Raw genomic sequence first — 60948 nt, forward strand, 5'->3', positions numbered from 1 at the left:
AGTTTCTGTGTCTTTGTTTTACAATCATCGCACAACCGTTCTTCATTTTCAATCCACAGTGTAAAATATGCACGCTGCAAAAATACGTAGTTTTACAGGGTGTGGATGCATAACCTGATGGGGTTCTGGAGCAAACAGCTAAGAAACAATTCTTGAGACGTCTCTGGTGCAAAAAGGAGATTTTATTAGAGCACGGAGACAGGACCCATGGGCAGAAAGAGCCGCACTGGGGTTGCGAGGAGTGACTTATTATATACTTTTAAGTCAGTGGGGGTTAGGGAGAGTGTGCTTCTCTAAGGAACTTGAAAGCAAGGCTTTCAGGACCTTGAGGGGCCAGCTGCTGTTAAGATAAGGTTACTTTTAGTCTCTAATAAGACAAAAACACCAAGGAAGGAAGGCAGCCATGAGTTGTTTGAGGAAGGTCGCACTGAATGTTTCGGGTGTTTATCAGTGGGCTTCGAGCTGTAAGGAGATTTAATTTAAACTCTATTTCTCTTGTCTTTGTTTCCCTCACCATTGACTAGAGCTGAGGTGAGCTCCAGATCTGAACTGTGACATATTTACCCTTAATGTTAACGTGTAGCTGAGTCCGTGGTCCCTGGGGCAAACATATAACTAGGCATTCTCTGAATCAATTATGCAGAATCCAATGCATATTACAAAATAAGAAGTTAAACTTCTCTTATTTGAACCTTGCACATGTAGCACCAAGACTCAACAGTAAGCCACAGCAGTGGGTTAGGGCTTAGACCAATACGAGATTTTGTCCCACCCACCGGGGCACGTGGAAAGCAGTCCAAACCTCTTAGCACAAAGTTTCACTGCCCAGAACGTTCGGTGCAGGGAATGGAGCCATCCTGGGAAGAGAACAGAATCCCCACAAAAGGTTTCAGGAGATTCAGCCCTTGGGTGAAAGTGCAGGGCAAATCCTGGGGAGACTCGGGACCTTTGGCTTTGCCGAGTGGGTTCATAGAATGACGCGGATAGAAAATGGAGCGTAGAAGAAAGGAAATAAATAGTGATTCTGAATCTGAGTCCAGATCTTGGAGAACTCGGAAAATAGAAAGAAGAAAACAAGTGTTTAAAGTGGCTCTGTGTGCAAGTAAGACTGATCACAGTCATTCATGCAAACTAATTGCCATTTTCTGACCTCATCATACAGCGTATTAACAATAGTCTGTATCACCACATATGTGTCCATTAACTAAATTTAATTGGACAATGTGTCCTCCGTCATCACAGTTTATAGCTCATGTAGCCTAACCTAGTCTATCTGCCCATAGGTTCAAAGAATTTAATGGAACATTTGTCCCATGAATTTTTTCCCCCGTAAAAGCTGAATTCTAGGAAGCTTTGGGCTTCCCACAGTTGGGAACTTCATCACTGTTCTCTCCTTTTGTTTATGCCTCTCTCCACGGCCATCCACGGAGATACAACTGCTGCTGTGCGTCCATCTGTTGGAACAAACCTCGAAACACAAAACGGATACATCCAGTGTTCCAGCAAGAAGTTGTTTAGTATCGTTTCATGGCAATTATTCAAGAAGGCAAAAGCAAGGAGCTTCTGAATGCTTGAGTTACTAGCCACCAACTAAGGAGACCATCAATTATCACTCACGGAGCCACACATATGATCACCATCGATTCCAGATTTCCCCAGAGCCCAGATTTCAAATAGTCTCTCCTTCAATTTGTGGTTCAGAAAATGTGGTTTCTGAACTCAGGGCCCATGACTATCTAGCCATACATCACCTGAGTAATGGTACCTGAGAGGGCGATGAAGGGGCTTTGTGGGGCGATGGCCCCAAGAGCTCTGTAGTGCTGTTCGGTGTTAAACCCCCCTTGGAGAGGCAAATGGGATGACAGCAACCATGGACACCCTGCCAGGCTGCGTCACGGAAGCTGGTCACACTCCGCAGCCATGGCCCAAGCCTGCACATGCACACCCGGCTGCATCAATTCAGGTGCTGTTCCCCGGTGTTTGGTATTTCCAACAAGGGCACGATTTGGGAAACTGTGGTCCATTAAGACAACAAGCGATGATTTTTTATTGTTGTTTATTTGTTTATTTTGAGAAAGAGTGAGAGAGAGAGAATGAGTGGGAGAGGGGCAGAGAGAAGGAGAGAGAGAATCCTAAGTAGGCTCCACGTTAAGCATGGAGCCCCACATGGGATTCAACCTCATAACCACCAGATCACAACCTGAGCCAATATCAAGAGTTGGAAGCTTAACCAACTGAGCCACCCAGGCGCCCCCAACAAGCAATGATTTTATTATTTTTATTTTTATTTTCTATTTAAGTCCAAGTTAGTTAACATATGGCGTAATAATGATTTCCGGAATAGAATTTAGTGATTCCTCGCTTACATCCCAACAAGTGTCCTCCTTAATGCCAGTCGCTCAATTAGCCCATCCCCCCACCCAACACCCCTTCAGTAACCCTCAGTTTGTTCTCTGTATTTAAGAGTCTCTTATGGTTTGTCTCCCTCTCTGGTTTTATATTATTTTTGCTTTCCCTTCCCTTATGTTCATCTGTGTTGTATCTTAAATTCCACATATGAGTGAAATCATATGATATTTATCTTTCTCTGGCTTGTTTCGTTTAGCATAATATACTCTAGATACATCCACGTTGTTGCAAATGGCAAGATTTCATTCTTTTTGATCGCCGAGTAATATTCCATTGTAAATTCCCCATCTTCCAATAAGCAATGATTTTAACTGATACTTGTATTTATTCCCTATTGCTGCTGTAAAATTACCATAAACTGAATATCTTAAAACAATATGTATTAATTATCTTCAATTCTGAACCTCAGACACCCAAAATGGATTGGGAGGAGGCTCCAGGAGAGAACCTGTTTCCTTATCTTTTCCAGCTTCTAGAGGCTGCCCACGTTCCTGAGCCCTCGATCCCTTGTCTCACTCTGACCTCTGCTTCCATGGTCACATCTCGGATTCTCCCACCTCCTTTCCTTTAGGAGGACCGTCATAATTACAGCAGATGCACTCAGACAATCCAAGATATATAAGGGTAATCTCTCCATAGCAAGATGCCTAAGATAACAACACTCACAAAATCCCTTTTGCCACATAATGGAAAGCAGTGACAGTTTCCAGGATCGGGATGTGGACATCCTGGAGATAGGGGTGACTGTTCCACTTGCCACAATGATCAGAAAACATCAGAACAAGGGAAAGCATTTTATTTTTTTAAGTCTATTTATTTATCTTGAGAGAAAGGGAGAGGGTGCATGTGCAAGTGGGTGAGGGGCAGAGAGAGAGAGAGAGAGAGAATGAGAATCCCAAGCAGGCTCTATGCAGTCAGTGCAGAGCCCCAAGCAGGGCTCTATCCCACAAACCATGAGATCAAGACCTGAGTAGATATCAAGAGTTGGACGTTTAACCAACGGAGTCACTCCAGTGCCCAAAAGCATTCTTGATAAGTTAGTTGAAGCAAAATATGCAATGGGCATTATGTGGCATATAAAAATGCACACATGGAATAGGAAATCAGGTTTGGATGTGAAAGAGGTTCTCTAAAAATAGCAGGATTGGGGCACCTGGGTGGCTCAGTCGGTTAAGTGTCCAACTTTGGCTCAGGTCATGATCTCGCGGTTTGTGAGTTCAAGCCCCACGTCGGGCTCTGTGCTGACAGCTCTGAGCCTGGAGCCTGCTTCGGATTCTGTGTCTCCTTCTCTCTCTGCCCCTCCCCCACTTTTGCTCTGTCTCTATCAAAAAAATAAATAAATGTAAAAAAAAATTTTTTTAAATAGCAGGATGATGTATGCTTTTCATCCTCTGTCCTACCTCTAGTCAATCATTTCTTCAATGGTATATTCCTTTTTTTTTTTGAGGGAGAAAGAGAGAGAGCGAGCACTTGAGAGAACATGTGAGCGGGAAGGGGCAGAGAGAGAGAGAGAGAGAGAGAGAGAACCTTAAGCAGGCTCCGTGCCCAGTGTAGAGAGCACCATGGGGCTCCATCTCATGAGATCATGACCTGACCTGAAATTGAGAGTCAGTCTCTTAACTGACTGAGTCACCCAGGTGCCCCTTTAATGGTATATCCGGGGGGGAGGGGGGGGTTGACACTTATCAGAACACACAAAGAGAGTAATTAAAATTAAAAAACAGTAAATGTTTCCTTTATCTCAACAAATAATTAAATTAGGACTTCCATTTTCATTCCTGAATTGTAATAAAATGGAAATAAATAAATGAAGGAAAGCAAAACCCAGATTCGCTGGGCCAGATGGAAGAGTAATTATCACTTCAATTTCATGATTTGGTCAAATAAACAAAGGTATTCAGAATATTGAAAGAAAGGGTTTTATGAGAATCTAGAAACCTAACCCTGTATTGATTCTTTAGAAATTCTGTAGCCATCAAGGCAGTATGGTATTGGCACAAGAAGAGACACATAAATCAATGGACTAGAATAGAGACTCCAGAATTTGACCCACAAAAGTATGGCCAACTAATCTTTGACAAAGCAGGAAAGAATATCCAATGGAAAAAAAGACAGTCTCTTTAACAAATGGTGCTGGGAGAACTGGACAGCAACATGCAGAAGAATGAAACTAGACCACTTTCTTACACCATTCACAAAAATAAACTCAAAATGGATGAAAGATCTGAATGTGAGACAGGAAACCATCAAAACCCTAGAGGAAAAAGCAGGAAAAAACCTCTCTGACCTCAGCTGCAGCAATTTCTTACTTGACACATCTCCAAAGGCAAGGGAATTAAAAGCCAAAATGAACTATTGAGACCTCATCAAGATAAAAAGCTTCTGCACTGCAAAAAAACAATCAACAAAACTAAAACCGAAGGAATGGGAAAAGATATTTGCAAATGACATATCAGATAAAGGGTTAGTATCCAAAATCTATAAAGAACTCACCAAACTCCACACCCAAAAAAACAAATAAGCCAGTGAAGAAATGGGCAGAAAAGATGAATAGACACTTCTCTAAAGAAGACATCCAGATGGCCAACAGGCACATGAAAAGATGCTCAATGTCGCTCCTCATCAGGGAAATACAAATCAAAACCACACTCAGATATCACCTCACGCCAGTCAGAGTGGCCAAAATGAACCAATCAGGAGACTATAGATGCTGGAGAGGATGTGGAGAAACGGGAACCCTCTTGCACTGTTGGCGGAAATGCAGACTGGTGCAGCCGCTCTGGAAAACAGTGTGGAGGTTCTTCAAAAAATTAAAAATAGATCTACCCTATGACCCAGCAATAGCGCTGCTAGGAATTTACCCAGGGGATACAGGAGTGCTGATGCATAGGGGCACTTGTACTCCAATGTTTATAGCAGCACTTTCAACACAACAATGGGCAAATTATGGAAAGAGCCTAAATGTCCATCAACTGATGAATGGATAAAGAAGATGTGGTTTATATATACAATGGAACACTACTTGGCAATGAGAAAGAATGAAATCTGGCCATTTGGAGCAATGTGGATGGAACTGGAGGGTATTATGCTAAGTGAAATAAGTCAGGCAGAGAAAGACAGATACCATACATTTTCATTCATCTGTGGATCCTGAGAAACTTAACAGAAGACCATGGGGGAGGGGAATGGGAGGAAAAAAGTTACGGAGAGAGAGGGAGGCAAACCATAAGAGACTCTTAAATACTGAGAACAAACTGAGGGTTGATGGGGGGTAGGGGAGAGAGGAAACTGGGTGACGGGTACTGAGGAGGGCACCTGTTGGGATGAACACTGGATGTTGTATGGAAATCAATGACAATAAATTATATTTAATATAAAAAAGAAAAAAAGACATTCTGTTTATCATCTAAACTTCATTAGCAAAGTTTAAAACAGCTTTCTTGAGATATATTTCACATACCATAAAAATCATACTTTTGAAGTATACAAGTTGTGTTTTTGAGTACACAAGAATAAAAGTTGTGCAAGAATAACCACTACCTAATTTTACAACATTTTAACCTTCCCCAAAAGAAACCCGATATGCATTGGCAGTCACTCTCCCTTCCGCCCTTCCCCCAGCCTCTGGCAGCCACTGGTCCACTTTCTGTCTCTATGAATTGATCTATTCTAAACATTTCTCATAAATGGAATATGGGGTCTTCTGTGACTGGCTTCTCCTACTTAGAGATGTTCTCAAGGGTCATCCATGTGGTAACATGGGTCAGTATTTTATTAACATTTATGTCTCAATAATAGTCCATTGCACGGATATACCTCATTTTATTATGCATTCACCAGTCGATGAACATTTGGAGGGTTTCCATTTTTTGGCTATTATGCGTAATGTTGCTACGAACATTCGTGAACAAGTTTTTGTGTAGACATGGTTTTCACTGTCTTCAGTATATACCTAGGAGTGAAACGGCCGGGTCATATGATAACACTATGTTTAACAAGTTTGCAGAAATGCCAAGCTGTTTTCCAAAGTGGCTGAACCATTTTACCACCCCACCAGCAATGGAGGAGGAGTTCAATTTCTAGAAATTGTCGTCAATACTTGTGATGATCTGTTTTTAAAATTCTAGCAATCTTGGAAGGTCTGAACTGGTATCTCATTGTGGCTTTGATTTGCATTTCTCTAATCATAATGATACTGAAACATCTCTTCATGAACTTATTGGCCATTTGTATATCCTCTTGGGAGAAATGTCTTATACAAATCACCTGCCCATTATTGTAATTGGGTTATTTGTCTTTTTCTTGTTGAGTTGAAAGAAGTCCATATATTCCAGACACAAGTCCCTTGTCAGATCAATGATTTGCAAACATTTTTCCATTCTGTGGGCATGTTGAAACAATTCTTTTTAATGTTTATTTATTTTTGAGAGAGAAAGAGAGAGAGCATGAGCAGGAGAGGGCCAGAGAGGGAGACACAGAATCCAAAGCAGACTCCAGGCTCTGAGCTGTCAGCACAGAGCCCAACGCGGGGATCGAACCCATGAACTGTGAGATCATGACCTTAGCTGAAGTCTGACGCTTAACCGACTGAACCACCCAGGCGCTCCTCTGTGGGCATATTAATTTTCCAAAATCAAACACACTCTGGGCACACTTACTGAAGCCTATAACAATGGCAACCAACTTATTCTGGCTGTTACTCTCTTCACATTTATATTTTCCCTCCCTTTCTTTCCTGTCTAAAGTTCAATGTTACCATTCTGAAAATATTTAACATGTGATTGTCAAAGACAAATATTACCTTGACATCAAAAACATCGTGGAGCTCCTCTCTATAAAGCACTTGGTTTTTTTTGTATCTTGTACTGCTGTTTTTCTTTCTTTGTATCTGTAACCAACCAATAAAAGAGAGAGAGAGGAGAGGCCTTTCTAATAAATGGTCTCGTCTTGTCTGCTACTTATAAAATCGAAGATTATGCCCCATCTTGTAGCTGTAGGTTGTCCCCACGGGTTGCTTCTGTCAAAATGCAGAACGTCCTGCTCTGTTGAGGGCTGTTTTTTTTTTTTGTTTTTTTTTTTTTTGTTTTTTTTTCCTCTTCTGCTGTCAGGACCCTGCTGCTGTGCTTTGTAAACATGAAAATCTTTTCAGGAGCCGTAATCCTTCACTGTGCAAGTGATAATCTCTATCTAGGCTGTCTCAACATTTTAATAACCCAGAAGTTTGTACTAAAAGGAACATCAACCAAAATAATTGTCGTGGAATAGAATTAGAGTTATCCCAGATACTACTTTTTCTCCCTTCCTTCCTTCCTTCCTTCCTTCCTTCCTTCCTTCCCTCCCTCTTCCTTCCTTCGCCCCCTTTCTTCCTTCCTTCCTCTTTCTTTCTTTCTTTCTTTCTTTCTTTCTTTCTTTCTTTCTCTTTCTCCCTCTTTCCTTTCTTTACTTCCTTTTTTTCTTTCTTTTCTTCCTTCCTTCCTTCATTTTTTTCTTTCTTTCTTTTTTTCTTTCTTTCTTTCTTTCTTTCTTTCTTCTTTTTTTTTGGCTATGCCCATTATTTTTCTGTCTCTCTTCAGACAGCTATTGACATGCTATCAAACCACATCACTTCTTTCTTTCCCGAGCTTTCCTTTGACAAGATAACTGTAATCTAGCCTGAGGTCTTTATTCTGCTGTCAGTGGTTCTTCACTCCCTGGGCCTTTGTTCAAACCTAAGCTGTTAGCATTTATCCTCTCCCAATACTCCTAAAAGGCATTCTGATAAAATGGTTTCCATAGCAAGATATAGCCTCACTGCCAGGTGGGGGTTATGTTCATCCTTTGGTGATCATGCATGAGGAAATCCTTGACAAGGCCAAGAGTCTTCTCTGTTTTAAAATTATCGGGAAAGGCAGAAGTTAAATTTCTCACTTGTTATTAGGGAGTGTAAGGACATTTATTTACTTTTAGGAAAAAAATATCCTGAAAGCCCATATAGTTGATTCCACTGTCACTTCTTTATTCTTGACTCTCATTCATATAAAATTATCAGGAAGTTCCATTGTGGCTTGTGAATTTGATAAGCTAAATTATTAATGAGACCTTGAAGAGGATGTTATTGGACATCTGCATAGTGACTACTCCATATCTAGTAAGAATTAACCAGAACTATTAATAACATGAAATCATGCTTGTCATCAAGTGAGAAAGCAGGATGTACAATTGTAGGTTCATTTTGGTAGCCATTATATAAATAAAAACGCTTTTAAAACATCGAAAGGATATACCTGAAACTGATATAACACCGTATGTTAACTATGCTGGACTTAAAATATAAAACGAACAAACAAACAAAAAACGTTGAAAGGAAATGCGCTAAAGTATTAACGTACATGACAGCATTCATGATTGTTTTCTTTGTCAGGAATTCCTAAGTGTTCTGCAAAAGCAGTTTTCATTGACTCTAAGATGCCTCCTTTCCCATGTAACAGCTGTGAGACAGGGACACACCTTCGAATCCCTCTCCACGTGCACGGGAGACACGGTTATCGTGGTTTGTGCACAAATATCCAAACTGTAGACCAAGTGCCTGCAGTTTGGAAGACTGTCCCCAGGTCGAGGAGAACATTCATTTAAGCAATGCCGCATTCATTAACACCCTGTTCTCATGGAGGACGGGAGCACATGGAAAACACAAACCTCCATGATCCCGTGTCCAAAAATCATTTAGAGGAATCGCACTATCAGCTGAAGAAGTTTTAGTAGTACCTTGACCAATTTATTTAGCTAATTATAGTTCTTGGTGCATTCTTATGGGTGCACAAGAGGGATATATGATTTTTTTTTTAATCTTTGCAAAAATGAGCCTAAAAGAGTGTTTTTTCTAGGAACAAAGTTTTTAAGTGATGGTAGAATTGGGAGATAGTGTATTTGAAAGCATATTTTCCTTCTCAGGGGTATAAATACTCATGCTGCCTACAGGCATCTTAGGTTGGGCTACTGACACTCCAAATAACCGTGGTTTAAATGAAATAGAAACTTATGCCTCTGTAGGTAGGTGGTCTGGGGCTGATACAGCCCCTGTGTGACAAGGTCACCTAGAGATTTTGGCTTCTTCAGTCTTGCTACTCCTCCATCCCTAGGGTGTTCGTCTCATCTACATGGCTAACTGCCACACTCATGTGCCAGGAAGCAGGAAGAAGGCAGGTGAGCAAAGAAGTATGCCCGCCCCCTCCTGTAAGGATGTAGCCCAGGTACATAGGCCTGAACTAGGCCCATGACCTACCTAGCTGGCTGCAAGGGAGGCTGAGAAATGTTGTCTATATTCTATATTAAGGGTCAACAAACATATTTCTGTGAAGGGTCAGGTAGTAAATATTTTAACCACATAACATCTCCATTGCATTTTCGTCCTCCACCTCTTCCTCCTCCTCTTTCTCCTTCTTCGTCTTCTTCTTCCTCTTCTTCTCCTTCTTCTTCTCCTTCCTCTTCTCCTTCCTCATCTTCTTCCATTTCTTTTTTTTTTTTTTTAATTTTTTTTTTTCCAACGTTTATTTATTTTTGGGACAGAGAGAGACAGAGCATGAACGGGGGAGGGGCAGAGAGAGAGGGAGACACAGAATCAGAAACAGGCTCCAGGCTCTGAGCCATCAGCCCAGAGCCCGACGCGGGGCTCGAACTCACGGACCGCAAGATCGTGACCTGGCTAAAGTCGGACGCTTAACCGACTGCGCCACCCAGGCGCCCCATCTTCTTCCATTTCTTTTCCTTCTCCTTCCTCTTCTTCTTTCTCTTCCTCTTCCTCTTTCCCTTCCTCCTTCTTTCTCTTCCTCCTCCTCCTCCCCCTCCTCCTCCTTCTCCCTCTCCTCCTCCTTTTTCCTCTTCTTCTTCTTCTTTGTCTTCTTCATCTCCTTCTTCTTCTCAACAACTCCTTTAAGATGGCTAATTTTACACGTCAACCTGCCTGACTGGGCTAAGAGATGCCCAGATAGCTGGCGACACATGACTCCTGGGTGTGTCTGTGAGGGTGTTTCTAAAAGAGATTAGCATTTGATTTAGTAGATCCAGTAAAGAAGATGTGGGTGGGCACCATCCAATCTGCTGGTGGCCCAAATGGAACAAAAGGCAACACATGGAACAAGAAGGCAAAGGAGGGGCAAATTCTTTCTCTCCCTTCTTGAGCTGGAACTCCCTGTTTTCCTGTCCTCAAAAACCAGAGCTCCTGGTTCTCAGGCCTCTGAACTCAGACTGAATTATTCTATCAGCTTCGCTGGGGCTCTGGGCTGCAGGTGGCAGATGGTGGGGCTTCTCAGCCTCCATAATCATGTGAGCTAACTCATATAATACATATACATATACATATACATATACATATACATATACATATACATAGTTCTCCGGGGAACTCTAACACATGCTTGCAGCTATAAAAAAAATTCTTAGCTTGTAGGTCATACAAAAACAGACAACAGGCTGAATTTGGCTCATAGTATGCCAATCCCTATTTCCGAGAGTCATGTGCATAGCTGCAAATCTAGAGTGTTCCATTTCTATAGAGTATTCGGGAGTGGGGGGAGGCATGAAAATATATTGAAGAATAGCTAACTATTCCTGTCATAGCGCATATTCATGTTAAGATAGTTGTAAAAATTTAAGACTACCACTTATTTGAAATAATGAGGGAGATGCTCATGACATAAGTTTAAAAGGAAAGTACAAAGTTTATTGAATATTTTAAAGCCCTAAATACAAAAATTACACATGGAAAGAAACCTGGAAGAAAATTAACTAAAAACATTAATATTAACTCTCTTTGGTTGATTTGCTTCTGTGCTATTTCATACAATTTATCTTCCTATTGGTCTGAACTGCAACAATTTTATGGTAATGAGCACACATGACCACTTAAATGCAAATTTTTAAAAAGTAAAAAAGTCAATCATTTAGACCATCCCCTCATTCGTATGAGGATAAATCCATAGTTTTCATCTAATGTGATTTATGTCATAAGTGATATATTTAAAACATAATATCTGTTAAAATTTCAGAGGGGCACCTGGGTGACTCAGTCAGTTAAGTGTCCGACTGTTGATTTCAGCTCAGGTCATGATCTCACGGTTGTGAGATCCAGCCCGGCGTCAGGCTCCACACTGTCACCATGCAGCCTGCTTAAGATTCTCTCCCTCTTTCTCTGCCCCTGCCTCGCTTGCTCTCTGTTTCTCTCTCTCTCAAAACAAAAAATAAACATTAAAAAAAATTTTTTTTCAGATCTGGAAAGTACCTTAAAGTCATCTGGTTTAACTCCTATACAAGATTTTAATTCGTCAACAGTTCAGTACTAGAAAAAGATGGACTTGTTCTCTAGTTATTATGCACAGAAATCAGATGTAATTTCCCATCACCGGTTTGAAGGCAAAGTGCTCAAGAATGAAGAAAAGAATAGTCTCATCGGTGGCTCTCAACCAAAACCCACTCCAACCTTTGTGGGGGAAACAGGGCTGCTTAAACTGGCACAGAATTGGGGGGCACTGGTGACGGCTGGTTGGCGGGGATCTGGGAAGCTGGAGCTCCTCCAATTTAGGGAGATTCTTCCCTCACCAGGAGTGGTCCTATGTTTCGTGTGACTTTCATGTAGATGAAAACCCATTAAAAAATTATCTGAGCTTAGGGCCCCTGGGCGGCTCAGTCGGTTAAGCATCTGACTCTTGATTTTGGCTCAGTTTGTGGGATGGAGCCCCACATCCAGCTCCATGCTGAGCGTGGAACCTTCGTAAGATTCTTTCTCTCCCTCTCCCTCTGCCCCTCTCCCGCTTACGCATGTGTGCTCTCTCTCTCTCAAAATAGATAAACTTAAAAAGAAAAAGACTTCTTTAAAAAAAAAGAAAAGGCATACCTATATTAAAAAAAATTATCTGAGTTTAGAACTTGACTCGGATTTCCATGAAAACCAAGTTATGGTTTTGCACACTTGTATACACTGAATTTTCTAGAACGGCAGTTATCACATTTGAGGGAAACTTCAAATTTGTTTGTTTTGCAACTTTGCCAAGAGTTGGTTACCATTTTAGAAAGTCCTATCACTGATTGCAGCACCGCACGTGTTAGCTGAGTCACAAACGCAATACCCCTGAATGCACTACATTTGTGACTATCACATTCATGGTGAACTTGCACAGAGGCAGGTACCTGATCTCATCTTTTCTGGTATCGTCAGGCCCAAACAATGTACTATGAAGTGCATGTTATTTAAAGGATTATCTTTTTATTAATTTTGATCTTCTGACCTAATATGGGAAACCTATGTATAAGCTGAGAGTGATTTTAGATATGATTACGGGTGTCTAGCTGAAATCCCCCAAAAAGTAGAAGATAACTTGGCAAGGTGAGTCCAAAGCTGATTTTTATTTTGGCAGAATTTTATTCCTACCAGTTTTTCTTGGGCTCAGTTATGTAGCTGCTTTCAACTGGAGGATCGTCTGAGCTAGAAGATCCAAGATGGCTTCCCGCACCTGACCGGCCGGTGGTGGCGCCCGTGGGATGGAGTGCTTCGATTCTCTACCACTTACCTTCTCGTCCTCCTCCACATTAAAGGGACTTCATTTCATATCTCAGGGTACTGTTTCAAAAGAATGAAGGCAGAAACTGCAGGGTCTCTTGAGATCTACGACCCAGGACTCATACAACGTCAATTCTGCCGCATTTTGGGGGGGGGGGGGGCGGGGGGGGCAAGGCTAACAGGCTAGATGCAAAGGTGGGGTGGTGAACAAAAAAACTCCACTTCTGCAAAGGAAGAATGGCAACATCGCGATGCACAGGCAGACGCAGACGGGGATGGGTCAGCTATTAAACGATCTAGTCAAAGAAATGTTCTTGCGTCTAACTCTTCCTGTCAGTCATTGGCTTTCAATCAAAACCATATGAAATAAGGCAAATCTCTTTTTCAAATAACAGTTTTTCAACTGTTTGAAGAGAGCTGGAATATGACTTATAGGTCTTCTCTTCCTTTGTTCTTTTTGCCACTTCTCAACTTGACTTGCTAGCTTTATTCTAGAATTATAGAGAATAAACCAGAGCAAATACTGGTACTTTTCATTGAGGTATGACTACATTCGGTAAAGAATGTTAAGTGTACAGCTCGGTGAAGGGTTACATCTATTTATGTTTATGCAACCATCACCCATATCAAGATATAAAACATTTCCAGCACACCAACAGCTTCCAAGTCAGTTCTCCCTCCTCTAACAGCGCCAACCACAATGCTGCTGATACCTTTCATCATGGGTGGTTTTGTCTGTTCCTGAACTTCATATAAATAGAATCATACTGTATTTATTCTTTTATGTCTGACTCATTTAACTCAACATAATGTCCATAAGCATGATCCAGGTGATGGGTACCAGTAGTTCATTCTATGATATTGCTAGGTCAAATTTTATACTCTATGAAAACATCACAATGTATTCATCCCTTCCTGTTCATGGATATTGGGCTGTTTCCAGTTTTAGACTCCCATAAATAAAGTTGCTGAAAACATTGGTGGATGTGTTTTTTTCATAGACCTACACACTCATTTCTCTTGAGTACATAGTCAAGAGCCTTTGGAACATACTGTCAGCTTTACAGAGAGGTTACTAATCTAAACTCCCACCAGCAGTGGACAGAACAGAGAGCCCGGAAATAAACCCACACATAAATGGTCAATTGATTTTTGACAAAGGAGTCAAGAAAATATGGGGAAAGAATAATCTCTTCAATAAATGGGGCTGAGAAAACTGGACAGTCACATGCAAAAGAATGAAACCAGGCCACTATCTTATGCCGTACACAAATGGATAAAAGACTTGAACATAAGACTTAAAACTGTAAAACTCCTAGAAGAAAACACAGTTGGTAAACTCTATGACATCAGTTCTGATACTGAATTTTTGGATCTCTGCCTCCAAAAGCAAGGACAACTAAAGCAAAAGTAAACTACTGAGATTATAACAAACTAAAAAAGTGTCTGCACAGCAAAGAAAACCACCAAGAAAAGGAAGAGGCAACCTAGAGAATGAGAGAAAATATTTGCAAATCGTATATCCAATAGAGGGATAATATCCAAAATATATAAAGAAACACACAACTAAGTAGGAAAAAAACCCAATTAAAAAATGGGCAAAAGATCTAAATACACATTTTTCCAAGGAGGACATACAGATGGCCCACAAGCACATGAAAAGATGATCAATATCACCGATCATCAGGGAAATGCAAATCAAAATCACGAGATATCACCTCACAGCTGTCAAAATGGCAAAAATCAAAAAGACAAGTAATAACAAGTGTTGGCAAGGATGTGGAGAAAAGAGAACACTCAACCTGTTGTTGGTGGGAAAGTAAACGGGGGCAGCCACTACGAAAAACAGTATAAAATTTCTTCAAAATATTAATAGGACCACCATATGATTCAGTAATTCTACTTCAGTGTATTTATCCAAATAAAATGAAAACACTAATTTGAAAAGCTCCCCCCCCATAGTCATTGCAGCATTATTTGCAAATAGCCAATAGGGAAAAAACCCAAGTGTAAGGATAAATACCATGTGATTTCACTTACATGTGGAATCTAAAAAACAAACCAAGAACAAATAAAAACACGAAATTCACAGAGAACAGATCGGTGATTATCAGAAGGGAAGGGGGTTGGAGGTTGGTGAAATGGGTGACTAAGGTCAACTGTACGGTGATTGATGGTAACTAGACTTATTGTGGTAATCACTTTGTAGCATATACAAATATTAAATTATTATGTATGCACCTGAAACTAATAAAGTGTTATGGTCTGCTTTTACCCCAATAAAAGAGTGTTCTCAAATGGCCTAAATAAATGTTTGTGGAGCACACAGAAGTAGTAGAAACTATATCACATGTTAAATTAACAACTAGGGAGTTTAATTCCAATTTTTTTTTTCTGTTGGTCCATGTGACTTAACCTTTACTTGCATTTGTATCCTTAGATGTTCAGCAGGAATGTTTAGTGACCTATTACATTTGGCCATGATGAAGAAAAAACCAAGACCATGTACTCTAAATCACAAGACAAATATAAATTATTATCTGGTTAAAAATGAATGATTTCGGGGGCACGTGGGTGGCTCAGTCGGTTGAGCGTCTGACTCTTGATTTCAGCTCAGGTCATGATCTCACGGTTCATAGGATCAAACCCCACATCGGGCTCTGTGCTGACAGCATGGAGCCAGTTTGTGATTCTCTTCCTCTTTCTCTTTCTTTCTCTCTTGCCCTCTCCACCCCCTCTAAAATAATTTTTAAAAATGAATGACTTTCAGACAGGTTGCTTTCCCTATTCTGACATCTGAGGCTGCTAAAACTACCTTGGAGAAGTCTTTTGGTAGCTTAAAAAACCCCAGCAATTTAACTGAAAAGTGTGAAATTGCAAAACCCATTATTTTCAGAGCATGATCCTAATATAGTAGCACAAAGCCTTACCTTTCCTTTTCTGTGACACAGCTGTCATCTTAACTTGACCATGGCTGTTAATTTAGTCTATGACTACTTCAATTCCAGCTGAGCAAAAGAAACTGTAGTTCATTAAAATCCATTTCTCAATTCAAACAACTGCCAACCATACAAGCTGTCCCAGCAATTAAGGAAATGTAAAGTGATCCCCCACAGAGAGGAATGAAGTCAAGTCAGAAGCTAAGCCAACAAATCATTTTCTCCTTACAGCTTCCCAGAAAAGCTTTGGCAGGGGATTCGACGAGACCATGAACTAGAATAAATAGATGAAGGTTTGTTTGTATCATGCCTCTATATAGTCACCACACGAAAGGACTTTTTTCCCGCCCCCAGACTCTACCAGATTCTGGATTATGTCCAGATTCCATACATTTCCAATAAATCTGCTGCAATCAAGTTTTATAGTATGAAGAAATCTGGAGAGTTTTAAGTATGATCACAACACTGGGTAGATCAAGTCCACACTGCTTTGCTTCTGAATTCCCTTCATTATAAATTCAAATAATTCTCAAGCAGTTATAATTCTACTTTTATGATGCCTTCTCATAACTGAGCGATAAATTTTTTGCACTTGAATTCTTTTTTGTCTTTCGGCATAAGAAAATATGAATTCTGCACACAACTTCCACAGTGTTTATTTTTAAAGTCATTTAATCTATGTTTCCCTTTAAAAAATTATTTTATTAAACACCACACTGCTGCCATCCTGATAGCATGTTTCCATGTCCTTAATTTTAATACCTTGTGGGGTCGTTTGCTTGATTGGTCTTAGAAAAAACATGAGAACTTGAATTTATTTCATTGCCATGAATGACTCACCTTGAAACCTTGTTTAAACCAGACATTAATAGTCAAATACAGATTTGTGCTCTATCAAGTCTGACCATTCAGAAGCAGCTTGGAATCCATGAAGTCAATAAAGAAACATAGAATTGCGGTGGCATGAACCCGAGACAATTTAACAGCTACTATGTCTGCCCCAAACCCCACAATTTCTCACCGCTCGCCTCTGTCCTTCGTCACCTCCTCTTTTTTTCTGCTGCAGACACACAGACACTCTTACACACTCATCTGTTATTTGAGAGATTTAAATCAACCCAAAAGAAAAATGTATGCTGAAAATTAAGTCCTCAGTTTCTTCTTTCATATCCTACGCATCATCCCTCCATCTCTGAATACCTTTCAACTATCTACTGTGCAGAATTGACACAAAATAAACATGCAGGGGCACCTGGGGGGCTCCGTCGGTTAAATATCCAACTCTTGGTTTTGGTTCAGGTCATAATCTCATGGTTCATGAGACCGAGCCCTACAGAGGGCTCTGAGCTGAAATTGGGATTCTCTCTCTCCCTCTCTCTCTGCCCCTCTGTCCACCCTCTCTCTCTTTTTCTCTCTCTCTCAAAATAAATAAATAAAACTTTAAAATAAAATAAGATAAACATGCAGACCAGGGGAATAAGACACAAAGCCCCAAATAGATTCTACTCTATATGGATTTCTATGGTTTCAAATAACAGAAACATCACAAAGGAAAATGTAAAGTTTGTGTGCACCAAAGTACTTGTGTTCCCTGGAGGGGGGTGGGGGGGAAGTTGTGGGAAACCTACAACTACAAGACACAATGGAGAGGAAAATAAATTGCAGTAAAACTAATAGACAAAAGATAAATATCTCTACCAAAGAAACAGCTCTTTCAGATACATCAAGAAAACATCAAGAATTCCATAGACACAAAAAATGTGCATCTTAGGAATCAATATTAAGACAGCTCTAAAGTACCATTTTATACCTATTGAATTAGGTATAATTTTTTTCAAAAAGCATTTTGTAAATGCTGGTGATGTCCCCCAAAAAGGGTAACGTTAATAGCACTGAATATTTGTATAAACTTCTGGAAAAGTATCATGACAAAACAATGCATCCAGAATTATTAAAACATTTATACTATTGAACCCAGTAATGCAATTGATCGATATTGATTCTAAGGAAATAACTCAATAGAAGCAAAACTATCTGCTGAAATGTGTTCCCTTCAGAATTATTTTTATAATAATGCAACAGTGTAATTATAAGAAAACAGCTTAACGCATGAAAATATTATCTGCTAGAACTTGCTCATTGCAGCCTAATTATAGTGGTGGAAAAGGAAAAGTCTAAAGTCGGATTAATATACCAAAAGGGTAAATGATATAAATAATCAGTCCCATGAAATATAATATCGCTATTTTAAATGGTAATTATAATTGCTATGCATAGATCTAAAAATGATATCAGTAAAAACTTATGTGATTAGGAACATATGAAATTATAGAGGGGAATTATGGGCTTTTTCCTCCAAATCTTCTTTGATTTAAAAAAAGTCTTGGGGGGCACCTGGGTGGCTTGGTCGGTTAAGCGTCCGACTTCGGCTCAGGTCATGATCTCACGGTCCGTGAGTTCGAGCCCCGAGTCGGGCTCTGTGCTGACAGCTCAGAGCCTGGAGCCTGTTTCGGATTCTGTGTCTCCCTCTCTCTCTGCCCCTCCCCTGTTCATGCTCTGTCTCTCTCTGTCTCAAAGATAAATAAACGTTAAAAAAAAATTAAAAAAATAAAAATAAAAAAAATAAAAAATAAAATAAAAGGAGTCTTGGGGGCACTTGGGTGGCTCAGTCAGTTAAGTGTCTGACTTCGGCTCAGGTCATGATCTCACGGTCTGTGAGTTCAAGTCCTGCAACGGGCTTTGTGCCTACAGGTTGGAGTCTGGAGCCGGTTTCGAATTCTGTGTCTCCCTCTCTCGCTGCCCCTCCCCCGCTTGCACTCTCTCTCTCTCTCTCAAAAATGAATAAACACTTTTTAAAAATTTAAAAATGATGTCATTTTTTAGAAATGATTTTTAACTTTATTCTGAGAGAGGGAGTGTGTGCACGTGCCCATGAGTGCATGAGCGGGGGAGGGGTGGGCGGAGATGGGGAGAGAGAGAATCCAAAGCAGGCTCTGCACCGTCAGCTCAAAGCCCAACACGGGGCTCGGACCCACAAACTGTGAGATCATGAGTCGGACGCTTAGCCAATCGAATCACCCAGACACCCCCTAAGAATATTTTTTAAAAATAAAAATGGGGGCCCTCTGTAAATAGGTCTATAGGAAACTTACAGTGAAAGTAAATTTTCCTTTGAGAAATACAAAGGTTTTTCACCAACTCGTCTCCACTTCTTTTGGGACACCAACATCCTTCACAGTTTGCTTGGACTATGTGACTAATGGAACACCAGTGAACGTCCCGGCCACATCTGGCCCATCACTTCCCGCATGGGAATCTGTGTTTCTCCTTGCCTCCGCTAGCCCGATCTCGTCCAGCACACTGACCCGGGAAGCCACATGTGATATGAGGCACAGCCGTGAGCTACAACGAGCCTGGGTCCCCAACTTGCTGTTGGCAGCGGGTTGCACACCGATCCATTTTTGGCTGACAGTAAACTGCTGGGACTTTGAATATATTGGGTAGACTAGCCAGCCTTGCAACCTCCTGACTTTCAGTTTGAGAACTTCTAATTCATTTTAGCAAGGGACTCGTAGGAGAGTTGGAGCTCTGTCAGGCAAAAATTCCAAGTTACAACTTTGCGGCTCCCACGCAAATAATCCAGATTCTGTTCTCTCCCCTTCAATGAAAGCTTTTCTGTCTTCTTATCTAATACCCCTCTTCTTCTGGTTTAGATTTTTTTTTTTTAACCTGATCAAAACCTCAGAATTTTGGCGTCAAATGTTCATGCCAACGAGCATTTGCAAATATCCTTCCCGGCATCATAAGGAAGAGGGGGGAGCGTTAGTGGCTGACTATTCTGTAGCCAAGTACAGCAGGTGGGTGCTTGGCAGATGCAGGTGAATCATCTAGCACCGAGGCTCAGGCAGAGGCAGAGGATGTCCGAGCATTTATGGCCATGGGATGCATTCGTATGCCAGGATTTAGTCCCTGTGCCTCTTACAGTTCAAAGAGTTTAAATGTCAGTGTGATTACAATCAGTCAGTTGGTAGGTCACATGAGAGACTGACCGCCTTGCTCCAAAGGCTGGGAATTTCTCTAGAGATCTTGTAATTGTAGTTTAAGGCTCTTGCCCTCAGTCGGTGGGAGGGCCTCACGGAGCTGGCAAGATGATTTCAGTCCCTCTAAACAGAAGCAAGGAATAAAATAAAGGAACTCGTAAGCCGGAAAAAAAATGTTTTTTAATTTTAAAAATCACAAACCGTACCATGAACGTTACCTGGTTCAAATAAAAGAGAAGCGTGTAACTTTCAGTCTGTGATCAACTTTTCAATTCAATTAATCTAATCACAGTTGATGGGTGATCAGAGCCAAATCTTGTTAATTCTTCAACTTAACCTACAATACTTGAGATATTGGGGTGGGGGGGAGTGCTATTAACTAGCACCTGAATTCAAAGTAAATCTTATTTATTTAAAAAACATTTTTTTAGGGGCGCCTGGGCGGCTCAGTCAGTCAAGCATCCAACTATGGCTCAGGTCATGGTGTCACAATTCATGGGTTCGAGCCCTGCATCAGGCTCTGTGCTGACAGCTCAGAGCCCGGAGCCTGCTTCGGATTCTGTGTGTGTATGTGTATGTCTCTCTCTGCCCCTCCCCCCTCACAGTCTGTCTCTCTCTGCCTCTCAAAAATGAATAAGCTTTAAAAAATTTTTAAAAAGAAACATTTTTTATGTTTATTTATTTTTGAGAGACAGAGCATGAGCGTGGGAGGGGCGGAGAGAGAGGGAGACACAGAATCCAAAGCAGGCTCCAGGCTCTGAGCGGTCAGCCCAGAGCCCGAAGTGGGGCTTGAACCCATGAACTGCAAGATCATAATCTGAGTTGAAGTGAGATGCATACCCAACTGAGCCACCCAGGTGCCCCTCAAAGTAAACTTTAATATGGCAACATACAAGCATTGTCCGACCCTCTCCTCCCTACAGGCCCCCATTCCATCACGACATGCCCCTCCCCAGTGACCAGCAAACATTTGTGTTATGTCTCCCTCATAACCCGACCTCATCTCTATCTCCAGCCTCACTTTCCACCACTTCTCAGAAGTTAACTTGTACGGAAACCACACAGAACCACGTCATATTTTCCACCCCAAACTCCTCCCGAACTGCGTGCCTCGGTCGGGCATTTGCCCCTTGAATGAAATCTACATAATCCTTCAAGATTCAGCTCCAGCCCTAATATGCACTCGTGGAGTCCGGCCTTCTGTCAGTTGAAGTCATTCACGCACTCACTCAATAAGTGTTTCAGTGCCAAGCTGTTCTAGGGGTTGGAAATGCAGCGATGAAAGAAAACGAAAAGACTAATCAGTCTGCCCTCGTTGAGTTTACAGTGTATCGAGGAGACACAAACTATATAGACATGTCGTTTGCCGGGTGTTATGGAAAATTAAGTTGGGGTACAGTGGAGAGAGAATACAGTGGAGAGAAGAGGGTTGCTATTTCCCAGGGGAGTCTGGGAAGTCTTCCCTGATAAAGTGACGATTTGAGCAAAAACTTAAAGGGAACGCGAGGGGTAGCAGGAAGTGCAACGGCCCTGAGGCAGAAGAACGGATGGCATTCTCCAGGAAAGGCAAGGCGTCAAGTGTGGCTGGAGCAAAGCAGCAAAGGCGAATGAGGAAGAAGGCGATGGTGGTGGCTGTCGGGGAGAGGGAAGAGATTATGCAGGGCTTCTAGACCCTCGTTAGAATTTTGGACGTACTCTGGGGAACTACTAGGTGTTGAGTGGAGGAATGACATGATTTTACTCGTGTCTTAAAGCTAACTCTGCTGTGTTAAGAGCCGACTAAAGGGAGCCCGGCTCGCCTTGGGGGAAATAGGAGATTCGGCACAACGAGGCAGGCAAAAGACCACGGAGGCCAGACCCGGCATGGTGCTAGCAGCAGAGATGTGAGATGTTTGTGTTCTGGGTATATTTGGAAGGTCAAGCCAACAAACCGTGAGTTATGCGAGGAGGCGATCTATCAGTGGTGACTTTAGGTGACAGGGACAGTGCAATAGATGGGCTGTTCGCTGATATGTAGGACTCCATTAACGTGTATCTTTGGGGGAAACCTAGTCTGTGTCATCTGTATTTTCTTTCTGCGTTAGAATGGTAAGTTCATATTTATAACTTAAATGCTTCCAAATTCTGAGGATTATTTTTGAGTGTAGAGAGAGAGAGACAGAGGATGCGAAGCGGCGTCCTCACTGACCGCAGAGAGTCCCACGCAGGGCTGGAACTCACAAACCCTGAGATCATGACCTGAGCGGAAACCAAGAGTCGGACTCTTAACTGACCGAGCCACCCAGGCGACCCTGAAGCTTCTTTCTCAACAACATCTCAGATGTGTCACCCGCCTTCACTTTTCCTGTCGCCTTTCTTCAGTTTAGGCTCTGGGGACTCATGGCTTGCCATAAGGCAGCAACTATTGCTAATTGATTTCCAGCCTTCGATGCTTGGCTCTTCCAGTCTGTCCCGTGATGATGAAAAAGCACAGACGGAATTGTCCCCACCGTGTTAAACAATCTCTGATGGCCTTTGTCCTGCCTGCTGGACAAAGACCATGTCTGTCCTCTGGGCAAGGATCCACACAGCATGCTTTCTGGGCCGCACGTGGCGCTGCATGGCCCAGCACATGCCCCTTGCTTCCGTTGTACGTGCTCCTGGTCTTAGATTTATGGGTGTGCACGACCCCCTCTTCCGAACCTGCCCCAGCCCCAAACTTACTGCTAACTGTGCATGTTGGATTATTTCCAATCCTTTTAATATCCACCATTCCAATAGCTTCAAGCTTCAGCCAGTAAGAACTAATCTTTTCCTCTCCTACATATTCACACCCCTTTGGGCGCCTGCTTAGCTCGGTACTGGTGATTTATGTATGTTTCTGTATCTCCTTTTGGATAGTGGCCAACTGTATGAGAATGCAGAATTCATTTTATTAACCACATCTCTACGGTTTTCAGCAAAGTACTGCTCAGAATAGATCCGCGATAAATATTCGGAGTAGGTTTAAATAGCAAATTTCGACTGCAAGGGGGAACAGTCTTAATATTAAGAAAAGATTTGCAGAGTTTTCAGTTGGTCCCCACCCACACATACCCAGTACACACAATCACTCTGTAAATGCATTTTCTTTTATAAGATACTATTTATTATCATAGTCTGTTTAGAACAAAACCACCAAAACAATATAAGTATTTTAAAGGTCATATTCAGATTGTCTCAATAAATATAAGCCTCTCTGGAGTAATATTTAGAAAACACTGTAAACATAAATTAGATGTTTCGTTCCTCTGAGGCCAAGCGTGTTTTCATTTTTGTGCGCCAATAAAAACATATATTGATTTTTTTTTCCTTACTGGAAAAAGAAAAGAGTCTTTAAAACACAGTAGGCAAACAGCCTCCGTGCTGCAGAAAGCCAGATGTCTAAGGGCACTGAGAGAGAATTAGTATCGCATCTGATAACTTAAGGATATCTTAAGGGAAAGCTGGTGAAATGTTGTGATTTGGCAACTTGAGGCTAGCCGGTTGCACTCTGCTTCGTAGCAAGAGAGTCCCCAGTGCCCACTTCACTGCTGCGCAGTAACATTATTGGTACAAATGTCTTTTCTACTAGTTCGCTGTCCCAGAGTCACACTGCCCTCCTGTGTGTTCACGTTATTCGTATATATTTGTCTATATAATGTTTTTACGCTTCTTCATTTTTGGAAGAGTGAGACGGAGCGCAAGTGGAGGAGGGGCAGAGAGAGAGAAGGAGACACAGAGCCCGATGCGGGGCTCGAACCCACGGACCGCGAGATCACGGGCTGAGCCGAAGTCGGACACTTAACCGACAGAGCCACCCAGATGGCCCTAAATATATTTTTCTTCACTAGATTATAAATTCCTTGAAAGTGATATTACCTAAAGTGATTGCTGTTTATGAGTGTGTTTTCTGCCTAGACTTTAAGTTCCTGGAGGGCAGGAACTGTCCTTTATTTATATTCCACCAGCGGTCTCCAGAGACCTTGGCACGTAGCATTCACTCAACAGATGTCCAATTCACCTTGTCCCCTGGCTACTATCGTTTGACTAGCTTTCTTTGCTAAAGGACACTACAACCCATCCCTAATTTCAAAGCTTGGATTACTTGTAGTATAGGTTCCAAGGCGGTACCAGAAAGCCAGAATAATAAGAGTTGAAATAGTCCAGATGGAAGAAGCTTCTCCCGTCTAGCCTCCCTGTGCAGGTGGCTCTGGGCTACTGGCTCCTGTGTGTGGTTGTACAGGATGTATACTGCAGCACTTTGCGGGGCCCTATTCACACTGCCGTCCCTGGGAATGGTGCCCGCAGGGCTGGTGCGAGGTAAGACTGCACGGCTATATTCAGCAGCCCTGAGGTTGGTCAATGGTAGTACAGATCAATGGTCCTTTTTCCTACTGCTCTACTCTTCCTAGGGAGTTCCAAGATGGATTCCAAGATGGATTGCCACCACATCCACATTCCACGAGCAGCATGCTTACTGGAAGTTGCAGGTGTCACTTTTTCTACTCTCATTCCATGCTAGAACTCAGTCATGCCTAGCCGTGAGGGGGACAGGAACCTGTCTTTATGCTCAGTGCCAAACTGAAACTCAAGGGTTCAATTACTATACAAGTGGAGAGCAGATCTGGGGGACAATTAGAAGTCTTTATTACAGGGACGCCTAGGTGGCTCTGTCAGTTAAGCATCCGACTTCGGCTCAGGTCGTGATCTCATGGTTTGTGGGTTTGAGCTCCGCATCAGGTTCTGTGCTGACAGCTCAGAGCCTGGAGCCTGCTTCAGGTTCCGTGTCTCCCCCTCTCTCTCTCTGCCCCTCCCCTGCTTGTGCTCTGTCTCTCTCTGTCTCTCAAAAATAAATAAATGAAAAAAAAAATTTTTTAAGAAGTCTTTATTACAAACCAGAATGCTACCTTTCATTTTGTCAGTTGCATTTCCATTTCTGCAACCTTTGTAACACCTATCACTTCTCCTTGATTCCTCATAACCACGAACAATTTTTTGGTGCCTAAATTTCTGCAATATTATCTGTGACGGATGACAGTTTTGTTTCTTTCTTTCTCATCCGTATACTTTCCCTGCTTCCCCCTTATTCCGCTAATCAGGACTTCCAGAACAAGGCTGAACTGAAAATGTAATAGTAAACACACTTGTAAGAAGAGAAAAAAATTCACTCGATCATGCCTTACTCTGAGGTCTGGTGTAGGTTCTTTGGAGATACTAGTTATGGGATTAAGGAAATCCCTTTTATTCTCAGCTGGAAGGACAGAGCATCTGTCAGCAAAAGTTTTTAAGAGATTATCTGTGGGACCCCCAGCAAGCCTCTTCCTAACCCCCTGAGACTTCTTTGCATGCTTAGGGACTCAGTATTCCCCTGCTTTGGCCCCTCTGTTCAGCAAATTCTTGCTTTCAGCTATTACAGTGTAAAGATGTTTTATCGTCATCAGTGATAACAATGTTTTTCTTGCTTCATTCATTCATGTAGTCTGTTGTATTTTTCAAAAAAATTTTTAGAAGATATATAAGCCCCACACATTCAACTGGTAAAGTAGAAATAGACAGCGATGAACTTCATGAAAAATATAGCTAGCGTAAAAGAATCATCGCTAAGGCACAGTTAACACGTAAATTCTTGCAACTCACATCCTGTGGTATTTCTACATATGACTGCAAACTTTTCTGATATTCTTTATTATAAGTTTTTCATTGATTATAAAAAACAATCCTCACCGGAACTAAAGATTTCCTAACACTAGGACTTGAAAAAAAAGGTTTTTTTAAATGCTCTTTACATACATAGAGGATGCTATACACAAACTCTGAAAGAAATGCAGAAGCCCATTGTGACTGTTGTAGTTTCCCTCAACGTGAGCAAAGGGCATTATTCCCAAGCAAACCTCTCTAAACACGACTTTTCAAGCTGCCCAAACATTCAGAGCTAAGGAGCCTGTGACGATTGCTTCTTCTTTTTTTTTTTTTTTAATTTTCTTCAAGGTTTATTTATTTTTGAGAGAGAATGAGAGAGAGAGACAGAGTGTGAACGGAGGAGGGGCAGAGGGAGAGGGAGACACAGATTCTGAAACAGGCTCCAGGCTCTGAGCTATCAGCACAGAGCCCGATGCGGGGCTCGAACTCACAAACTGTGAGATCGTGACCTGAGCCAAAGTCGGATGCTCAACCGACTGAGCCACCCAGGCGCCCCGAGGATTTTTTATTTTATTTTATTTTATTTTATTTTATTTTATTTTATTTTATTTTATTTTATTTATTTTTATAAATTTTACTTTCTTTTTTTTTTTTAACGTTTATTTATTTTTGAGACAGAGAGAGACAGAACATGAACGGGGGAGGGGCAGAGAGAGAGGGAGACACAGAACCGGAAGCAGGCTCCAGGCTCCGAGCCATCAGCCCAGAGCCCGACGAGGGGCTGGAACTCACCGTCCGTGAGATCGTGACCTGTGCTGAAGTTGGACGCTCAACCGACTGAGCCACCCAGGCGCCCTGAGGATATTTTATTTTATTTTATTTTATTTTATTTTATTTATTTTTATAAATTTTAGTTTCTTTTTTTTTTTTTTTAACGTTTATTTAGTTTTGAGACAGAGAGAGACAGGGCATGAACAAGGGAGGCGCAGAGAGAGAGGGAGACACAGAATTGGAAGCAGGCTCCAGGCTCTGAGCCATCAGCCCAGAGCCCGACGCGGGGCTCGAACTCACAAACCATGAGATCGTGACCTGAGCGAAGTCGGATACTCAACCGACTGAACCACCCAGGCGCCCCGAGGATTTTTTATTTTAAATACGAGCTGTGCAGTGGACATTTCAGTTATAATTAATCTCAGTCAAAGGCTTATTTCTGTGACTGATTAAAGATGAACGTAAATGATTTGTCACTCTCCCTATGGAGAGGTGACTTTATTTCCCCACCCTTCGAGTCTAGTCTGGCCCTGAGTACCTGAACCACAAAATGTGTTGTAAATGATGCCGGGCCAGTTCCGGGACTCACCTTTATGAGGACAGCCTCTCCTTCCTTCCTCTGGGGACACAGACTCTCAGAACCCAGCTACCCTGGGGAAGCCAAGCCATAAAGAAAGTCTGTGCGTAGGAAAGTCAGTAGAGGGGAACCTGGGTGGGTGACTCAGTCAGTTGAGCGCTGACGTGGGCTCAGGTCCTGATCTTGCGATTCATGAGTTCAAGCCCCACATAAGGCTCGCTGCTGCCCGTGCAGAGCCCGCTTCCAATCCTGTCCCCCTCTCCTGACTCTCCTCTGCTTGCACTCTCTCAAAAATAAATAAACATTAAGAAAAAACAAACAAACAAGGAGCCAGTAGAAAGCCCCAGCTCAGCTCCCAGGTGGCAGTCAGCGTCCAACACCAGCCACGTGTGTGAGTCACCGGATGTTCTAGCCCATTTGAGTCCCCGGCGGATGGTAGCCTTAACCAGCATCACATGGGTCAAAAAAAGCCACCCAGCTGAGCCCAGTCAACGCAGAGGATGTGAGAGAGTAGCAGGACGGTCGCATAAGCCAGTACGTTGTGGTTTTCTCACGCAGTAAAATATATAATCAAAGGACTTCCCACTCACATTTCACTTCACTGCACACAGTCCTGCCTCTGCCACACCCCCCCCCCCCCCCCACCGACCCCCACAGACTCTGTTCTGGTCAAGTTCCTAATGTAACAAATCATTGGGAAACCACCCAGGCTGCCCCCCATTCTTGCCTTTCTGAAATTCCTGCTGCACTAGCTTAAGGAGGTATCCTTGAAAGAATATGCAGGTAATACTTTCACATGGTTTAAAAACGAGACGGTTTGAAGTTTTCACCGGTGGGAAGTTTCTTCCCCACACCTGGCCACTTGCGTTGCCACCTCTGTCCCCAACAGATGAAGACCATCCTTATTTTCTTAGCGTTTCTGTATATACAGGCAAATATATATGTCTCCTCTTCCCACTTTTTTATTTTTTTATTTTTTAAACATTTTTTTTATTAAAAAAATTTTTTATCAATGTTTTTATGTACTTTTGAAGGAGAGAGAGACAGAGCATGAGTCCTCGGGGGAGGAGCAGACAGAGAGGGAGACACAGAATCCGAAGCAGGCTCCAGGCTCTAAGCTGTCAGCACAGAGCCCGATGTGGGGCTTGAACCCACGAATTGTGAGATCATGACCCGAGCAGAAGCCGGACGCTCAACCGACCGAGCCACCCAAGCGCCCCTCTTCCCACTTTTTTAAACAAAACATGCATTTTATATGCACTATTTCATCTCCTTGTTTCCCCCCCATTCACAATGTATCTTGAGGATTTTTATATGTAAAGAATTTTTAAAATCATATTCCTAAAATAAATAAAGTACAATAAAATCATATTCCTGGGGCACCTGGGTGGCTCAGTCAGTTAAGGGTCCAACTCTTGGTTTCTGCTCAGGTCATGATCCCACGGTTTAGGATATTGAGCCCCACGTCAGGTTCCTCGATGCTTGTGATTCTCTCTCCCTCTCTCTCTCCCTGCTCCTCCCCACCCACTGGTTGCATTTTCTCTTTCTGTCAAAATAAATAAACTTTGAAAAAATAAAATAAAATCATATTGCTTGGGAGTGCCTGGGTTGCTCAGTCACTTAAACATCCAACTCTTGATCTCAGCTCAGGTCATGATCCCAAGGTTCAAGCCCTGCATTGGGCTCAATGCTGGGCATGAAGCCTACTTAAAATAATAAACAAACAAACAAATAAATAAATATTGGGGCACCTGGGTGGCTCAGTCGGTTAAATGTCCAACTCTCGGTTTCAGCTCAGGTCATGATCTCACAGCTCATGAGTTTGAGCCCCACATCGGGCCCTGTGCTGACAGTGTGGAGCCTGCTTGGGATTCTCTCTCTCTTCCTCTGTCTCTGCCCCTCCCTCACACTCTCACTCTCTCACTCTCAAAATAAATAAACTTATAAAAAAATAAGTAAAATAGTATTTCTTAAAAAAAAAAAAAAAACAACAACCTTCCACCATATTTCTAGCTCCAGATTAAAATGGTGTTTGTTCCACTCAAGGATTTCTACAAAACCCACAGAAAGCTAAGAAATTTTACACTAGCGGTTCACCTTTCTTCTAGATTGACAAATGGCCAAATCCGCCATTTCTAATTGAGGGCTGCCCCTATAAGAGGAAAAAATAATCAACAGGCGGCTCATAAATGGATTTTTCCTATTTTGCCTTGTAACGTAAGTGCCTAGCAATTTGTTTTTTTTATTGTAATGTAAATAAGTGCCTGGTATTAAGCCTTTGATGGCCGAGGACTCCCATTTCAAAGATCCATCTTGAATAAACACATGGCCAGCCATACAACTAGATAAGGAGGCTGCCCCAGTGGGGCAGTTCTCTTTTAGAAAGCCCTTGGGTGACCCAGATAGCCGACCACTTGAGGACACCCCGCTTCTCCCACCCTGCCCTTTAAGCCTTACACTTATGTTTTCAATTCACCCATAAAGAGTGAGTCTGCAAAACCCTAGGCACCCCACCCATGAGCCCAATGAAGGCAGAACCCCAGGTTCATGGTCTCTCTCCATAATCTCACGAGGGTGTGGCCCTTGGACGTCCTGTACCCCCTCCAGAACCAGCGAATCATGAACCTTGTTTTTTCGGCGTCCCCTTATGGTTGTTGCTGACATGTGTCCTGCAAAGAGCCACAGGTCTGGGTCAGCCACAACATGGGCTGTGATCGGGGAAACGTGTGTGGGGGCTCATCACAAGCATGGGCCCAGATGACTGCCCCAGGCATTTCCGGCCAATGGCATCACTACCGATAGGCTGAGACACAAAACAAATATTTGCAATTTCAGAATGAAAGTAGATTCGTGCTCATATTTGAAGAGACACGCAGACAAAAGCAGAGTGGAGAACGGGAGCCTAAATGTGCAAATCACCTACCTGTGTGACAAGTGCAAGGCCCTTCCCTTGTCCCCTGACAGCACTGTCTATTCAGGTAACCTTGAAATGAAGTTTCCCTGACACATACCATCCCACTCGGGGCAGAGAACTGGAGGTCGTACTCCATGAGCACTGTTAGAATAATGTGAAATTCATGCAGGTAAGAATAAAATTAGACTCCTATCCTACACCACAACACTCAACATGTCAAATGAAAAGAAAGTTACACCAGCCATAAAATGATAATAAGAGAAAATGTACTTAAGGTTTTGAGGTGTCTAGGTCTTTTCGAACAAAACATAGAGAAAAGACTGGCAAGCTTTGCACTTTATAAACAAAACTAATCATAAGCGCTCAATGGAAAGAAACGTGTATGTTAAAGAATGTAAGTAGATGAAGGGGCACCTGGGTGGCTCAGTCTCCCTCTCTCTTTGCCCTTCCCCTGCTCACACTCTCTCTCTCTCAAAAACAAACATTAAAAAAAGTTTAAAAAAGAAATGACAGAAGATAATTTAAAATCTAGATTTTGGGGGCGCCTGGGTGGCGCAGTCGGTTAAGCGTCTGACTTCAGCCAGGTCACGATCTCGCGGTCCGTGAGTTCGAGCCCCGCGTCAGGCTCTGGGCTGATGGCTCAGAGCCTGGGGCCTGTTTCCGATTCTGTGTCTCCCTCTCTCTCTGCCCCTCCCCCGTTCATGCTCTGTCTCTCTCTGTCCCCAAAATAAATAAACGTTGAAAAAAAAAATTTTTTTAAATAAAAAAAAAAAATAAAATCTAGATTTTGCACACCATTTAGGACGATAGAGGTTTACATCTCATTTTTCTAAATGGGGACTTAAGATGAGCTTACGTTTTTTTGGAAAACCATCTTACTGCTAACAATGGCAGATCAATGAGGCATTTCTGAATAAAATTATGTCATATTCTGATTAAGGAACTCTTCATTTGAGAAACCTATAAAACTTTTATATACTTAATGCCATATGTACAAATTATTAATAATACACTGACATAATGGAATTCTCTAAAAGGATCTCTTGTTGTAAAGATGGTCACATACCCTCAGTCCTGGGACTGCTGTCAGTGGACTGCCGAGGGGGGACCAGGCTGGCTGGAAAATACCTCACCACAGATCCTGCCTTAGCGTAAATAGTCACTATCAAAAGATATGCCCATCAGGATACCACATGTATCCTAAAAGAGATCAATTTATAGGTAACTTCTTTCCACCGTTCTACCAAATGAAATGATGTCCTTCTATGTCTAATCAAGATAAGAACAATAAATCATTAAATATCAGCCATCCTTCAAATCAACAGAAAGAAAAAATATGGGAAAAGAAAATGTTACCAAGACAATTCTTTATAAATTATATTAAATTCTACCCGAGAAACAAGCGGGTTTGGTACAATGGCAGAATTTCACCTGACACAGTATCATTGTTATAAAACCATTAAAAGCAGGGGCACCTGGGTGGCTCAGTTGGTTAAGCATCCAATTCTCGATTTCGGGCTCAGGTCATGATCTCACGGTTTGTAGAATTGAGACCCATGCCGTGCTCTGCATGCTGAGCCCCCTTGGGATTCTCTCTCCCTCTCTCTCTGCCCCCCCACCCTCAAAATAAATAAACATTTTTTTTAATTTTTTTTTTAACGTTTATTTATTTTTGAGACAGAGAGAGAGAGCATGAACAGGGGAGGGGCAGAGAGAGGGAGACACAGAATCTTAAACAGGCTCCAGGCTCTGAGCTGTCAGCACAGAGCCCGACGCGGGGCTCGAACTCACGGACCGTGAGATCATGACCTGAGCCGAAGTCGGACGCTTAACCGACCGAGCCACCCAGGCGCCCCTACATTTTTAAAAAGTATAAAAAAATAATCTGTTTAAAATAAATAAAACTATTAAAAGCAAACTGTCACTAGCATCAACATTTACTGAGTATTTATATTTGCAAAAGTCTGTGCTACAGTTAATAAATGTTCTCTCGTTTGCAACTCAGACAACCTCTTACCCTCTTTACAAAGGACTCTGAAGCCAAAGAAAATTGGGTATTTTTCCTCTAAATCTAGCACAGGTCTTATGCCCATGCCCCATTCTCGACCATTCCACAAGCCACCAATCCACCACCAAATGTGGCTGATGAGAGAGAATTTCAAAATACCTGTCATCAGAATCGAATAATGATATCCTAAGGTATCATCATAATTTTTTTATTTTGTATTTGTCAAGAAGTAAGTCCATGTGCTCTTTTTAGCCCCTACAGAAATATTTACAGCTTGAAAAGTTAATTCACTTCCTTTACGACACTAGAATTGCTGCTCAAACCACTCAGCCTTCGTTCCACCGAAACTTTAGAATAAATGTGGTAATTTCTTCTTTCAAAGTTTACTCAACAACAACAACAAATCTCAACAGAAATTCAAGGAGTATTTACAACACACACACGCAGTGTAATTCACAGAAAATATTTTTGAAATATTTTCAAAAATTATGTGAGGGGTGCCTGGCTGGCTCAGTCAGTTAAGTGTCCAACTCTTGAGTTCGGCTCGGGTCATGATCTCATGATTTGTGGGTCTGAGCCCCGCATTAGGCTCTGGGATGTCAGCGTGGAACCTGCTTGGGACTCTCTCTCTCGCTCTCTCTGCCTTTCCCCTGCGCTCTCTCTCCCAAAAATAAATAAACTTAAAAAGACTGTGTGAATGAATTTACATAAAACAGATAACTCCTCATCATAATAAATTAGGAATTGTCCAGGACCCAAACTTCTTCAGAACTATGAACATGGCCAACGTATAAAATAACCAACATTCTCACAAAATAATTTTTAAAAGTCTTTTTGCTATCTATAGTCACACTTAACTTTTGGTACCTATCATGTTGTTAGTTTATACTACTTACCACAGACAATAGCACCTCTTCTACCAAAAAAAAAAAAAAAAGTATTCCTGAAATCCTGAACCTTCTGATATTTTAATTTTCGTGAAAAGATGTAATACACTTTTAATGCTACAAAATAAGCCTCTATATAAATTATGTTGATTTTGGAATTGAAATAAAAGAGTAACTCCAGATTTGGGTGAAAATGCTTATGCATACAAGTTACAAATAAAGTTGGAGCTTTGAAAAGGAATATTTGACGCTCAAAAATCTACATTCTCCCAGTTGAAAACTGATTAAAAGTCTTTTTTTTTTTCCTTTTTGAGTACACTTACTGTAAGTTAATCTGTCCATTTCTTCAGTTCTTAAGATTCATTTCTGTTGGAAGGGTTCTAATGAAATTCAGTTAAAATTTAACTCAATAAAAACCAGCTTCAGAGCATATTAATTTAGCTACAAAACCTATTTTAGTCAACTGACGACTGAATTACAAATCATCCAGGCAAATTATAATTACTTGCTGTCATGCGCATATTTCTCAAAAAACAGGCGCATATACATTTTTTCACAATCTTGAATACATTCCTCTCTGGTGTGTACGTGTGTGTCTGATTTACAACAGAGACCAGAAGTTCTGTTCGATTAACGATACCATCAAACTAAAGTCTTTTAACATAGTTTCTAACTGTAATGATGTCCACTTAATTCGGATCATCAAATTCAGCACAACAAAAAAAAACCCCTATTACTCTGGATGTTACTTGTCTTATGTTCTATACTATACCTCGGCGAGTGGACGGGTGAACTGTATGGCTGTAAAATAATAGTGTTTAAAAAAACACATGGAGAACGTCTTACTTCTTCATACTATGTTGCGATAGGGTCCCCTCCCTAAGGAGAAAACAAAAAACACCTCAAGACAAGCTGGCTATAGAGCACAAGACAACATTCCTCACGACCTTGTAGCATGAGACCACTTAATCAGACTGCATGTTTGTATACTACCATATGTGGGAGACAAAGGAGTTAAAAATATATAAAAAACTACGCCACGCGGCGTTCAGGGCTCAGTTCTTCGGGTACGAGCCCAACTGAGCGGTGCCGGTACGAATAAAGTTGCTTCCTGGAAAGAAAAGCCTCGGTGTCGTGACTTTGTGCCAGAATCCTGCTACAATGTTAAGTTCAAGTTTTCCATGTGTATAAACTCAAACTAGGGTGTTCATTTTGATTAGAGACAATACGGAATGATGTAGGAATGTTGGCTTTTTCAGTGATATTAAGTACACTGAAAAGGGCATTTGTAAGAAATCTTCTTCCTCCACCCCCCTGATATGTCCCTACCGTAGTGTTTGTCAAAGGGGGTACAGCAATGAAACTGCCTGCCCCAAAGCTGCTCAGCATCTTGCTGAAAACACAGACTTTCTCAGCCCCGCAGCCACTGATGTAACATCTCTATGGGAGGGACTCTGGGATCTCAGTCGGCTCTTCTAAAAGCTGTGGTCTGATGACCATTTCTCTTCAGCCATTATCCTCAGAGTAAAACCACAAAGCATTAAGTGGATTTAAGAATAATTTTCAATTTCCAAACTGTACAAATTGCTTTTTAAAATATAGGGGTAAGACACTACCATAAATAAAGAAGTAAAATTAATTTTTACAGCCATCTCAGTCTTGTGTTATTTATCATTTTAGTATAGCAGAATAACATGGTAAGAGTATGTCATAGTATACAACAGAATGCTGTGGTTAAGAACTTTTAAGCAAAACCAAAGTATATTAATTAGTCACCGAGATTTATCGTCTAGAGACATAGAAGTCAATAGAAAGGTGAGTTAATAATATGCCTGGAAATTGCATGTGTAAAAAGAATTTAGTACTTTTTAAGTACTTAAAAAGACATCAATCTTCATGTATCAGAGCACAAGCATCTTAATTGAGTAAAAAAGAAAAAATCCCAGTGCCTGATTTCAAAGACAAAACTCCAAAGAACTAGACCAAAAAGGGCTTCTATTACTAAAATGCCTACTTGTTATTGTAATATTATAAAACAAAAACCCTAACACATCCAAGTTACTATCACCAGTAAATGAAACAAATCAATATTCCTGCTGAAGCATACATAAATTGAACGTAATCATGAGGAAACATCAAACCCAAATTGAGAGACTTTCTACAAAGTAACCCCCCTGTACTGCTGAAAAAGTCAAAGTCATGAAGCATGAAGAAAAATCAGGGAGCCACTCTAGACCGGAAGAGGGGACAGGTAACACCCGAACCAGGACGGCATCTTGACCCAGAGCACGTATGTGTTCCAAAGACCCTGCTGGGGAGATTTGCGTGACGTCTGTAGTCTAGAGAAAGGTACTGTATCAACGTGGAATTTCTTGATTTGGGTCACTGCACTGCAGCAATGTAAGGGGATGCCCTTGTTCTTAAGTAATCACAAGTTCATGTTTCCAACTTACTCTCAAATGGCTCACAAAATAGTATGGAGAGAAACAGAGAGAAAGTGAGAGAGAGAGAGAATGCTAACAGCAAATGGGGCAAAGTGTTAGAAGTGGGGAATTCAGGGGCGCCTGGGTGGCGCAGTCGGTTAAGCGTCCGACTTCAGCCAGTTCACGATCTCGCGGTCCGTGAGTTCGAGCCTTGCGTCAGGCTCTGGGCTGATGGCTCAGAGCCTGGAGCCTGTTTCCCATTCTGTGTCTCCCTCTCTCTCTGCCCCTCCCCCGTTCATGCTCTGTTTCTCTCTGTCCCAAAAATAAATAAACGTTGAAAAAAAAAATTAAAAAAAAAACAAGTGGGGAATTCAAAGACATTCTAGCATTCCTGCGACTTTCCTGTTAAGTTTTAAATTATTTCAAAATAAAAAGTGATAAAAGTATTTTTTAAAGCTATCATAAGAACACTAAAAAAACTAAAACTTTTGGGACATATTTTTAAGCTTCATATCTAGAGGTACTACTTATGTTTATTTAAGTTGTTTTGTAAATCTAAAAATATAAACAAACCAAATCTTCACTTCCATTCAATGCCTTCCTTCATCCTAGAAATTACAGAACTATGTTGTTCTTTTTTCTTCTATCAGTTATATGTACGTCCCAGATCACTATATAGGTTAGTGGAAAAAAGTTCTGTGTTTTGCACGTTGATTTGAAAAATAATTCAAATGTTGATTTTTATAGTTATTTTTTTTCCCTAATAGTTCTTTCCTTCCTTTCCTTGTGCCTTAATGATTTCTTTTATCAGTTTCATATCTGTAATTGATTTTGGGTCTATTTGAAACTGGCTTTAAACCAGAATGTTACCTGTTTAGTGGCGTAGATACACTTACACACACGTAAGCAACAAAACCCCCTGCCACATCAGCTCTCCAATACACGGTATTTTGTGATTATTTTGCAATGTGATTTCCTAACCGACCTAACAATTGTGTCAGAGGTCCTACTGCGTAGGGTGGTGAGGGGGATGATAGGAAAAAGATGCCAATTCCCTACAGCAGCACTTGACGCACATCTGCCACAAAATATGTATGTGTGGGGGACAGGTTAGTGCATGATTCCACATCACCTGCCATGTATCGTCAGAAACCAGGAGACCGTGGCATACGAAACAGATGCTCACAAATCCAAAGGTGTGGAAATAATGCTTCTGAGAATCTAGAGATGTCAAATAATATAAGCTTTTGGTGAAAATGACTTTCTTGTGTTTATTTTGTCATGCTTCTAAATATTAAGTTATAACACGGATGTCGTCGTATTAATATCAAATTAAGGCCATGAAAAGTAAAAGAAAAAAAAGACTTGTACACACTGTATATATTGTGTATTAATCCTTCAAGCTATGAAAAATTTAAAACAATCAGATTTTTATGGAGTGTCACCAAATATAACTGAAAACTTGTTAGTATCAAAAAGTCTTGATGTATGCTTTCCAAATGCCAAATCTTCAGGACCAAATGGAAGCTCTGTTTGATTCACGTCCTGGTTCGTCTACTGCAAAAGGAAAGTTAGGATGACTTCGGGAGAACTCTAAAATATGCAGGCACAGGAAATACGTGCAAAGGAATTTCAAATACCCCCTCTTTAAGATCCAAATATCATTTAACCCCTTCATTTTCTACACAAGGGACAGTTTAGAATTAGTTGAATATAGAAGATACCGAAGATAAACTGAATCAAAAGTGTAGGGATAATATGCTAACATAGGTCAGTAAATAATTGTTTGAGGCATTTTCATTTTTATTAAAGTTAATCACAATTTCTACTTCAGGATATTCCACAACTAAAGGAAAAAGAGCTATTACAGCTGCTTGAAGGGGGTACAAGTTGAATTGACACAAGTTTTAGGAACAGGATTTAAAATATTTTGAGCAGGACAAGCATCTAACAGGATCAATATTTACTTGACCTTCCTATACTATGGTACCAAAGGGAAAAACTCCCTGAAAATTTCTTCCATATAAAAATTCAAGACAAAAACAGATCAAGCAGTGTAAAAAGCAGAATGAACATTTGCATTTTGAGAATTAGTAGTCTAATACATAGAATACACTGTGCTCGTTGAAACATTCAGCTGCAGAGAAATATTAAAGTGTAATGTAATAAAGGAAATAGCACCTTTCAAAAATCATGTTATCTAAAATGAAAGTTTGCAGAACTATTCTCTCTACAAATCTCCACAGGAAGAAAACAGAGAAGGAGGTGGTAACGCAAAACAGTTTTGAAAAGTGTAATGCTACATGTTGATTGCAAGTGCGAACGTTACAAAACACTTAAAGCCGAAGTTACACTTCCATAGTTGCAGGATGCAAAAAAACCCTCTTCTTTTAAAGTCACATATTTCATATACTCTCTAAACTGGGCCAGTAAAGCAGCATACCTTAACGTAAGGGGAAAAATATTTGAAGGGCCTACTTAAGAATTAAAGCAGTAAGTATTAGAGTATCTTCCATATGTCTTTCTACTAAACGCACGGCGAGGAGCTTTACTATAAGACTCTTTTGCTTAAACTCAATGGAATTCAGAATAAAATGAGTCTGTCATGTCATACCCCAAAACTTTTCATTACCTAAGTACCACAAAGAGATTATCATGATTTTTATTAGATGAGTCTAGGTACAGAGAAACCTTCTGCAGCCAGAGTTCTGACTATAATGTAATGATCAGACCCAATGTTATTCTTTTGTTTTTTACAAGTGAGGCACAAGATATACTCATTCTTTCTAATCCCTTAAAATCCTTACAGTTGAAAAGGTGGTCCTTGAAGGTTAATTCAAATAGAAATAAATTTGCTTAGTGGTATATGTAATTTTAACAGCCTAGACATATATTCAAAGAATATTTTCCAATTGTGACATCTGTTTGGATATTTTGTTATATGGCTACTTTATCAAAAGTCCTACCATAGCCAATTATGTCCATGTTTCCAAAAATTGTTATTAATCAAAAATGCTGCCATCTAACTTGTAAGAAACAGATCTTGGGTTCAGGAAATACCAATACATTACTAACAAGTTATTATAATTCTGCATTTACTTTCATTTATAAATATCATATAAATATCACCGCCAAGTATCATAATGTTAAATCATTAAACTCATTTGTAAATATTGATTTAAAAACCTTGGAGCATACGCTGCAAAAACAAAAACAAAAAAACTTGAGTAAAGCTAAAAACAAAAACAAAAACAAAAAAAAGTATTTTTTTTCCAGGTAACACAGCCAATTATTTTCTTCATGATCATCACCTACCCGGGAGTTGATAATAAACACACGCACAGTTTTTATAGGAAACTGACCTTGCACAATGTGAAGACAAATATTGGCAAATACCACATCTCAAGTTATATTCTAAGAAATCATACAAGCTGTAATATTTCATAAAGTTGTTTATTCTTGTTATTAAAACTTGGACTCAAGTAATCCGGGTTATTCTGGAAAAAGCACCTTGTTTGCAGGGATCACTTAATCATCCTTTTCTACAATCACCTCTCCATGAAGCACCTTTCTTCTTTGGCGTAACATGTGAAAATAGAGTTGTGGAAACACTGATTGAAAAAAAAGAAAACAAAAGAAGGTACTGTTGAAAACTATTTATACTAGAAAGTTCTTCCCAGTAGCAAGCTTTGAGGGCAAGCACATCATCCACCACCTCGGCCTTCCCAAATATTCACAGAGCTCGGGGAAAGAGTAGAAATGTGGGCCTCCACATACCATATGCCTACACATTTTACAGGCTCACCTCCTTTGATTGCATTTTTTTACACATTGAAGGTCTGTGGTAACCTCACCTCGAGCGAGTCTGTTGGCACCATTTTTCCAACAGCCTCTGCTCATTTTGTGTCCCTGTGCCACATTTTGGTAATTCTCACAAGACTTCAACCTTCCTCATTATTATTATTATCGTACTTGTCATGGCCATCTGTGATCAGTGGTTAGGACTCGCTGAAAGCTCAGCTGATGGGGAGCATGTTCTAGCAACAAGGTATTTTTAAATTAAGATGTGAACACTGATGCCATTGCACACTTAACAGACTACAGCATAATGCAAACCTAACTTTGGTATGCACTGGGAAACCAAAAAATTCATCTGACTCACTTCATGGCAGTAACAGCTTTACGGCAGTGGCCTGGAACTGGACCCACAGTATCTCCAGGGTATGGCTGTAATGCCATTAACTGCTGGGGATTCTGGAGCAAAGTTAAATATCTTGATAAATGTACCTTTGTAATGACCTGGAAGGCCACGTTTGAATTTAGAACTCTGTAACTCTTTGGAATCCTGTGCTAGAACATTCCAGCACAAGGAAAACTGCCCCCACCTGGCCCCCTTTTCTCTGGTCCACTGGCTATCCCGTACCACTCGGGGTCTCATGAACATGTATGGACATCTACGCCCACACGACCCAACTGTATCCATACCCTTCATACACAGCTGCCCTTCGGCTACCCCTTGATCTCAGGACTGTTTTCACTGGTGACATGGTTTATCCCTCAGGAGAACAGACTGGGGAAGAGGCCTATCTGTGCAGTCCCTAGGTGCATGCACGCTCAGCACCACTTGGGTCACAAATTCCATGATCCCAGGTTTCTAGAAAGCGGTCTAGAAGGGGAGGGGAGGCCTGTGTGGAGAATGATCAGTGGAGGGCCAGAACGCCGAGAGCAGAAGCCTCTCTTGATTGGGTATACGGCTATTCTGCTATATACACACTTATGTATATGCATTAAGTCAGTTAGACAAAGGGTCATCTGCCCTTCCAAATTTGAAGAATTACTTTGAGCCCATTTGAACCAGGGCTTTTAAACTATAGTGTAAATGTTAGTGGGTATACAAATTAACATCAGCTATAAACAACATAAATATTTGTAAAAATATCTCTGAAAATGATGAACTGAATTATTAAAATCAATTAACTAACAACAACAAAAAAAGCTTTGAATATCTTGCTCAGGCAACTTTAGTTAACTATTTTTAGAACTTAGCCCACATGGAAGAAAAATACACAACAGATTTTATTCTTTTTAATTTAGGTATCACCCATCTTGATAAATGTAATCATCGTATCATACCCAGGGGCCTGAACATATTCAGGTAAAATATACTTAAACCTAACTGACCAGTTATTGAAAATACTTCTATCACATTCTGAGTAGTGTAGTGGAAGGGCAGGCTTGAGTTCAAACCCTAGCCTTATTTACTACCTGGGTGGTTTGTAAGCCATGTCTGTAACGTCCTCATTGCGATGTCCTCTAATCTGTAGTCATTATTGAAAAATGAGAGTAGCACTTCTTTTGAGTACTATTCGCAGGACTGTTAATACAGTCAATGAACAAAGTAAAACTAGCTGTATTACAGCTAATATTAACGATCCAGTGGAAAACATCCCCCTGGCTGACGGATGCTCCAGCAAGTGGGACCCTCACGGAACCATCAGCATCGCGAACGGAGCTCCTAGTGACACGGACCAGAGTCTACGTCTCTCAGGACACCACTAAACACACAACCAACAGTTACTAGTTTGATGGTTTCCAGCCATGACCTGTTGGGCCTCGGGTTTCTGTGGAGATGCCTCCGCAGTTACAAGGAAGAGGGGGACCCGATTCCCAAACCTGTAACTAGGATATAAACGGAAGCAGGCCGTGGCCCTGCGCCAGGCATGGTGCCATTCACCAGACGCTGCGGAAGCAGAGGGCGCACACGGGTGCCACAGACATTCCACCCCTCAGCCCTCCCAAACGGCCGCTGGTGGATAATCTGATGACAGTTAGGCCCAACTGACAGAAGATGAGGGGAATAAATGCACTGTGTGACCGTCAAGTCAATGCCAATTTTGAAAAAGCTTCAAAGTTAGAGGCCTCAAGGGGCTGGCCAAGTTTTATGTGCACCCCCATTACATAAAATATTTTATATCGTGTCGATGCAGATTTTAGATGCTATAAACTCTGCTTATTTCCTTGGCTCCCTCACGGACTTTAGAGTCTCTAATTTTATTGAGAAAAGTAAATAACGGTCTTGTTTTACTTGTGTATTTCCTGCTGGTGACTATCAAAATTTGACCGAAAAACATTAACCCTGTGGGTATTTACATGAAGTGAGTAAAGCCTCACCAATTCACTGCAACCTACTGAAAGGGGACAAGAAATTAGTGAAGAGGCTGAATTATTCAAAATATTTTAATGGGGCACCTAGATGGCTCAGTCTGTTAAGCATCCAAGTCTTGATTTCAACTTAGGTCATGATCTTGAAGTTCATGGGTTCAAGCCCCACTTCGGGCTCTCTGCTGTCAGTGCAGAGCCCGCTTGGGATTCTCCCTCCCACCCTCTCTCCCTCAGCCCCTCTCCCGCTCCGGCATGCTTGCACTCTCTCTCTCTCAAAAATAAATAAACATTAAAAAAATATTTTTAAAAAAGCACCTTCGTTATTTTCTAGTACATAGAGCGACACACACAAGACTAAAAAGTAATCTTGAATAACTTTTCCAAGTATATGCTCAAGGAATAGATAGAAATGACCCGACATTTTCTTGGATAAAATGTTTATCTTCAGAGAAATAATTCTAAATGCTGGCAAATAGTTCACTGATGTGGCCTCTATCTTTTCTTTAAAAAGAAAAAAAGTCGTATTAAGCTTCTCTTTAAATGATTTTGAGAAGGCAGTCATTTGTGTATCAATTTACCTACCTTTTTCCTTATAACTAGGAAACAGTCTTTTTTGACTCACTCTTCAATTATTTAAAATTATGAATTTTAAATGTGGGGTTAAACAGAAGTTTTGATGTATTTGTAAGCCATTATGCTGCCTTGCTTATTAAGCCAGCATATCATGATACTTTACAAAAACTTTCACAGCATCTGCTAAACCAAAGTACTAATAACCACATACTTACGTGGTATATATGAGGCCATGGTTATAAGAAGAAAATAATAGTAGTCAAAAGAGACATTGTATTTATTAGGAAGTCTTATTGAAAACATTCCTGTCTTCTTCACGTAGGGTAAGGCAGCATATATTGTAAGAAGTTCACCAGCAACTCCAACAGGGTATAAGATGATAAAAAAATTGTATCTGGAGAAAAGAAAGACCTCAAGGAATTATTTTTCTAGGGCAATGACTGGATTTGACATCATCATTCTTTTGCTACTACTGTCTTTAAACCTAAAAATTCATCCTGCACATAGTTACAATGCCCCTCACGGGTTAGTTTTCTCTACCTTAATTATTTGCTTATAAATTTAATGATCTTCCTTTTTTCTCATAGCAGTTTCCATTTTAAGATGGCAAGATCTTAATAAAATAAGAAGTCAACTTACTTTACAGTACTGAAATAATGGTATACATGTTAAAAATATTTATGTAGTTTTGTATTGCAAAGCACGTAAGCGTTGTAAATACTGTAAAGTACCTGTACGGATTATAAGGTATTGTAAAGGTAACTTCTTTGACACCTGAAATCAGAACTGAACGAGTCACTTACTGGTCAGGAGCAGTGCTTTAAAAGACCAGTTATGATCCTAACTTTATATCTACATCTTGAAATTACCAAAGGGGTTCTCTGGAGGCATTTGAAAACCCTGTTGTGGTTACTAATTAAAAGAGAATTAATTACCATTTCAGAAAACTGAAATAATACTACCTAAAGTTTCCATAACTACTAATGGATATATTGTCTAAAACTGCTTTCATAACAAAACAAGAAAGACAAGTTGTTTCCAAAATTCCCACATTAAAGGAACAACTTGCTTAAAGCAGAACTGAGAAGGTTCTTTCCAAAACCCCAAATCACAAGCTTGTTCATTTGGGCTATGGCGGGGTCTCCAACACAGAGTAGCCAGCCGTCACTTCCACCTGCAGTGAGAGAAACATTCTGCAAGTCTCTGCGGGCCTCCAGCAGAAAGAGCAGCAAGGACCCAAGGCGACAATGTTTCTCCATTAAAGAAAATCATTTTTCTCCAAGGCAGTTACCACAGAAAATAAAGGTCAAAATCTCGGTGGAAAAAGAAAGAAATCAAATCAATCCATATTTTATTTAATCATGTTGTTGGCATTAAGATAATATTTGTAGAGAAAAGTTAAAATCATCAGCATGGCAGGAAACTGGTGATACCAAGTATGCCAAGGGCATACAAGGATAAGAGATGGGAGAGGAACAGAATTATTTGCCAAAATAAACCAAGTGGTGAAAGAAAAGACCAATGATCCTTTTACTGTCCCTGTTTATCCCCTCCTTGCCTTGGGTATATCATCTGCTTTCTTACTAGTCTTTGTAATTTGTATATTATTTAAATCACTCTTTTCCAGTCTTAATGTCCTAACTCAATTTAAAATCATATAACTGAACATTTTATAAGCCCTTCTCCAGTAAAACGTTCAAACTTATTTACGTGGTTTTTAAACTTTATGTGACTCTCCAATGAGTTTTTTGGAAGCATTGTTCTTCAACAACAACAAAAAACCCTATCACTCCTAGAGTGAACTAGTTTAAGGCCTTCGGCCACTGATTATTTTTAATGTAATAAGAAAGAATTATGTCATTTACTTTCTTTGCACTTTAAAAAGACTGCACATCACCAACTCTCTAAGTTCGGATGGCAGCATGAGAAATTTAACTCCTTATTGAGAAAAAGATATAATGCCTCCTTTAAAATTCCCAATTGGCACCTAAAATTTTTTTTGAAGGGAATGCATTTTCAAAATTAAAGTGGAAATTAACATAAAAACAACAATATACAAGTACCCATTCAGTGGACTTTTCTAGGAACACTTCTAACACATAAACAGCATCAAAGTATATTCAAACTGTCAGAGTAGGCCGGCTACTTATAAATAAGAAGCCATTCTTAAAGTGGAACTTTTATTTGAGAACAGAAGCTTCAACATTTGAACATAAATACAAATATTATTTTAGGTTTTTTAATGAGGTTGGCAAATACGCCTGGGAACTTAAGATTTTTGACATGAAATAAAATGATTCGTGATTACGATTAACTGACATGTATCATGCTAACATGGACATTTCAAAGCTGAAACATTTTATAGTACCTGGTTTAACATTAATGCAATTGAGGAAGGATTTCTGAACAGCAAATTTAAACATGCAATGGCAGAGCTTTGAACTTTTCTAGAAATTCAACACATGCAAAATGCATTCTAAAAGGCAGACAGACAAAACATTTAAGACATGTGCCTTTCACAAACAAACTGTATAAATATGGCAAGTGAAGAAACTATCTCATGAATTAGTATTTTCGAAGGTGCCAGAAGTCTGGAAGACTGGGATCGTGCAAGATGGCACTGAGGTATATTCTAGGATTAGTCTGGTGACACTCCAAACCGCCAACTGTGTGAAAGGCCCAAATGGTCAAAGCGGAAGAATGTTCAGTTACAGTAAGAATAAAACCAACAAACATACATCCATGGGAGTACAACCTTCTTACGATAGACAATATGTTTAAGTTCAAATGACAATTTTGAAGCATTTTCAAGAAACAAAATGGGTCAGCCACAAATGTCTAAAAGGAGCTGGGGCACATAAAAAAAAGTGTGAAAGAATATAAATCCAGTTAATGGTGAGTATCATGACAGAGGGGTATTATAAACAATTTAAAAGGTTTTTTTCCTTTATTTTTGATTTTTTATATATTCAACAGTTCATTATATTTGAACATGTGTAATACAGGAGTTAGGAAAAAGGAGTAACTACTTAAAAAAAAGTGTTAGGCTTTTAATATACGGGGATCAAAATCAAATCTGACGCTAGCTGTATGCTTACTTTCAAACTAGTTAGGAATGTGTTACTATAAATATCAGCGTTTTAAAAAATAGAAATAAGGGCACCTGGGTGGCTCAGTCGGTTAAGCATCTGACTTTGGTTCAGGTCATGATCTCATGGTTCATGGGTTCGAGCCCCACGTCGGGCTCTGTGCTGACAGCTAGGGGCCTGGAGCCTGCCTCGGATTCTGTGTCTCCCTCACTCTCTGCCCCTCACCCACTCATACTCTGTCTCTCTCTCTCTCAAAAATAAATAAACAAAAAAAAACTTTTTTATATAAAAAACAAAAATATGGGGGCACCTGTGTGGCTCAGTCACTTAAGTGTCTGACTCTTGATTTTGGCTCAGGCCATGATCTCACAGTTTGTGGGATCGAGCCTGAAGCTGGGCTCTGCACTGACAGCACAGAACTGGGAGCCTGCTTCGGATGCTGTGTCTCCCTCTCTCTCTACCCCTCCCCTGCTTATCTCTGTCTCTCAAAAATTATAAATACATAAATAAATAAACATCAAAAAAATTTTTTTAAATAGATATATGGATATAGCATTGTTTATGATATCTCAAAGCAGGCCTTCTACTATTAACAAACTGGAAATTATCTAAATTCTAGCAACAGAGAACTGGCCAGTCATACTACGGAATACTGCCCAGCATTAAGAGTTACAGCTAGATCTAAATATTCCTATTTTGACTTAAAAAAAAAAAAAAGCCCCAAGATATAAAAAGCAAATACAATGTCATTCTACTTCTGTTTTTAGAAACTCACATTTGCATGTTCACATTTTCATTAACATGAAAAAGTCTGGATGGGTACACTGCAAACATCTTCCCTCCAGGGGAAGCGAGCTCGTGAGGTAGGTATAAGCAGGAACTTTCCGTGTTGATTCTATATACTTTGTACTTTTGAGTTTTTTACAACGAAAACATACTACTTCTGTTGTTTAACAGAAAATGTAAAGGATGCAAATATCGCCGAACTCTTGTACCCTACCTATGGAGAACAGACATAGAGGGGACAGACGTATCTGGGATAGATCTCTTTCACTCCAGTTGTCCTTCCCACCATCTGGCATTTCACATATCTGTGAGTGGTTTCATTTTTTGTCTCCTAGGTCATGAGAGGACAGAGTTTTTCTTGTGTTCAAACCTGCATCTCAGGTATGGAGGACGCACACAACACGTGTTACTCTTGTAGCAACTGTATGACACAGGGAAGGAAAAAAACAAATCTATGCTGGCTGGTATGATTTGTTCTCCAAAGAGCAGTCTTGTTTTTATAATAACTTTGTAAAATATCAGGTGCTCAAAGAATTCAAACTTAAAAAAAAAAAAACATAAAAGTTGTTGCTTTAGAATAGACATATTTAGAACCCTTGAAATATAAATTTTGTTACATTCCAAATAATACAGTTTAGGTAAGTATGACCTTTAAAAATTTCTGTCTCTGCTACTTAAAACATACCAAAGAAGCTGACATTATAGGGGCACCTGGGTGGCTCAGTCCATTAAGCATCCAACTCTTGATTTCGGATGAGGTCATAATCTCACAGTTTGGGAGTGTGAGCCCTGCATCGGGCTCTGCACTGGCAGCATGGAGCCTGCCTGCGATTCTCTCTCTCCCTCTCCCTGCCCCTCCCCTGCTTGAGCTCTCTCTCTCTAAATAAATAAATAAATAAACATTAAAAAAAAAAAGAAGTTAACATTGTATATATAAGATCCTAAAAATTACGGATGCCAGATTACTAAAATAATTTAAATCATTCAGACAAAAGGCCATATTTTTGGCACTGTGTTTATTTAATAAAATTCAAAAAAACTGTACATTTTGCTTTTAAAGAAAAATAAATGGCCAATTCAGGTTATTTAAGGATACTGATATAATTTGCCCTGCATTGATTTTACTCCAAATATATATCAATATGATTTTTCTCTGATCATTAAGCCTTTAGAATGCAAGTTATTATACGGCTAACAGCCAAACAACAGCATCCTGGCATCACGAGGCTAAGGCACAAATTTCGGTTCGCTGATGTTAGCACACAAAACGCACATGCACAGGGCTGTGAGCAGTTACACCGCAAGACATCGCCACCTGGCCCATTTAATGAAGTATGGCAAGTGGTCGAGAAGACTGAATGTGTAGAAGGAATAGCGAGTGATCTCTGTCACAGTCCACGCGACCAGAAAAAGCACCACGCTCTCCTCATTCTGGATCTGCAGAATCACAGAGAAATCCACAGTGTCGTTTCACCTTGAACATTTTCCTCCGTGAAGACATTTCATTTTAGTTATTTACTATGTGTCTTTTATCGCATTGGAACGTTAGGGGTAGACCGAGGCAAGACAGCAAACTTCACAGTCCCCATTACGTAATCCCGTTATGACACACAACGCGACCGCGTCCGGGGCGGGGGAAGAGTCAAATCTCTACTGCTTTCTCTTCCTCAGCCCTCACTCCAGCTGCTGACCGAACCACCCGAGGACGACATCACCCCCTCAAAACTAGCATGGGAAAGATCTGACGCTCCAACTTTCCGGCGGTCACCTGATGACCCATCCTCCTGCAGCCCTGGCCCCTGCATCCGCCCACCCGTTTCCTGCTTCCACCACTGTAATTCGGGGCTCTTCTCCCATCCAGACTCCCGTAACAGCCTCCCGGATACCCGTTCCACTCTACTCTCTTCGTGGATGGAAGTTTTCTCTCAAAAGCAAAACAAACAAAAACACATTTGGAAGTAGCTCGTCTGTGACTTACAGGCTTCTCGGGCTCCCCATTGCTTACCAGGAGAAAGGGATAAAATCCTACCCCCTGTGCATGGTGATCAAGGTGTTTTTTACAATCTGAGCTCAGAAGTCTCTCCAACGTAACCTGCAATCTCTCAACACTCCACTACTACCTCTACCTCTCTCTCTCTCTCTCCCGATACCAATTTTGTATTATTTCCAGAACATGTTCTGAACGTTTACATCTTAACACATCCCTCCATGAGAATGCTACTTACTCACTTATTGGCTCCCATAGAAAACCGTCTCTCATCCTTTAAGATCCAGCTACATCACGCCCTCTGGAAAACTTTTCCCAAACCCTTCCTTTCACCCCAAGCAGGTATTTGTCTACCTTCCTTGTTCAGATCTGTATCATAACACTTGCCAATTGGTTTTAAAGTCTGTCTGCCTAACCCTTGCGTATCCCTCACTGTGCTATTTATACACTCCTTCCTCAGGGAAGCCTTCCTTCCCCTCCACAGGTCAGACTAAGTCCCCAAGTATATTGTAATATAATGCACTCATCTTGTTTCAAAGCACTAACACTAATATAATGAAACCATTACAGCTGACCCCTGCACAACGTGGGGGTTAGGGGCACCAACGTCCCCTGTGTAGTCAAGAAGCCTGTGTGTGTATAACTTTTGACTCCCCCAAAGCTTAGCTACTAAAAGCTTACTGGTGACCAGAAGCCTTACTGATAACATACAAACAGTTGATGAACACATTTGTATATCATATGTATTATATACTGTATTCTGACAAGAAAGTGAGCTAGAGAAAAGAAGACCCTATTAAGAAAAACTTAAGAGAAAATACACTGACAGTACTTTACTATATTTGTCCAAAAAAAAAAAAATCTGCGTATGAGGAACACATGCAGTTAAATCGCATGTTGTTCAAGGTCAGCTGTATTTGCACATCTACTTGTCTACCATCTCTCCCAGCTACAGGCTCCACAAGGCAGGAACTGTACTTGTATTATGAACAGCCAGGTCCCCAGCACAGTCCCAGGCACAGAACAGATGTGCAGTCGGTATTTCTCAAATGATTCCACATCTGTATGACCGCACCCCCACTTCCCAACAGCCAGGATGCATGACAGCTGGGACCGCCCCATCCGTTTTTGTAAATCCGGACATTAGCACAGTGTCAAGTGCATACAAGGCACTCAATAAATGTTGGCTAAGTTAATTAAAGAGTGGTGGAAAGGTGCCAGTGGGAAACTATTGTTGGAGACAATTAAATAGTAATATTCAGGCAGAGATCCTTTGGAGGATAAAAGAGAGCAGATGGGTCTTTTTTCTCTTGGGGGCGAGCAACCTGTTCGATTCTTTAACTTCTCTGCAGTAACGTTGACCACCCCATCTTGTCCTTCTTTCTCCTTGGTCTTCAGATTCTTTGTAGTCCGGGCCCAGCTCTTACATTCGCTGTCTGGAATAGTCTCTCTTTTATTTTGTTAATGTTGGACTCCTGCTTTTAAACTGCATGGCAATCTGGATAAAAGGTCTGGCTCTCCATACGGCAGGCAGTCATTGCTAAGTGCATGGCGGGCACTGGCGAGGGCCCAGGTGGACTGAGTAAGGTGTGTGAAAGACACCGGTCGGAAGGGCTAACGTGCAGAGTGGTGAGAGGGCAGAAGGGCAGTGATCTGTCCCCACACGGACGGGGGCCAGTAAGTCTAGCAGGCAAGGGAAGGGAGTTACGGTATCATTTCAAGCAGACTAGGGACAAGAAAGGCATCTCAGGAATGGAAAGGAGGCCAGAGATCTGTCCTCAAGTAGATAGGAGACGCTGGCGGCTGTCAGAAGGTCAGAAGGGTCCATCTGGGAAATGTTTCTGTCATGGGTTTATAAGGCCCAGTGTCCTGACATAGTGAGCATGGTGTTTGTTTGTCTAAAAGGGTTTAAGCCATTAATTAGATTTAGGTCTGTCTCCTGTCATGCCTCAGTAAATAATATGCTAATTTCCCCTAAGTTCCTCAGCCCTTCCAACTTTCATTTTGCCTTCCCCATTTGCTCAGATCTACAGAACTGCATTTGCTTTTTTATGCCTGTTGCTACACCACCCCATGGTGAATGAGAAACAATAAACTGTTGACACTGATGACTTCAATACAGGATCAAAGACAATACGCATCAATAGGAAATAGAATTTTCAGTTCGTTATTTGACGGAATATGAATATTAATTTTAAAAGCTGAGAAACATCAGAGAGTAGACTGTGGACATAAATATTTAGTTTTGCTTGTGTTACAAGGTCATTCTACTAATGCACTAAGTTAATGGACAATCACACTTAAATCCAAACCCAGCCCTTTTCTGTCTAGTGGTTCTGTTTCCTGAAATACAGCAATGTTAATATTTTAGACTCCTATTAATAAAAAGCTTTTCTACAGGCTCCTGAAGAGAACACGTTAGCATCACTTACCGGTTTTATACTGTGAGTAATGAGCCACACCATAAAGATTCTTGAACTCACTTGGACCCCAGCCACAATCACAGAAGTAGGTACAATTCCTTAAAGAGAAAAACAAGTCAGGGGTGCCTGGGTGGCTCAGTTGGTTAAGCATCTGAATTCGGCCCAGGTCACGATCTTGCAGTTTGTGACTTTGAGCCCCACAAGGGGCCCTGCGCTGATAACAGAGAGCCGGCTTGGGATCCTCTGTCCCCCTCTTTCTCTGCCCCTCCCCGGCTCTCACACTCTCCCTCTCCCAAAAATAAACATTAAAAAACAAAAACAAAAACAAGTCAACCGCTGCCCTGGAGGCAATTTATATCAACAATAGAAATTAAATCAGAAACTCACCAATTAAACAGTGGACTATCTGTAAGCAAATAAAAAAAAAAACCACAAGTCAATAGCATGCAACATAAAATAAATCCCTGTGAACACTGGTTTTCTACAAATCCGTAGGTGGTATGTCATCAGCAAAATAAGACTGTCTTTGCTCAACAAACAATTTTTCAAATAAATATTACAACAATAGAAAAACAGCATCATAGGAAACTTACCTCAAGCAAGGCAAATGTCTGGAAAAATTTAAGCGTCTTCTGAATACTTTTATATAAACCTTTGTGTGTTCCTTTTTCCATATAAAAACGTACCATGGCAATAGCTAGAACCAACCACCTAGAAGAAATAAAAGTATTTTATAAAGTTCTACCAAAATGAATACCACTGAGCTTCCTACAAGGAAATGGTGTAATTTAGAGTAACGATATATATGTTTTATTATGTCCTCAGTTCATTATTCTTTTTAACAAAACCCACAGGAAGAAATGACATTGTTTTCATATGGGCTCTTCAAGGGGATGTACACAACATACTGGAGACCAACGAGACTCAAATGTCAAACAATATCCAGTTCGTGTTTGGTTTCAGCAGATAAACTGACGCACTGAAGAAATTGGCTTTATGTACCAAGTGAGGTTATTGCCAAGCATTTCATAATTATAGAAATACGTCTCAAGGTAAAAAGCTGTGAGTACAAGCACGTACTTACACAATATACAGTATATACTTATATGTAAGTATAAGTAAAAATCTTTCATAATAATTATGTTTTTAACATTCTTATTTACTTTTGAGAGAGACAGATTGTGAGCGGGTGGGGGTGAGGGACAGAGCAGAGACACAGACAGAGAGGCACAGAATCCGAAGCAGGCTCCAGGCTCCGAGCTGTCAGCACAGAGCCTGATGCGGGGCTCAAACTCACGAACTGTGAAATCATGACCTGAGCTGAAGTCGGACACTTAACTGATTGAGCCACCCATTAAAAACAACTGTTGGGCCACACAAGACATACATACAGAAGGCCATATTATGGGCCTGCCTTAAAAGAATTTGCTTTACAAAAAGGACAAAATACATATGCCTTCCCTTTTCAACTTGCATTTGTACATGAAACAGACGTTCTGTGCTGTGAATCAAGGGTACTTCAAACACAAGCTACACCTGAGGAGACCAGCTTTCTCACCCTATGCCCAATCTGCTAGAGATACTCATGAGAGTTAATTTTTTTTCCAGTTCCCCTCACAATTACAAGAGCACGTTTAGGTCTGAAAAAGTTTCACCATCTATAACTTTTTAAAATCTTTACTAACACACCCATGGAAATGAGTATTTAAAAACCCCAGGCTTTTAATTCAGTGGTCTCCAAAGTGTCTAGTTAAATGGGTTTGTGAATGACAACATTTTGATACGGTTTTAACTTTTTAATTTAAGAACACTCATAAAATGGACAAACTGCTTGAAGGTTCCCGCAAAGAAACTACTGGTTGAATATGATGAACATGGGCAACAAGGTCAACAGAAGAAGATGGAGGCGGGCACTTCCGCTCCGGGCACTCATATTCCTCCTCAGCACACACCAGGCGAAAGCAGAGGTGTTCCTATGACAAGAAGTCAGGTAAAGTCTGGAACTATCAGCGAGACCTTCAAAATGGGGAACTGTTAATGATAACAGTGATGATAATAATCGGTAAACTTTCAGAATGCTTTCACGTTCTAGACAATATTCTAAATGCGTGTTTAACATACTAATATTTCATCCTCACAAAAGCCTTGTGAGGTAGGGACTGCTATTAACCTATTTTAATGCTGAGGAAATAGGCAGAAAAGGTCACAGAGCCAGGCAGCTGGGATGTAAACCCATCACTGAACTCAGAGTCTATGCTCTTGAACCACGATGCTATACTGGTCTGGCTCTAGGTAGATACTGTGTCTTGGGATACTAGTCAATCACAATATTTCATATATTTAAGTTACAAGTAAATTTTAAAATGTATACGAAGAGGGGTGGCCTGGGTGGCTCAGTTGGTTGAGTGTCCTACTCTTGGTTTCGGCTCAGGTCGTAACCTCATGGTTTGTGAGTTTGAGCCCCACATTGGGCTCTGTGCTGGCAGCATGGAGCCTGCTTGGGATTCTCTCTTTCCTTCTCTCTCTGCCCCTCCCCTGCTCACGCTGTCTCTGCCTCTCTCAAATAAATAAATAAACTTAAAATAAATAACTTATTTATTTAAACAACAAATAAACTTAACAAAAGTTATAAGGAGAATTATGCTCAAATATTTTCACTGATAGTAGTGTACTATCAAAAAGGTTGGAAGGCCACTGTTGTAGATGAGACAGTCACCAGGCAGAGATGTCAAGTGACTTACCCTAAGTATTAAGGTCAGGGGTCTAGTTAGACATAGAACCCCTGAGGTCTCCTAATCCCCCATGCTATTCTGTCTCCACAATACCCTAGCTTTCCTAGATTCAACTGATGGCTTCATCCCATAGTGAACCAACATTGAATTCTGTGCTGGGCTAATCTGGGTGATGTTTTAGGTGCCTTCCAGGTTTAAAATGTTATGATTTCATTATCTCCAATTCTAAGTCCCTATATACTAACAATAAGAAAACAAACAGCTTAGTAAGATATTTAAATTCACATTTTCCATCCACTGTCCTCTTTTTTTTTTTTTAGGAAAATCCAAATTAGATTTTTATAAAAGATCATTCTGAGAGGTAATTACTAACGTACCAAAGCATTCATCCAAGGATTCGTTTAGATGGCAAGTTCTCTACGATGTTAAATAGCATGATATAAAAAGCCCTGCATAAGAACTTGGTAACAAATTCTACTGTTGTTCCATAGGTGGCAGTATTGTACCACCTAGTGTGGTATTAGAACACCAATCACTAACTTGTTTGAAATAAAAAAAAAAAAAATTAATACTCTGGGTGGGGTTAGAAAGGACCACCTCTCATCTATTTTTCAGTCAATATGGCCAAGAGCTAATCCGACCTAATCAGTGCTCACTTTCTAAACCCACCATCACAAGGGAGTGACAAAGTCTCCCATAAGGGCCCTACATTTAACTAACTTTGGACTTCCTATATTCACTGGTTTAGTAATTGCGATTCAAAGAAAAAAAAATTCAAAAGCGATTAGAGCCTCTGCAACTGGGAATTCTTTTCCGGAAAGTTCTGTTTTTAAAAAATATGCTAGACCTACTGATTACCCAAATATGAACCCAGATAGATATGCTGAGTCCTTGAGAAAAATACTCATTTTGTGAAATATACAAACATGTGCTCTATATGTAGGAGATTGCTTCATTCATTTCTTTATCCATTCATCTTCACATTCAGCACTTGTTGCTAAGCCAGGGAGAGCGCTATATGCTGGGAAATTAGAAATAAATAAGACATAGGCCTTGCCTCAAGAAACCATTAAATTAGTAAGTGGAGAAAACAAAACAACGCTGTAACAGGAGGTATGTGCCATAACTCACTCAACACACGGCTTCTCACCATGCCAGTATGCTACCATGACCCTGAAAAATCTTATCAAAGGAGTTCTTCTGTTTCTGGTGCTTCGTTTTCTACTGAGATTTCTTGGAGACAACCTGCTCCGTAAGGAACTTGGTTACCTAAACCTGCATCTTCTTTTCTTATTTCAATACTTCTTCCAAAATTTTAATTATGAACTTCAAATATATACAACAATACAGAAAATGGTATAATGAACCCCCGTGTGCCCACTGTCCAGCTTCCATCGTTATCATCTTACGGACAATCCTGTATTATCCAAACCTCTATTCACTTCTCTCCTCACCATCCCCCTCCCTCATTATTTTGAAGGAACTCTAATAGATTCTATAGTTTGATTCATAATAAAAGGATTGCTTTCAATAAACATTACCATAATACCATCATCCCATGTGAAAAATTTTAACGATAACATCTTAGATCACAAAATGTAGAGTCAGGATACAAATTTCCTCAATTGTCTCTCAACTTTAAAAAATCATGATTGAAATAAGGTTCGTAATTAGTTGCTTTGTCTTTCATGATTTATTTAATCTATAGGCTTCCCCTCCCTTCCTCTATCCACTCATTTCTCCCTCTCTTTCTTGTGAAACTTGTCTGTTGAGGACACCAAGTGGTTTATTCTGCAGAGTCATCCTACATCTGGGTTTTGCTAATCACACACCCACGTGCCATTTATTACGTTCTTCTGTCCCCTGTATTCCCTGTTGACAGTTCCAGAGGCTTGATCAGACAGATTCACACTGGAGGCTAATTTCTAAGTTATGCTGTGCCCTTCCCTAAAGAGCACATAATTCGTGGCTGTCCCTCTTGTCTGTAATGTTAGCAGTCATTGCTGATCATTGCCCAGATCCATTAGTTCAGCAGTTATGGAGAAGTGATGATATTCTAATTTTATCATTTCTTCTTGACACCTCCTATAAAGTAGCCATTTGGAGACTTGCACCCCTGGGCTTTGATACATCGTTCATGGACACCACTAAGCTTCCTTTCCTAAACTAAAATGAAACTTTTATTTCCCAGCCAACACGTGTGTCAATTTACTGCACGTAGATACTCATGCCAATGGAATTAAGCTGAAAGGTTCACAAAAGAAAAAAAAAAAAAAAACACAAACTAGACATTGTCAAGATTAAGACCTTCCACTCTTTGAGAGACACTGTGAGGAGAATGAAAAACCAAGCCACGACTAGGAGAAAATATTTGAAACATATATTGGAGAAAAGACTTCTGTCCATACTATATTAAAAAAAAAACCTTGGAATTCAGTAATGGAAAGTCAAACAACATCATTAAAAAAATAGGTATAAGGGGCGCTTGGGTGGCTCAGTCAGTTAAGCGTCCAACTCTGGCTCAGGTCATGATCTCGCGGTTTGTGAGTTTTTGTGAGTTCAAGCTCCGCGTCAGGCTGTGTGCTGACAGCTCAGAGCCTGGAGCCTGCTTTGGATTCTGTGTCTCCCTCTCTCACTCTGCCCCTCCTCTGCTCTCTCTCAAAAATAAATAAACATTTTTAAAAAAATTTTAAAAACAGGCGTAAGATTTGAACAGACACTATTACCAAAAAAGATATACAATTGGTAAGTAAATGCATGAAAAGATGTTCCGTGTCATTAGTCACTAGGGAAATGCAAAATAAAATCACATTGCGATAACACAATACACCCATTAGAATGTCTAAAATTACAATGACTGACCCTATCAAGTGTTGGTGAGGATGTACAGAAGCTGGAACTCTCATTCATTGCCCATCAGGATGTAAAATGGTACAATCACTCCCGAAAAGTTTGGCAGTCCCATATGACCCGGTCATTCCACCCACAGGTATCCACCCATGAAAAATGAAAGCGTATGTTCAAAGACTTGTGCATGAATGCTCACGGTAGTGTCACAGCCCAAAACTGGGAAGAACCGAAATGTCCATCAACAGATGAATGGATCAACAAGTTGTGGTAGATCCATTGTATGGGATAAAATATATGTCTGTTACTTAACATTTGCGGAAATGGATATGCCTGAACTGTGGGTTTGGTATTCTAATAACTCACACTATTTACACTCTGAAACTATCTTAAATAGTTTCTCTTTCTGCGTCGAACACCCCGCTGATCATATCCATGATCTTTTTATTCCTTGTAATACTCTCACGAAGTAGTTGTGTTGTTCCAATTTACAGATAAGAAAACTCAGGGGCAGAGAGGTTAAGTAACTTATCTGAGGCTACCTGGCTAAAAAGGAGAGAAGCACAGCCTTTAACCAACACCTTATTGTGCTATTTACAGGTTAAAACCTAAATATGTTAGCAAGGTGTTTAAGGCCCTGTGCAATGATCCAGGCTCCCTATCCAGCTTCATTCCTCCTCTCCCCGCCACCACACACACACACACACACACACACACACACACTTCAGGCCCACTTGTTATTGCCTCAATAACACGTCTAGGAATGTCACATCTGTGTACTCTAATTCACGCTGTTTCCTCATCCATGCCTATGAAATCCCACTGATCTTTCAAAGCTCAGTTGAAATGCTATGATCTCCACCACAAAGCTTTCTCTGATTCCCACTACCTGTCTGACCTGTCACCTCTGCTGAGCACCTATTTCACTGTCTTTTATTGCAATATATAAATGCCCCAGGTTACACTTCTTCAAGGACAGAGCTTAAAATATTTATCTCATGTCTCTCATTTGACCAAGGAAAAGGCACTTAACATGCCTGGGCTCAAAAGTCCTGAAAAGGAAAACAAAACAAAACAAAACAAAACCAGAGAGAGAGAGAGAAAGAGAGAATACATCCACTTCTCTGGTCAAGTATCTATTATGAACAAGTACCATAAAAATCCTCACATCCTTTAAAGGTGTAATTCTACTCCTGGGAACTCATCTGAAGCTACTGACTTAACAGAAACAAAAGCAAATTGTCATTAGGAGAACGATTTAAGCCATTATACACTCTGATGGAACCATGAAAGAATATATTTATGAAAACCACGCAGAAATATCTAGTAGAATATTACGTGAAAATAAACTATATAATAGAGCAGATACTATAACCACAATGCTCTATAAGATGCATTTTGGAGCTTACACTGTAATGGGGAGGGGGGAGAGATAATGGACAATAACAACAAGCCGAATTAGTAAAATACGCTATACAGTTATACGGCAATAAGTGCAATGAGAAAAATCAAGCATGCAAGAGGAATAATAGCATAATGGAGACATGTGCTATTTGAATGAAGATAGCTAGGGAAGGCATCCCTGAAAATGGAGATTTGAATGAAATTCTGAAGGAAATTAGATACTCACATGAAAGCTAAGAAAAAAACAGAAGGTCGTGCTAAGCTCAGAGAATTAGGCAAGTTTTTTTTTATTATTATTTTTTTTAACGTTTATTTATTTGTGAGAGAGAGAGAGGGACAGAGTGTGAGCAGGGTAGGGGCGGAGAGAGAGGGAGACACAGAATCTGAAGCAGGCTTCAGGCTCTGAGCTGTGAGCTCAGAGGCTGACACGAGGCTGGAACTCACACACTGTGAGATCATGACCTGAGCCGAAGTCGTTGGACACTAAACCGACTGAGCCATCCAGGTGTCCCTAGGCAAGTTCTTTTTTACCGTTATGTAAATACTTCTTATCTCTTTGTTGTTTTCAAAAGTATTACAAAAAATTTATGAATTTCAAAGTTCTGCTGAAACAGAAAAACAAAATAAGTTAAATGGATAAAAAGAACCTCAGCTAACCCCTCTGCTACCCATACTATTCGACGTCTACCTTTGTGTCTCATTTTCCACACCACAACCTTATTTGCCTCTATTCCCCCGATGCCACCCTTCAATTAGATCAAGACAATATGCCAGGCTTTCCTGCACCTCATGCCTATTTCTAGACTTTATCTCACTCAAAATATCTACCCTCCATATATGCCAATCCTATTCCTTCTTCAAATCTCAATGTCTCTAGAAAGCCTGCAAAGAGTTACATGGATTATTCCATTTTGGTGTCCTTGGCTTTTAAACAGAGATGAAAATGACAAAACAACCTTCTCAATATAGGCAGGAGACAGATACAAGTTTCAGATACACAGTAATAGGCTGGGCAGGTAGGAAAGAGAGGAACGAAGTGTGAGAACACAAAGGACACGGCATTTAATTCTGCTCCAGATGGGGTGGGAGACCTAGAAAACGTCAAAGAGGATGGCTTGACTTAGAAATCATATGAGGAATAAGGAAGATATGCAAACAGTGAACAGCCTGAGCAAAAAAGGAGAGCTGTGAATATAAAAATGCATGGTGCTTTGCCAGCACTAGGAGTTAGAGTTGATTTCAAATGCCACCAAACTGGAAATGAGAATCAGAGAGCATATTGCAAAGGCCCTTGAATGACAAACAGCCTAAATCCCTTAGGTTACAGTGAGGGGTAACGGGGAGTCACCGGAGGCTTTAAACTAGTTATGTTAGTTTTAAGGTTAACGCTGTTTTCAAAAGGGAGAGTGGATTGGAAAGGGAAGGGACAGCAGACCAGTTAACCAACAGCAGGTATTCCAAAAATGTTTATTAACTGGGTGAGGCTATCACAGGAGAGAAAATTCTTTCAGCTTCCACTCTATCTAAAGACAGCAGGTATAGTGGGTACTCAATTGTTCTCCAGTTGCTCTGAATATATTATTTTTCTCTTTCAAGATTACAAAGCTTACTAAAGCGTAAAGGCAAAGAAGCAGCACATCTCTGAAGTCAGACTGTCTAGGCTGAAATCCAAGTCTGACCCCTGCTGGTTGTATGATCTTGAGCAAATGACTTAACCACTCTGTGCCTCGGTTTCCTAATCTGTCAAATGTAGTATCTCATACCCCTCACAGAATGGTAGGGGACTAAAAACGACATAGTACATCTAAAGTAACCAACACAGTATTTGGCACATAGTAAATCCTCAATAAATATATGTTTCATCAACTGTATTTGGTATTCAGGATCACTCTAAACACATAATAAGCACTCAGTACTGGGTCACACCATTTATTCTTTGTCAATACCATTTTTCTATGAGCCCTGGAGAGTTTAAGATATTGAGCTTTCCCCCACACTTACATAGGTTAATACTTCACGTGCTAGTGGGAAAATCACTTCTTAAAAAGGCAATGCAATTTAGATACGGAAGAGCATTTTCTCAACAGGTCTTGAGAAGCAGTCGACACAGCAGTCACTTTGACAGCTCTCTGACGAGCGACAGTCATTGTGTAACCTTAACTTGTAAGTCACCCTCCAAGCCAGAAATAAAAGTAAGTACGGGGTATCAGTCGTCATGTATGGGGCCATAAAGATGCTGGACACGAGCGCCGCACTCTGATAAGGCAGGCTTTCTAAGCTATCGTCCCAAGCAAGTAGCTCTGGGGCTCAAAAATATGAAAATCGCGGTGACATTAACAGTGAAGAAGACTCTGCCCAGCGACCTGCAGCACGAGGAAACGCACGGTGGGGGCCACCGGCCGGACAGCTCCGGGCTCGGGGGGCGGCCGGACCCGGGCGTTTCTTCAACAGCAGCAGCAGCAGCAGCCGGTAGCGGCGCCCGGGGCGGCCGGGCCGAAGCCGCCTCCCCCGCGGGTCGGCCCCGCATTCCTGCCCCGGTCTATACTTAACCTCCGGCCCGCGCCCCGGGCCGCCGCGCCACGCCGTGCACCGTATTAGGCAATGCCGGGCGAGCAGGGCCCCGGCCCCCCCCCCCCGCCTCCGCCCCGCTCCATTCAACGCCCGCGGCCGCGGCGGCGCCCGCGCCCCTCCCCCACGGCCGCCGCCCGCGCCCCCTCCCCGCCGCCCCGCGCCCCCCCTCCCCGCCGCCCCGCGCCGCACGCGCCCCGCGCGCCCGGCGCGCTCGCCCCGCGCCGCCCCGCGCCCGCCCCGCGCCGCCCCGCGCCGCCGCGAGCGCCCGCAGCCCCGCCGGCGCCCCGAGCGCTGAGCGTCCCGGGACGGCGGCGCGGGGGTGGGGGGCGGAGGGAGACGAGGACCCCTCGCGGCGCACGTACCCCGCGGTCATGGCGATGTTGTAGAAGGTAAGCCAGACGGTGGCCAACAAGCCGAGGCGCCTCCTCTTGCCGGGGGCCTCCCGCTCCTCGCCGGCCTCCGAGGCGCCGCCGTTGGCGCCGTCCTCCTCGCTGGACGCCATGGTGGCCGTGCACCCGGGGGAGGTGGAAGACAGGGGAAGGGGAGCGGGAGGGGGCCCGGCCGAGCGCGCCGCTGAAGCGCCGCCGCCCGCTGCCGCCGCCTCCGTCAGGCGCCCCATGTGCCGCGCGCAGGGGGCTCGGCGCCTACTGCCCTGCCGCCCGCGGGGGGAGGAGCGGGCGCCCCCCGCCGCCGCCGCCGCCGCCCCGGCCGCCCCGCCCCCGGCCCTCGGGAGCGCGCGCGGCACGGGGGACCTGGCCGCCGGGCCTGGGAGCCCGGGCTCGGGGTCCCGCGAGCCCCCGGGTACGGTTTCGAGGCGGCCGTGTGGCTTCCGCTCCCACAGAAACCTGTCCGCTTCTCCAACTGGGGGAACCTCCTCTTAGAGAGACGCCCCACATGTCTCGGGAGCTGGCGCCGTGCCCCTTGCTAGTGCATTTAGTCGGGACGCACGGAACACACCTGACTTGCCGTGGTCCTGCCCCGCCCAACCTTTGGGAAGGTAGTTTCTGGACGCTGGGACGGGCACTAGGATCTTCCCGCCAAGGGCTCCTGCAGACCCTCTGAGGAAGACGCGCCCACTTGAGCCTGTTTCACTTGCGCGGGCCGGTGGCTCATGCACAGGGGGAATATAGTAGGATTGCCTCACTTGTGTGGATTCCCCTGGAGCCAGTGTTCTAAAGGCATCGACTGCAATGCAGTGCAGTGTTGGGTGTTAGAAGCTGGAGGAAAGAAGACAT

At 41.4% G+C, this 60948-nt stretch overlaps 1 protein-coding gene across 2 annotated transcripts; it reads right to left on the reverse strand.

Annotated features, from left to right (window-relative positions):
* Positions 1-36473: 36473 nt before the first annotated feature.
* HACD1 (3-hydroxyacyl-CoA dehydratase 1) lies at positions 36474-60332 on the reverse strand. 2 transcript variants are annotated; one of them, XM_030321928.1, is made up of 8 exons: positions 60076-60332; positions 50753-50870; positions 50547-50565; positions 50169-50257; positions 47065-47186; positions 42090-42268; positions 38650-38750; positions 36474-36696 (listed from the first exon to the last, which is right to left on the reverse strand). In XM_030321928.1, the coding sequence occupies exons 1-7, from the start codon at positions 60330-60332 to the stop codon at positions 38668-38670; spliced, it is 867 nt and encodes a 288-aa protein (XP_030177788.1). In that variant the 3' UTR covers positions 36474-36696; positions 38650-38667. The 2 variants fall into 2 exon arrangements, with proteins under 2 accessions (XP_030177788.1, XP_030177787.1); XM_030321927.1 differs by lacking the exon at positions 36474-36696 and having other exon boundaries at positions 38417-38750.
* Between the last annotated feature and the right edge of the window lie 616 nt (positions 60333-60948).

This window comes from Lynx canadensis, chromosome B4 (genome assembly GCF_007474595.2).
Source record: "Lynx canadensis isolate LIC74 chromosome B4, mLynCan4.pri.v2, whole genome shotgun sequence".
Taxonomy (NCBI): domain Eukaryota; kingdom Metazoa; phylum Chordata; class Mammalia; order Carnivora; family Felidae; genus Lynx; species Lynx canadensis.

What these genes read in the sequence shown, in the direction of transcription:
- HACD1 (XM_030321928.1), bottom strand. Translation starts at nt 60,332, where the DNA reads ATGGGGCGCCTGACGGAGGCGGCGGCAGCGGGCGGCGGCGCTTCAGCG. An exon ending in TTACTCACAGTATAAAACCG is followed by an intron (nt 47,187 to 50,168) that starts GTAAGTGATGCT and finishes GTGATTCTGCAG; the next exon opens with ATCCAGAATGAGGAGAGCGT. An exon ending in TACTTCATTAAATGGGCCAG is followed by an intron (nt 42,269 to 47,064) that starts GTGGCGATGTCT and finishes TCTTTTCTCCAG; the next exon opens with ATACAATTTTTTTATCATCT.